We start from the raw sequence: 72,089 nt of genomic DNA on the forward strand, positions 1-72,089 counted from the left end.
TGTGATGATGTATGGGAGTGCACTTCCTGTATGTTTGTGGAGATATCACATGTACTGCGGGGTATGTGTGATGATGTATGGGAGTGCACTTCCTGTATGTTTGTGGAGATGTTACATGTACTGCGGGGTATGTGTGATGATGTACGGGAGTGCACTTCCTGTATGTTTGTGGAGATGTCACATGTACTGCGGGTATGTGTGATGATGTATGGAAGTGCACTTCCTGTATGTTTCTGGAGATGTTACATGCACTGCAGGGTATGTGTGATGATGTACAGGAGTGCACTTCCTGTATGTTTCTGGAGATGTTACATGTAGTGCAGGGTATGTGTGATGATGTAGGGGAATGACCTTCCTGTTTGTTTGATATTATTGATCTTTTGCATCACCTACTGCCACAATGCAGGACCTCTTATGGTCTCAGTAGGTCATATAGCCTCTGGGTTCCTATTGGAATATTGAAAATGCTGATCGACCAGTTACATTTTTGAATGCTCCAAAAAAGTTTAAAAAAAAAAAAAAAAAAAAAAAAAAAAGGTAAAGTAAAGGGTGTTGCTCTACTTGGGGGGGGGTTGCACCTCCCACACCCCCTACTTAAATATACCAACTCTGAGATCACTGTACAGCATAGGAAAGGGAGACCTTCCCTTTCCTGCACTTATCCCCGATCTGATCTCGGAGTTGGTATATTTAAGTAGGGGTGGTGTGGGGTGTGCAGTTATTTTTGTTTCTTTTGTTTTTTTTTTTTTATTATTTTTTATTACATTTTCGAAGTTTTAGTACCACCACTGGCTGTTGTGATGAGGGCTATCACGGATATGGATCACTGTCACACCTGTTACAGGGTTGCAATCACATTCAAGAAACACACCTAACTTTTTCTGTGTTACTTACTACCTGTGCTACTCTTAAGAGCATTAGCCCCCATGGAAAGGGGCATGCAAGAAAAGTCCTCATATCCCAACATGCACACTGACAAACACACACAAAGTGGCCCTTCACAAAACTTTTTACAATAGTCTTTTTCACTCCCACTTCACACCCCACTGCATATTACTTTCAGTCTCTATAGCACCCATACAGTCCTCCGTTGAAGAGACTGCACACTTATGCTTCCATCTCCACCTCATTAATTAGTAATAACTGTGCCCCTTGTACTTTACTTCAGCTACCTGTGTCTGATGTATAGCATAGCCTGCCTTTGCATGGGTAAATACATTCTGACTGTGGGTTTGCTTGCATCGCATTTACTGCAGTGTATGTGCTATGTAATCTATATATTACTATGGGCAAAAGTTATGTGCCAGTGCCATCCCATGTCTCTCTGCCAGTGTCATGACATGCTGTACCTACATCTGTCTGCCATGGGTCTCCCCTGCAGCTTGGTTCTCCATGGACTCCTAATATGGCTCATCTCATTCTCTGTGTGGTGAGGTAAGGGATACTCCTCTTGTATGCAGCCATCCTGCTGCACCTGTTTCATCAGTATTAAATTGTACAACTTTAAATATATAGGATAATATTTTAGGAGATGTACCATGATCAAATTGCAGACAAAAACAGTTACATCCAGACAGTGAAATTGTGCCTTCAGTAGTAAAGACACATGCGCCACACTGACCCATGTTTGTGATGAGTCATAGTTGTATCCATTGTCTGACACAGTCTGTGGATTTCTTACAGATATAATCAGCTAGGGATCCAGGGAATATTCAGCATTACCAATAATATGCCCCTTGATGAAGTCACCCCTCACATACTGTAGGTACAAGTCACATGTTCGTAGGTTCAAAGGTTCTAGTGAATCATGGCAGCCATCTTGGTGGCCTGCAGACACGTTGTACAAAACCACAAAGAATTTGATAGAAGGATACCCCTTTGTGGTTCACATACCTTCTTCCCAGCTCACCTGGTGTAGCCATGATTTCAATGTGTATGTAGTCTATGCCTGCCAGTACTTCAGGGAATTAGTCTGTATCACATAAATCTCATATTGTGTTGACTCTCTCTATTCTATGGTGTAGGGAAAACAAATATCCTTCCCACATTCAGCAGTATCACTTTGAGGAAATGATGGTATATTCTAGATTCAGATGCCTGATACATTCCCACTATGTCCCCTGTTGGCTGCTGGTAGGTCCCTGTACCAAGTATTCGCAAAGCCACATATACCATAGTATCCACTGGGACAGGTAAGCTATGACTCCCACGGCCCTGCAGATAGGTTCATAGGTAAGTACTAGGCTAGCTGCCCTTGTGGGACATTTTAAGCCTATCCAGTTTCTCTTTTTGCTCTCAAAATAAGCTATCAAATTTGGTTGCAGAATGGCCTTACCCATACCATGGTCAATAATTATATATTACCCCTAATAAGAATAACTGATATCATACCATAGATGACTTAAGAGGACCTATGCATGGGATAAAGCATTTAGGAGCAGCATCCATCCATTAGTAGTATAGGAGGCAGTCCTGGGGTAAATATTCAGTTTCCCATCTATATAACTAAATTGTGCTTGTTTTATGTGGATGGGGAGTCTGTTCCATAGCAGCAGTATCCTCTGAGAAACATATCTGTCCCTCCAAAAGATTTTTTTGATGTTACAGAAGAGGTTAGATTTCTAAACCAAGTATTTTTGATACCATCTGACTTGCTGACGTGCAGAAAGTCAAACAGTAATGGTTGGAGATGCCTTGTATGATAGACACAGATCAGCTCTTCACAGTCTGTCGAATACAGAGTATAATGACAGGGTTTTATTTGGTGGGTATGGCATAATGATTAAGGTTTTTACCTTAAAAACGCAAGGTACAAAGTCTGATTCTAATCTCAGGTTATTGGCTAGGCTTAAAATGGCCCTTCAGGGCAGTTAGCCTAGTTTTCACCTACGAACCTATGAAGTTAGTCCATGTAGGACATATTGTTTAGGCCTTGCATCCTTTTAGTAAGGTATCTCTTTGGCCTTCCAGTTGTTGCATGAGTCTGGACAGATACATGCTAAAGGAGGCATTATATTTAATGATCTGCCCAATAAGGACTGAGTAAAGGGGGACAAGGTCCCTTTGCTTATAAGCTGTACAGTATAGAAGGACTTTCTTACAACAATAGACACATGTTGGTCAAAAGTTAGGTCACTGTCCACATAAGTTCCCAAATCTGAAACAACTGGTTCAATTCTTAGGGGTGAAATATCAGTCTATTGTCACCTAGATAAGGCTGACACATGTCTACCAGTTCCTGTATGGTGTCCCAGTCCCCACAATATCTGTCTATGATGTCAGTGTCATGAACTCCATGAAACATTAACCTCGATTAAATACCTAGGAATAAATATTAAAACAGGATGGAAAGAGTCAGTATTATTAAATTATAAAAAATCTAGTTAATAATTTATCAAACTTAAATGGAAACTAGAAGAAAATATTTTTTTCACAATGGAAGATAGACTTTTATTAATTAAAATAATAATAGTGCCAAATATATTGTATCTTGCCCAATCATTAATTCTGCCACCCCCCAAACAAGCTATCAAAAGACTAAATGTTATATTATTAAAGTTTTATGGCATCATAAGAATCCAAGGATATCTTATGATTGGCATATTAAAAGCTGGAAGGAAAATGGTTTCACATTTCCTGATATTGATCTTTATATCAAATCTGTCATATTAAATACTGTGTGTTTTTGACTCTACTCAACATATAGTTTAAACCGGAAGTCATTGCGCGAAGCAATTTTAACTTCAAGCACTTCATCTATAGCAAATTGTAAAGCTCCATCTAATATTAGTATAGCACATTGATTTTTGAAAGACTACTGTTTAAATGATAAAAACATACTAATGTTTATAACTTTGGTATTAATCATATATTAAACATATTTTAAACAGTAATGAGTAATAATTATTTAACTAAGCAATTGCTACTACGGATGCTTCCTATAGCTTATACTAATAGCTGCTTGGAATCCTTTAACTCACATAACATAACTAATCTAGGAGAAACTACTATGCAATTTTGGTCTCAAATTGTAGATGGAAACAAGATAAACACTATAGCTAGACTACTGGCAAGATATAATACAGATAAAAGTATTTAGTTAGATATACAATTGTTCAGAGAATTTCTATGCAACAATTTACAAATGCCATTAGGTATGAGCTCTAAATCCATGTCAAAAATATTAGAATTTTTCTTTCAAATTATGATAGTACACCTAAAAACAGATCACACTTGTCAATGATACATGAGATTTTAAGATCTGAAATTATAAATTTAGATGTGTCTCACTGGGATTATTCTACAAAATAAAAAAACATTTTCAGACAATGATAAAAGGTTATATTTCAAATCTGCCAAAAACTCCACATCATCTATTTAATGGAAAATATTTACACGGAAGTTTCTAAATAGGCATTTTTTTAACACCACAAAAAAATAGAACTTTTTTTACAAAAAGAAAATCTAGGGTGTTGGAGATGTGATAATAGCTTGAATGTTGATTGGGAACATAGGATTTTAAAATGTCAAATGGTGAATCTATTCTGGGAAGAATTTATTAATTTTGCTAAAGCAATATTGTCAGATAATTGTAAGATTACAAACTCCCTAATTTTATTCAATGTTCCAATTCCTGATCATATTCCAGTTTGTCAAGTGCCTCTCTCATGCTTTATATTAACTAGTGCCAGAAAGGTTGTTATGATTAATTGGAAAAACAGGAATATCTTCTCTTTTATGAATTTATTTGTCTAGCAAAGATTGTATGCAATAAGGAATTACAAACTTTATGCAATAACAGTACAACTATTACTCATAAGAAATTATCTTGGCTAAAACATAAAGATCTTCTAGAAAAGTTAATGTTGATAACTGAGATGAATATTTATTATGGACTTTGTGTATAGTTTTGTTAGTTTATTTACCTAGTGGTTGAATTTAATATTGTTCTTGTCTATGAAAATCTAATAAAAAAAAAAAAAAAAAGAATGTTAAGCTCAGTCAGACAACAGATGGTTTCCATGAGCGACAACATAGTTTGCCATCTTGACTACAGTCCCCTTTTGTAAATATGCATTAACTATGGCTGCAGAAAGCTCTTAGATATTTCCACCACTCCCCTGCAATAACACTGGAATATCACTGCAGTCAACTCTCTGATGGCAGTACTTCACATTAATGTTCAATATTATAATAGCAAACCAAGTATTATCATTGATTAATGAGTGCTTGAATCCATCAGTTAACCCATTTGTTGCTAGATGCACAGGGGCACCAATTCCATGAAATACTGCACTGTGCTGATCACAAATGATGAAATTCTTCAGCTGATGGATTCTGTTGTCAATAACAATAAGCAACAAAAATCTACTCAAATATGTAACGGTAGTCTGAGATGGAGCTTCCTGCAGCAAGCAAAATATGTCCCAGACAAGTTAATGAATAATCTTTTTCACCATTCACTTTGAAATTCCTACGTTTATTACCGCTAGTCTAGGCATGTTTTCTTTTATTTGACATGGCATGCACATTTCATAGCTATCTCTCTATGTGTGTATCTATATATATATATATATATATATATATATATATATATATATATATATATATATATATATATGGATCCCCTTCAGAAGCTCTAAGTAGACCATAATATCAAAGTTTTGAAACTTCAAAAACGTAATTAAAAAAAAAATAAAAAACACTTTTTTTTTACATTTTTGCAGGGGGGCAAGCCTCCCTGTACCCCCCTCTAAATAAATGTGCCAACTCTGAGATCGCACTACAATGAGGAGAATGGTAAATGTCCCGTGCCGCTCTGTACGGTGGTCCGCATTCCAAATGGGCGAAGTTTCAGAAGTTTGATCTTATGGTCTCAGATGTTTGAAGTTTGAAGTTTTGAAACTTCGAGCTTCTGAAGGGGATCCATATATATGTGTGTGTATATATATATATATATATATATATATATATATATATATATATATCTGATTTCTTTATCTGGTGGTAGCCAACAGACTACTTTCTTGATACTGCTTTCATTTTAGTAATACAAGTGTGACATTCGGAATTCCTTTTCACTTTTACTGTTCCTTGTACAGCTGCCCCAAGGCTGGGACCATTTCAGATGTAAATGGAATGGAAGTGAAAGTAGAAACATGAAAGATTGCATCTAGTAGCATCATAAACACTGTTGTGCCCACGAGAAGATGTACACACACACACACACACACACACACACATATATATATATATATATATATATATATATATATATATACATATATGTATGTATATATATATATATATATATATATATATATATATATATATATATTTTTTTTTTGTCATGCACTAAATGGGTGGAGGTAATAACACTGCCAGCCCCTCATGTGTCTCTGCACGTTGTACTGACTAGTATCTGACCTGACCCCTATGCCAAATGTATTGACACTTCTGTCTAGCAATTACATCACTGCCCCCATCTCAAAGGGAGCACAGAATTACGCAGAAGCCTCACCCTGCTGCAGGAATGACTGAGCCAAAAGCATCACTCCTTCACATACCCCGGCTTACAGTTATGCCTCCGTTCTCAGTACATCACAGGTGCATTAGCTTTTCTTATCTTCCATGAAATGACCATGTAACCCACAGGATGTAATCTAATTCCAGTAGAAGCTTGAATCATCTTTTATAAAGCGTTGTCACACAATCCTAATGATTATTGCTGGCGAAGACCTAAACACTCATGACAGCACTGTATCAGTTCAATATACACCTGTTATCACATACTTTTTAATAGAAATATTTTGAAAATGTGCCTAAATAGAAATGGGGGCATACTCCATGATTCAATCTGTAGCATTATCTAAAATGTTAGGTAGGACTACAGTATATAAAATCCATCCATTTTACCATGACTTTGTATTCTGCATGATTTTTATAGCTTGACAGTACAGCCAATTCCTGAATTCTTGCTTACTGTGACTTAACGGTAGTTCTTATGCTCGTTAAACAAAGCTGATAATGACTTAGAAAGCTGATAAAGACTTAGTAATCAACTTGATGTTTCTATCCCAGGAGGATTAAAAAGCTTTCTTCACCACCAAAATTGAAGTAAATTCTTAACTCATAATTTGAGATTACCGTCAGTAGGGCACAAGGTTCTTAATGCATGTGTAATTAGTCTTTTGACTTCTTTTATGTCAGCTGTAACGGCAAGTACTAACGTGACTTGTAGCTCCCATGCTGATTTCCAAATAAGATAGCATCTTTGGAATGCCTTTTTTTGTTACAAAATCCTTGGGACCACTTCATTCAATAATTCTGGACTGCTTGATCTGATTTATCACATCCTTTGTACTAGAAATGTCTTTTTTTTTCAAATAATCAATGTTTGGCTGTTTCATTCTGCTTTGGAATCTGTGTTTTTGCAATGAGGACCAAAGGATATGACAGCAAATGACTATAAGTATTCCTCAGTTTCTACTCCAGTAAAGAAAGTTAGACCTGAAAAGTAACGGAAAAGAAAGAGAAAAAAAAAATCACCATTAACTTAACTAGACATGAAATGAATCTTCCTTTGGCTAACCTCACTGTAGATTGCAGTAAAAACATGTCCATTCCAGTATCTGTGTGAACATTTCAGATTCGGTAAACCGCTGATCAGTAGTTCAGACATCAGCGCTGTATTTTCCCCTGTTCTCCTCTGATACCTTTAAATACAGAATATGCAGAACTCCATAGTGAATCCATTGAGATATGCTACTAGGGTGCTAATGTAGAATCCAGGACAAAGGAGGACATGCGGTAAAGGCAGTTCTACCCCACCTTACCTTCAGAACAATTTTACAGGCCTGAGGTTCCTATGAAGATATATGTGTATTGTTACAACTGGTATATACTGTTCTTGGTATGTTTAAGTACAGTATAGTATAGAAAAGTATACAGAAACCTCTAAGAGGTAGTACTAACCTAGTATATCATCAACGGAGATGTGTGTGTGTGTGTGTGTGGGGGGGGGGGACTAGAATAATCTGACTGCTATAGATAGACCACCACAAAAAGCATTCATCATGCATCACATTCAGATGGGGACATCAGAAACTGTTCTGTGTGTGTCATTCACACGGACCTTGCAGAGTCACACCATGTTTAGGACTTTTTCCTCGGGATAGTGTAAGTTTTCTGACAATAGTTCATATTTGTGCTGTAGTAGCCCACAGTATTAATGTCTTTAGCAGGGATGGCCACATCACCCTTAAGGACTCTTGGGTGTTGAAATTCTCCACCCTCTGCCACCTCCCTCCTTGCTATTTGTACTTGCTAAACCCCTTTATAAACATATAGGGAGTACAGCTTATCAGTGTTTATGGATCAGCTGTACGTTTCTTGGAAAAATGGGCCTGCTAAAATATATCCTGCAAGACCACTATGGGTTATGCCTTTTGCTTGTCCTTCCTCTATTGGTATTCTAAAGATCTATTACTGGTTTTAAAACACCATAATATTTCTATGCAACTTATTAATAAATAATAATTAAAAAATTAAATATTTTGCTATATCTTCTTCTTTTTTGGCATTAGGGGTCGCCACAGAGGATCAGCTATTTCCATTTCTACTTGTCCTCTGCATCTTGTGCTGTCACACCAACCACCTGCATGTCCTCTCTCATCACATCCATAAACCTTATCTTAGGCCTTCCTCTTTTCCTCTTACCTGGCAGCTCCATCCTTAGCATCCTTCTCCCAAAATACCCAGCATCCCTCCTCAGCATATGTCCAAACCAACGCAATCTCACCTCTCTGGTTTTGTCTCCAAACTGTCCAACCAGAGCTGACACTCTAATATACTGATTCCTAATCCTATCCATCTTCACCATACCGAGTGCAAATCTTAACATCTTTAACTCTGCCACGTCCCGCTCTATCTCTTGCCTTTTGTCAGTGCCACCGTCTCCAACCCATAAAACAGAGCTGGTCTCACTACCCTCTTGTAGACCTTCCCTTTCACTCTTACTGGTACCCATCTGTCACAAATCACTCCTGACACTCTTTTCCACCCATTCCACCCTACCTGTACTCCCTTCTTCACCTCTCTTCCACACTCACCGTTACTCTGAACTGTTGATCCCAAGTACTTAAACTCATCCACCTTCACCACCTCTACTCCTTGCATCCTCACCATTCCTCTATACTCCCTCTCATTCACACACATATTCTGTCATAGTCCTGCTGACCTTAATTTCTCTCCTCTCTAGAGCATATCTCCACCTCTCCAGGGTCTCCTCAACCTGGTCTCTACTCTCAGTACAGATCACAATGTCATGTGCAAACATCATAGTCCACAGAGCCTCCTGCCTGATCTCAGCTGTCAACCTGTCCATCACCACTGCAAATAAGAAAGGGCTAAGAGCTGATCCTTGATGTAATCCCACCTCCATCTTAAATGCATCCATCATTCCCACTGCAGGTCTCACTACTGACACACTACCCCCATACATATCCTGTACCACTCTTACATACTTCTCTGCCACTCCCAACTTCCTAATATAATACCACAACTCCTGTATAGGCACCCTGTCATATGCTTTCTCTAAGTCCACAAAGACAAAATGCAACTCCCTCTGACCTTCTCTATATTTCTCCATCAACACTCACAAAGCAAACATCACATCTGTAGTGCTCTTTCCCGACATGAAACCATACCGCTGATCACTAATCATCACCTCCCTTTTTAACCTAGCTTCCACTACTCTTTCCCATAACTTCAAACTGTGACTGATCAGTTTTATCCCTCTGTAGTTACCACAGCTCTGCACATTACCCTTATGCTTAAGGATAGGTACCAAAGCACTTTTTCTCCACTCCTCATGCATCCTCTGACTTTCTAAGATTTCATTAAACAATCTGTTTAAAAACTCCACTGCCATTTCTCCTAAGCACCTCCATGCCTCCATTGGCATGTCATCTGGACCAACAGCCTTAGGTTCATAGGTTGGTACTAGGCTATCAGCCCTAGGGCTTATACAAGCCTAGCCAAAACAATTCCCTGGATATTTCTTCACACAATATTTACTTCCCTGGACCCCTGTCTAGCAGGGTGACTGATGTGATCCCGGGGGCGAATTTCCTATCTCCCATCCAATTGTCAAGGTTCCTTTTGAAGAGGGCCATGGAGGCACTCTGCTTGACATTTATGGGCAATGTATTCCAGAATATGGGGAGTCTCTGGGTCAGGAACCTATCCCTCCAGCATGTTTTGCTCATTGTGATGATAAGATCTAGATTCCATTCTTCATTCTCTTCATAGCTGTCCTTACTTCCTCCTTGTTAATCTGTTTCACTTCCTGATTCACTATCCCCACATCATCCAACCTTCTCTCTCTCTAATTCTCTAAATTCATCATCCCCTCAAAGTACTCTTTCCATCTACTCAACACACTCTCATCGCTTGTGAGTATGTTTCCCTCATTATCCTTTATCACTCTTTCCCAGCTTGGTCCCTCTGTCTAGCCAATTGGTACAGGTCCTTTTCTCCCTCCTTAGTGTCCAACCTTTTATACAACTCTTCATATACCTTATCCTTAACTTTTGCCACCTCTCTCTTTGCCATTGTTTCCTTATACTCCTGTATATTTTCTTCATCTCTTTGACAATCCCACTTCTTCTTTGCCAGCCTCTTCCTCTGTATACTCTCCTGTACTTCCTCATTCCACCACCAGGTTTCCTTGACCTCCTTCCTCTGTCCAGATGTCACACCACATATAGAGCATTGTAATGTGCATGTAGGTTGTGTACTGCGCAATTGAACTTCTCATGTCACTGCTTGCAATACTTGAACATTTGCATTAATAAATACATGAGTCGGCCATTTTACTGTGCTCTTCGGTCCACTGGCTTCCCTGTGGCATATGGGCACATTATAACTAGCTCTTCTGCATCACAAAGGAGAACACCCTCAAGGTGCATAAAGTAAACAAGCTCTTTTTATTTCTTCTGCATAAGGGTTACAAGGGCAGTCTGGTAGGGGCCTTTAATGAGGTATACAGGAGGCACAATGCTGGTATGATCAGGGTCAGACATTATCTTAAATCATGAGAATACAATAATGTAGAGAAGACTGCAGCCATTGGTATGAAGACTATGATACAGAGGGGAAAGCACAGGTGCAAGGTGAGCCCACAGAAATGTATTGTATGTTTATTTCTACACATTTCCTCATGCTGTGGTCATACCTTCACCTGTAATGTTGTGCCATCTTAACAGGGTGGGCCACCGCAAGCCTGGCAGAAGGCAGACCTGACTATCAATACAGCATGGTGCATACTGTATGGTAGAGCACACTTATGCCAACTATCCCTTCTGTGATGCCTCTCTAAGGGTTATCCATTAGTGGAATCTGTGGCCTGGGCAGATTGACCTGAGCCAATTACTACTCATGAGACTAGAACCAGTGATGCTGATGGTGCTGCCTCAGCGAATAGGGTTGATGGCTTCTCTCAGGCAGGCAGTCATTATCCATGGCATTGACCCCAGCTATACATTAACTCACATAGTTCTGGATCCACATAAGTTGCCCTCTGAGCCAGGTTAACAGCTCACTTTGTAGAGTCACCATATTCTACCTCCAGCCCTCTATTATTCCCTTCCTGTTGTATCCTTCTGCATGACCCAACCTCCCCTGTTGCTGTTCCTCCTCTGCTCATCCAACAATCTCCACACAGCCATCATTCATGCTACTATTGCTCAGAACACACAGGGTTCTACTCTTATTTGCACCAAATATTCTACAACAGCTTCAAATGGCCCAGGAATCACTTTAATATTTTGCTTTTTCATTCGGCCTCCCTTTTTCCCCACCTCATATGCTCTTCCCTCCTGAGCTTAATCATATTTAGCCTCCCCCTAGCGCTGTTTTTGCTGCCTAATATTATGCTTTATTCTCATTCCTTTTTCACCAAGTTTCTGGTTTACCTTTTTCTTCCATTGTTTTCAGATTAATCATTTTCACTTTAAAATATACTTGTCAAACAAATTACACAACAATCCTGATTGTTTTTTTTTTCTGATAACAAAGCAGGTAATACTATTTATCGAATATTACAATGTTATACATGTGCCATTACAAAATCCTATTTTGTTTTTTCTGATGAACTTTCCACATAACTCCACCTTACGGTCTTGTAACTTATTTCAGAATAATTCTCTCTCTCTGTATTGCATCTTAATATTTTTTCTTTATGATTATGGAGTTTTTCTCCCCAGACCTCTACTGAATTTTTTTATATATATACTTTCCCCTTTAATAAAGGCACTAAATAAATAAATAAATAAAAATAAATGTATATGACTTTCCATTGTCACCTTAATGTCATGTGTGCACAAGCTTCCTGGGTAATCTGTGCTACTCCCCTCTAAAAGCTCTCTCATTCTGTCTGTCCATAACCAGTTTACCTATTTGCTTACATCCCGTTCCCCTGATCCTTTCCTACTTTCCATGTAAAGAGGACTCTCTGCCCCCAGAAAAATCCATTACTAGCCCCTACTTTGCAATCTATCCTAGATGTTCCCCTTATGTGTTTCCTTCTGCTTCCTATGTGCTACCTTCCTGCTGTCCTATAACCCTCTTCTCCAAGTTGCTCTTCATACTATTCTCTGATGCAGCATTATTTCTTGGCATATCCTGCCATAGGGTAGTTTGACTATCTTGCCCAATATTTAGAAGTGTATGTACCATATGGTGTCAACCATTTCCCTCCTACTGCCATTTGAAGATGTCAACAGTATAAGAGAGTCATCAGTCAGATCTTTCTTGCCATGCAGTTTGCTGTGGCCTACATTCAGAAAATAAGTACCACATGCGGGATTGTCTGCATCCAACTAAATAAGTACCACATGGGGGATTATCTACATCCTACTAAATAAGTACCACACGGGGGATTGTCTGCATCCTGCTAAATAAGTACCACACAGGGGATTGTCTGCATCCTACTAAATAAGTACCACACGGGGGATTGTCTGCATCCTACTAAATAAATACCACATGGGGGATTGTCTGCATCCTACTAAATAAGTACCACACGAGGAATTGTCTGCATCCGACTAAATAAGTACCACACGGGGGATTGTCTGCATCCTACTAAATAAGTACCACACGGGGGATTGTCTGCATCCTACTAAATAAGTACCACATGGGGGATTATCTGCATCCTACTAAATAAGTACCACACGGGGGATTGTCTGCATCCTACTAAATAAGTACCACATGAGGGATTGTCTGCATCCTACTAAATAAGTACCACACGGGGGATTGTCTGCATCCTACTAAATAAGTACCACATGAGGGATTGTCTGCATCCTACTAAATAAGTACCACACGGGGGATTGTCTGCATCCTACTAAATAAGTACCACACGGGGGATTGTCTGCATCCTACTAAATAAGTACCACATGGGGGATTGTCTGCATCCTACTAAATAAGTACCACACAGGGGATTGTCTGCATCCTACTAAGTAAGTATCACATGGGGGATTGTCTGCATCCTACTAAATAAGAACCACACAGGGGATTCCCTGCATCCTACTAAATAAGTACCACATGGGGGATTGTCTGCATCCTACTAAATAAGTACCACACGGGGGATTCTCTGCATCCTACTAAATAAGTATCACATGGGGGATTGTCTGCATCCTACTAAATACGTACCACACAGGGGATTGTCTGCATCCTACTAAATAAGTACCACACGGGGGATTGCCTGCATCCTACTAAATAAGTACCACACGGGGGATTGTCTGCATCCTACTAAATAAGTATCACACGGGGGATTGTCTGCATCCTACTAATTAAGTACCACACGGGGGATTGTCTGCATCCTACTAAATAAGTACCACACGGGGGATTGTCTGCATCCTACTTAATAAGTACCACACGGGGGATTGTCTGCATCCTACTAAATAAGTACCACACAGGGGATTGTCTGCATCCTACTAAATAAGTACCACACAGGGGATTGTCTGCATCCTACTAAATAAGTACCACACAGGGGATTTTCTGCATCCTACTAAATAAGTACCACACAGGGGATTTTCTGCATCCTATTATATTATTGTATTGCTATCTGATGTCTGTTAGTGAATCTGATGCAGTCTTTCGTTAAAGTTAAAACTGCATTATCTGTGGAAGCAGATTCCATAACAGATTCATTCCAGAGCATGATGTGGATGCCTGCCCACATTGTGGAAGTTTCACCCTGAAGGCAAAGAATAAATGAGCTAAGCTCTCCAGGGGTTTGTAGCTTAACAGGGCTATATTCCTGGTTTCACATTACTGTGGTATTTATCAAGGCTCTGGTGTGCCTTCCTCTATAGAAAAAGCATTTCAGTAAGAAACATGATGAGAAATATTGTGAGACCAGTGGCATTCTGATGGATGACTCTGGCATCTCTTTGTCCAGTGAATCTGAATGTGGTGAGGTACATTCTCAGTGCTGTCTGTGGAGTCTGCATTTGCCAGCTGCTCTGGCATGACTGGTCTGTGGCCCACTATGCTGTCAACTTTTTTACATGTCCTCTTGGACCAAAGACATTACTATGTCTTCCAATGCAGATGGGACTGGGTTTTGAAGAGTCATATTATTTCATTTACTGAGGGGGAGGACAGTGTACAAAAATGCTTTGCTGATGAAGAGGTTGCACGCGAATTGATCAAGGTCTTGGCTGCCCATTCACAATCTGAGGCCTCTAATGCAGTTCTTTCTGAAACCATGAGGCAAAAACCTCCAAACATTAAACTAGGGCAAGCCAACTTGTCTTGGCCTAGGTCAGCCAGTGTCCCCTGCTTTTCCACTTCTCATGCTTTGACCCAGAAAGCATTCCAATTGTGTCAGGATTTCTTGTCTTTTCTAAGTCCAAGCAGCCAGAACTGGAATTACCTGAAGTGTTTGGGGCCCCTTCAAAAAAGGGACCAGTGAAACCTACTGTTGTTCATTAAGATAATACTGATTCTGAAGCAGATGTTCTGGCACATGTGGATTAGATTCCTTCTACTGCTTTTTATCAGTTAGACATTGAGGACACCTTGTCCTCTGCTATTCCACCAGAGGATTTGTCCTTCAGAGATATTCTTCATAAGATGAAGAAGGTGTTCCAGTTGAAGTCTAAAGAATACACAGAGGTCCAACTCAGATATAGAGCTTTTATGGGCCTACTTAAGCATAGGGCATTGTTGTTCTTCTGGTCATGGATGTCCTGGACAGTGTGCTCCCCAATGTACTGGGTCAGAGTACACCTTCACCCTACTGCTCCCAGGAAGCTTGCCCACTTCTAGAGAGTCAAGGATTAACATAGATTTCTCTACAGGAATCCTCTAGCTGACCCAAATGTGGTGTTCCTGGATTCCAGTAGTGCATTTACTTAAGAGCTATCCAACAACAAATTTCCACTGACAGGGAGTGTAGAATGATTGACTGATTTGAAAAGAAGGTTGACATTTCTGCTACCCTCACCATCAGATCCTTGACCTGCCAGCTCCAAATGCTTATTTTCTGAAACTTCTGATAGAGAAGATGAGGGCTAAGGCAGGATGTCACTCCTATAACAATCTAAGGCAGGAGATGTTTGACCTATGTGACCTCTCAGCTTAGGCTGCCATGTAATACATGTAGATGCATCACATGGAGCTACAGCTACTGGATCTGTAACTTGCAGACATGCTTGGTTGAGTACTCAGCCACTACAAGATCATGTAAAGAAGGAACTCTTAAAAGTAAGACTGAACAAGGGCCACCTGTTTGGGCCCCTTTTTGAGCACATATATAAAAGGGTCTATATTATATCATTGAATGCTTAAAAAAGCGAATGCTGATTGATCAACCTAATTTAAGCGAAAGCTTACAATCTCGAACTGTCAGATCAGCGATTTTTTTCCCAGGGAAAAAAAATCGCTGATCCAAAACACATACACACAACACAAGCACACCAAACAAACAGAAATCCACACACATACACCTAAAATCTGATACCTAACCCTACACTAAACTATGCACACACCACTAACTACCCACTTACCTTAACCCAAACCCTAACCCTAAGGTCCGTCACTATCGCACACTCACCTCACCCACTCCCTAACCCTAACTCACTTAAATCTGACCTAACCCTCATGTCCACTCAATCGCACACACACCTAACCTGAGCCCTAACCCTAACTCACCTAAATCACCCTAACACTCACATCCACACAATCGCACACTTACCTGAATCCGACCGGTAACTTTCCACCATAACACTGAAAATACTGATGCAACAGAAACAGACAACTGAATTCTTTCCCTAGAAAAAAAAATGAGTTTCTGCTGCTTTGATATTTTGCAGTTTCACGAAAATAAGTTTGATCAACCAGCGTTCGCTTTTTTAAGCGTTCGAGGATATAATATAGACCCTATATAAAAGGCTAGAAGAGAAGGAAAAATATGCAATGTGTAAAGCAACGTTTCCAGTCACAGGCCTTAAAATTTAACAGCAACTGCCAAGCTGAATCTTGGCACTCCTGTAAGATAAGAATAATGCTGGCAAAGGGGAAAAGGGCAAATTCAGAAAATAATGGTAATCCAATCCGAAAGAGAGGCCTGCGACTTCAGAGGCCATGATTCCCATAAAGAACTGCTGTGAGTCAACTGCTCAAAACCCACCCCGACTCACACTTCTTCATATTCCTGCTATGTACCCTCCTCCATGCAGAAGGACTGTTTTTGTTGTACAAATCTGAAATAACATTTCTCAGGGCCAGCACGTCCTGAACATTCTTTAGCAAGGCTATAAATTGCAGTTCCAAGCATATCCAAACTACAGAAGAGCCCCCACCTTTCCCAAGTGATCAGCTAACTCTTTTGCCATAACTGCTGAGGGAATCTGTCTGTGGAGGAAGAAAATACAGGCTTCTATACCAGATTGTTCCTAGTGCGAAAAAGAGGCTACATGGAAATTCATTCTGGATATATCATGTCTAACAAGTTCCTATCATTCCAAAATTCAAAAAAAAAAATGTTTCAAACTCTTCTTCTTCTGATGTCACCACAAACTTTCGTGGCCATGATGTGCCTAAAGGATGCTCATCCCTGTGGCTACATTGCCAAAGACCACAGATAGGTTACATGGTTTGTAGTGGGGGTGAAATACTATCAGCTCACTTCCTTGACTTTTGGCTTGTCTATTGCACCCACAGTGCTAACAAATGCCTGCTATAGTAAGACCTTTCTGCAGGACAAATGACATTTTTTATTATGTTTGTTTTCCCAAACTCTTTCATAATGTTTTCCACATACTCAAAGTACACATGCTTAGTGTGGATTAAGGTGAAATTATACATATTGATAGACACAGAGTGTCCAGGCTGCAGAGCAGAAGGGACCTTTTGTTTTGAGTGATAAGGTCCAACTACTTAGGACACACTTTACAATTCTCCCTTCTTAAATTTTGTAGGAGAGTGAAGCAGTAATATCTTAGTAAAAATAGAGTTCAGACAATCGCTACTATTTTAGGGTGAATGCATCTATCTTCCAAGTCCCTGTATTTGCTGTTCAGCAAATTTTTCTCAGTTGCTTGTTCAAAGGAGAATTAAAAATTTGTATTTCTAGTGTACCCTACATCACAATCAGATCATGGAAACAATCCCTGCTCAACATCCATTACTTTGGGTTTATCTGTGATCTGTACAGCTTCTCTACTAACATACTTACTTGAAAAAATGAGGTCGGCTGCTGACAGAGTTATGTTTGCCCATTAGGTTATGTCCTAAACTTGTATATCCAGCCTGCACAGTATGTTTAAGTGAGATCATCCTAGTTTGCTGATGAATCACATAATTTTTGTGTTGCCTGTCAGGATTTGGAGGAGGCCTCTTTACCAAATCAGGCTAAAGACTTTCAGTGCCATAATGACAGCCTTCATTTCCTTCAAATGTCTGTACTTTTGTCTCATTTTTGGTCCCAAATTCCCTGAGCAGTACTGCCCTTTTTGATCATTGGCATTGTTGTAGGTCTGCTTGTCCTAATTATTACATTGTTACAGTGTTTAAAGGTACTGCTGTCTTTCCACGTCTGCATTATTGATCGACTTGTAACTCTGAATATAAGGCCAAGTTTGCAGATGAACATAAATTGGGTGATGTTATTAAGTCTTTACCTGACTCACAATTGCTCCAACTTGGTTTAGACCATGTTACCAAATGGTACAAGAACAATGGTCTCAAATAAATGTAATACAATTTAGCAACGTCCATTTTGGTAAACAAAGTAGTTTCGCTTACCATACAGGAGATACATCCCTGCAATCAGACACTGATCTACAGGTTCTGGGTGCTACATCCCTCCAATCAGACACTGATTTACAGGTTCTGGGTGCTACATCCCTCCAATCAGACACTGATCTACAGGTTCTGGGTGCTACATCCCTCCAATCAGACACTGATCTACAGGTTCTGGGTACTCTTGTTGATAATTTCTTATCTTTTGACCATCATGTCTCCACAGTAATTCAGAAAGCCTTTTATCTGGCCCATCTATTTTACAAAGGCATCTCCACCAGATCCAAAGAAGTCTTAATTCCCAAATAACCAAAAAGAAAACAACAGCAAGCATTACTAAAACACTTAGAACCAACCAAATATGTAGCACTCCAGATGTAAACGAAGAGGATGCACCCCAAAACATAAACAAAGTTGATACATTTAATAATAAACAATGAAACAAAAATAACTGAACACTTTCATCTCCTTAAACAATGGGACCTCATCAGAATAAAACAAACAATTACTTCACTTCCTTCTATACCTACAATGCTAATTAAAATCATTAATTATTAGTTGCATAGATGTGTTCATAGGTGTGTACTAGGCTAATGGCCCTGGAGCCTTTACAAGCCTAGCCCATAGGATTACCCTGGCATTGTGCCACCCGACCTTAGTTCCCAGTGCCTCTGTTGAGTAGAGCCTCTGGAGTGATCCCTGGGGTGAATTTTCTATTTCCCATCTACTCATCAAAAATTCTCTTGAAGAGGGCCAGTGAGGTGCTCTGTTTGACATGTATGGGAAGTCTGTTCCAGATCATGGGCAGTCTCTGGGTTATGAACCTGTCCTTCCAGCACGTGATTGTGGTAATGAGGTTGAGGTCTCTGGAATGTGTGGTGTGGAGGGATTGGGATCTCTTTATATGTAGGATTTCTAACAGAGCTGGGTCAGACATGACTTTGTAAGTCAAGCAGAGATCACCTCTAAGTTGGCGATATGAGACAGAGAATAGTTGGAGTTATTTGAGTCTGTCCATATAGGATAAGTGTTTAAGGCCTAGGATCCTCTTTGTGAGGTACTTTTGTGGCCTCTCCAGTTGTTGTAGGTGTCTAATGAGGTACATGTTAAATTGGGCATTGTACTCTATGATTGGCCTAATGAGGGAAGAGTCGAGGGAGAAAATGACCTCTTTCTTCCTGGATGCAAAACCCTTAGTAATGAGATGTGCCACATAGAAGGACTTTCTGACCACAGTGGCAGTGTGGTGGTCAAAAGAGAGCTTGCTGTTAACCTGTGCTCCCAGATCTCTTATAACGCCTTCTGTATTCAGTGGACTACCATCGATGTGGTAGTTCATGAGAACTGGGTTTTTCCAAAGGGGATGACGACACATTTTTTGGCATTGAGCTTAAGGCCATGGTTCTAATACCAGTTGTTGGTCTCAGTGAGGCCTTTCTGTAAGATGTCAGCATCACTTGGGGAGTTAATAATGGCTCCCAACTTCCAATCGTCTGCAAACTTTGTCAGCCAGAGTCCCTTTGTGTTGGCCTGGACATTTGAGAAGTCGATACCAAACAGGAGAGGACCCAGGACCGATCCCTGTGGGACTCCACTCATGACTGGTCGGCAGTCTGACTTGGAGTCAGCTACTTTCACACTGTGGGTTCTACCTGTGAGCCAGTTTGCAACCCACCTAATGATATAGGGGTTGATGCCTAGCTTAGTGAGTTTCCCTATGATTCCAGAGTGGGGAATGGTATCAAAGGCCTTGGACAGATCAAGGTAGGCTGTATGAACCACAATGCCTTCATCCACAGCTCTGGTGACTGACTCAAAGAAGTTGACCACTTTGAGCAGGCATGATCTACCATTCACAAAAAACAAACTGTGTGGGATCCAGAGTTTTGAGATTCCCTGTATCCTTGTTTATTAGGTCCATGATGATGTGTTCCATAACTTTGCATATCAGATGTTTCAGGCTAATGGGGCGATAGTTCCCAGGGTCTGTAGTCATCCTCCTTTGTGGAGAGGGATGACTATAGCAGTGCACCATTCGGTAGGGACAAAGCCTGAGGTGAGGCTGTGATTGAACAGGGCACACAGGTGAGGTGTCAGTTCACTCTGTAGTTCATGTTAAACACAACCAGGGATATTGTCAGGTCCCACAGAAGCTGTATTCTTGGCCTTGGACAGTGCTGTTTTTAACCCGTGCAGCAGTAATACTGGGTGCCTGGCAATCTGCTGGTATTGTGATTGTTCCTTTGGGGATGAGAGGAGTAAAGTTGGCACTGAATCTGTCGCCCAGTATATTGGCAATATCTGTTTGCTCAGTATAGGCGGTACCATTGTGCAGTAGTTCAGAGCAAATCTGGATATTGCCGTGGAGATTCTTTACACAACTACAGAAGGCCTTGTGGTTGTCTTTACTATCTGCTGCAATTCTGTTTTCATAGCTAGCTTTAGAGGATTTGATGAGGGATCTCAACTTTTTGTTGAGGCTGATAAGGGAGTTTTTCCACCTTATTCCACATCAATTTCCTCCTTCTGTTGTAGAGTTTGTTTATTGCAGGGGACAACCAGATTGGCTTCCTTTTTTTGGAGGAGAGCATCTTGGTTCTATTGGGCATGGCAAGATCCATGCATTTGTGTATGTGTTCATACAGTGCATTGGTGTATGATTCGGTGGTCATGCAACTATTCTCTATTTGCATGGGTGCTGTGAAGTTAGCCACCTTTGTCCTTAGGAGCCCAAAGTTAGCTTTGGAGAAGTTTTTTTATGGTGGTTACCTTTGCAGGGGGGGTGGGCGGGATGTGGATTTCCAAGGTGATTAGTTTGTGGTCTGATCTAACCTGGGAGGAGTTGACTATTGGTGTAGAGCAACACTCACCCATGTTAGTAATGACCAGGTCAAGGATATTGCTACCTCTAGTGGGGGTAAGAACGAGCTGGTCCAGGGCATTGGAATTAATGAATTCCAGGAAACGCTGGGCAAGTGTATTGGCACATGAGTAGTTTTCCCAGTTAATGGATGGGTAGTTGAAGTTGCCCTGTATGAGACTGTTAGGCTGGACCCTAATATTCTCCAGGATGCTTAGGAACGTGGAGTGAGTGTCTTAGGATATGGGTGGGGCTTATAACAGTCTACAACCTGAATCTCTGTCTTACCCAATGTTAGCTGCATCTGAAGTATCTCTGATGCATTATATTGGGCTACCAGTTTGGAGTTGTGCACTTCCTTTATGAATATGGAAACACCACCTCCTTTGGAGCTTCGGTCCAAGTTCTGGGGCCGAAAGGTGTGGAATTAGTTATAGCCTGGTAGTGCAGGGATGTTTTCTGCTGCCTTGAACCAGGTCTCTGTTACAGCACAAATGTTAATGTTCTCCATTTTAAGGAGTGCTTTTAGTGAGTGCATTTTGAGATTTAGACTTCTAGTGTTGAGCAGCATGACCCTCAGATTGCATTAGTTTGTAGCTGTTACGGTGGTAATTTGGTCTTTGGAACACTGCCTAAAAAAGGCACTATAGGGGTGGCAACAGCCTTGGACAGCATGCTGAAGGCTAGATGTGACAGATGCAGGCCATCTCTGGCAAAGCATTGAGGTCTGTCAATCATGTCATCCCAGGCAGACAGATACTAGATCCCATTAGAATGACACCAGAAACCTTGCCAGTTGTTAAAATCAATCATTTTCCATTTGTACTGCAGTATCATTCTGTGTGATGGTAGGATGCTGTTCAGGGCAATGTTCGTACCCACCTGGGCTACATAATCTGAGAGCTCCTCCATGTCTCTTTTCATGTTGTCCAGGGAGGTATGTCTCAGGTCATTCACACGCATATGTACAATGACAGAGTCATATTTGTACCTGTTGTTGAGGGACCTGATTGCGTGCATTATGTGGCAGATCCTAGCACCTGACAAGCAGCTGATTGTTACTTTCTCCTTATTCAGCCTAGTGAGTGGGACATCAGTGTGCCTCACTATTGAGTCACCTATGACTAGTGTTCTGGGCAAGCTGTTTTGTCTTAGAGACTTTGGTTGAGTGGCACACTGTTTAGGAGAGTTATGTGTCTCATGATTTGTGTTGTGTTGTGGTGGTCGAGTGCATTTCTGCTTTGGAGGTCTCTGCTGTTTGGGTAGATTTTTATTGACAGCCTTCGTGAAGGTGGGTGTGTGGTTTGTGTTTTTATGTGAAGGTAGTGCTGGTGTGTGTTCTAGAGGGCTATGTGTTCCATGTGATGTGATGCAAGTGTTGACCTTCTCTTCTTGACCAGCTATTCCTGTCTTGGCTGGAGAGTACATGGCTTCCAGTTTGGATATATAAGTGCATCTCTCACAAGTCTGATTGTTGGGAGATAAGAGGAGAGCGTTGTCAGTGTACATGAGGCAGTTGCTACATTGCTTCAGGATGCCCAGGTTCACCAGGTTAATAGGAGAAAGCACAGGGAACTGACCTTTAGACATGCCTGGAGGGGTGAGCATTAATAATAAGTAATGGAGCTGTTTCCTTGTGGAACGTTTAGTGCTGGTAGCACTTTTGTGTGGTACAATAATTGCTACAAGAAGCCTTGTATGGTAACGTGCTAGACTAATAAGCTAGTAAAAGTGCAGGAGAGGAGAGAACTACCAGATCTAAGGGCAAAATTGAAGAGCAGACTTTGGCAACTCTCAGAGGCTTATAAACCTTCCTGGATACAGCAAATCTGTATCTGGACTAGACTGGTTACAGGAAAGGTGGGAAACAAGCGCAACGTGGGCTTTTAAACCAGAAAGTGGAAATATGTGGAAAAACTGCCCAAACGACCAGTAAACTACAAATTCTGGGCCAGAAACCACTCCTCTTGTGGTAGATAGGCTGCCTAGTGCTTACCATTCCCACTGATGAGCTAGAAGGCTTCTTTTCAACACAGAAATGTTTGGGGGGCTCAGAAGCTTACATACAGTCCTGGATACAGCAAATCTGTATCTGGACTAGACTAAAAGGTGGGAAAATCAAAACATGGGCTATTAGACCAGAAAGTTGAAGGAGATGGAAAAAAAACTGCCCAAACGACAATAAACTACAATTTCTGGGCCAGAAACCAGTCCACTTGTGGTAGATAGGTTACCTAGCGCTTACCACTCCCACTGAGAAGCTAGAAGGCTTCCCTCCAGCACAGAGAGGCTTGGGGGACTCAGAAACTTACAAACAGTCCTGGATACAACAAATCTGTATCTGGACTAGGCTAGTTATAGGAAAGGTGGGAAACAAGCACAAATGCATCATGTAACATCAGTATGTGAGGTGCAAAATGAAAATCCAAAATATTGCCAGTCTTTTTATACATACCTTAACATGTAGTAATTTTATAATGTTTAAATCTGGGATATTGGAAAAAGGTGGAAAGAAATGCTGAGCAGGGTTGGGAAACTAGATTAGAATGTAAAAAAGTATTATGGCAGCTAAGATTGAATGCCATTGCCCCCTGGTTTAAATGATCAGGTTTCTATTCAAAACGTTTTAAGATTAAGAGCACATAAAATATGAATTTTGAATATATTTTATGTTATTGGTTACAAATATTTTTTTCTTGGATGGGCTCAAGTTTTTTTTTCACACACTACTTTTTATGGATTTTATGATATGATGGTAATTAGCGTTCAACATGTTTTGAACATAGCGTGGAATTTTTTAAGGATTATTTTAAGTTGCCTTTTTCAGATGTACTTTGAACTTTTCTTTCAGTTTTTTACCAATTTACATTTAGTTTATCACAGTTTTTTTCTTGAAGATTTGAGATTGGCAACATTTTGGATTTTCATTTTGCATCTCACATTATGATGTTACATGAGTTAATTAATAATTTTCATTAGCACTGTAGGCATAAAAGGAAATAATGTGAACTGTTTTATTCTAATGAATTGCTGTTATCTAAGGGGACAAAAGTGCTCAGTTATTTATGTTTCATTGTTTATTATCAAGCATATCAACTTTTTTTCTGTTTTGTGGTGTGACTTCTTTACTTACATCTGGAGTGTTACATATTTGGTTGGCTCAAAGTCTTAATTCCCCTTTACTCATATTTTACAGGACTGACTAGTATTTATCTAAACATATCACACAACTAGACAGACCTCAGAGATTCATAATTAAAAACATAAGTGGCCTCAAAAATCTTAGTTATCAGGAGAGACAGGCAGCCCTTTCTCTGTACTCAGTCTGTACTAGGTCTCTTATAGATTTCTCCATGAAGATCTATGCCTAGCCTGTTGTGCCATGAAAGATCCACCCCTATCTGATCTACTATTCATTTGCAGAACTAATGGTACATTAAATACTAAGTTATTTATTTATTATTTATTTATTTTACATTTGTTGACTGGGAGAGTCCGACTGGATACATGTCCATTTTCAGCAGAGGCCCGGGGAGAAAAACTCCACAGATTAAGAACAAACAAGTATTAGATTTCTACATAGCAAGCAAATATTCACAGGAAAACACATGATTTAACAAGATGCCATAGTTTTAAGGTTACTTAAACTTAGACTCAGTTAAAGGAACTAAACCTTCATCAGCAGATAAATAAGACATGTTGGCACGATAGATTCTTATCCCAATGTTTCCCTCACCTCTGGAACAAATATTCAGTACATGCCAGGCAGATAATAGCACCATTGCCATCTTCGAGATAAAATGAGATAACTGGATGGGCAGCTTCAAATTGTTTTCTATCTTGACTTGTTCTCCTTGATGCTAGAGAGAAATTTAGAATGTTTTTTTTTTTTTTTGGCTAGGCTTGAAATGGTCTGTAGACCATTTGCCTAGTACTTACATATGAACCTATGAAACTGAGAAACTTAACTTTAGTTAAGAGAGGTTATATGTATCAACTCAAGTACATTGGAAAACTTAAATAAGTCTATCACAAACTGTCTTCTTTTAATCTGGTGAAAAACATGGATTTTGTAGTGCTTTTATTTGTGTTTATCTAATGGTTCCTTGAGCATTTTCCCTTATGTCTTCAGGACATGTGCGGTTGTTAGATGATTTTAAAAAATACTTTCGCACTGGATTACTTACTTGTAGCTATAGTTATATTACTTTTATTAAGCCTTTCTAATAGCTTGACACAGCTGCTTGCATCTGCTTAGTCAGAAGATGTCTTCCATAGGCAGTTTTTATAATTATAATTTCTCTCATGTTATCATTATTCATTTATTCATTAAGCATGCAGTACTTTTTTTAAAACAAGAAACCTCTTTATTGAATTATCCTTTATGACATAGACAATCATTCATTTATATAAATGAAAACAAATCATATTGGCATATTTTCAGTTGCAAACATCATACATCACATATAATCTTCTATGCAATCATTGTCTGTCAAACGTTACATACCTCATTAAATTCATGCCTTCCCCTAAACCTGATTTCTCCTCTAAAACATTGTTCTGCATGTATTGGTCCACAACTCCAGTTTTGTCTATGTAATTTGCCCCTACCCTTTTGTAAAGGTCCCGCTTCCAGTTCTTTTATCTCTTTTACTATATTCACTGCTGCTAGTAAGTTTGCTTTAAACTTTGATTTCCATTTTCTTGTAATTGTTGTTTTGTTTTGTTTTTTGGCAGCCACTAGAATAAAACTCAGCAAAGCCTTATTATGTTTAGGTAATTTTGATCCTGTATCACAGCTCAAAACTGCCAATCCATTACACTGCCAAAAATATGTTCCCAATTACCTCTTTCTTTCTACCACACCTCTAACATTTGCAATCTACCTGAAGAAAAATTCTATGGAGTCTGCTTGGGGAAATAAAATACTTATGCAAGCACTTTCAAGCAAAGGTCATAAATCTTCTAAACTTTATTGCCTATTTGGGAGTCATACAGATATCCTCCCATTGGTTATTTGTGACTTGCTTAGTAAATCTCTCTTTGCAATGCATTCTAACCCCTGACTGATTCCTATAGTTACCATGAAATATTTTATATACTGTACTAACTGACCCCTTTCAAAAGCAGCTTTTATTCTAGCTTTCTCTAAAAACTTTGCTAGTGCTGGTCTTTCACTTAAGATTCCCCTATCCCTTTCTCTTTGCCTATACTCATATCAATCCTTGATAGGAAAGACAATCACTACCCTGCAGTCCAAATGAATCATGGCCTCTTCCTATTCTATTACTTTCCCTTTATAATTATTTACTCCAGATACCTTGTGTCCTTTGCCAGCTTTCTCCAGTAAATTCCAACCCCTTCTTGCCAATTCTCTGTACCACTAATTGCAGTCATCCCTATTGACAGAATCCCATTTCTCAATTCCTTTTTTGGCTTAGTTCGTAGAATACTTTCTGCTACTTTATGAATATAATATGCTGCATGGTTATTGTTATTCTCCTTAAGGATCTGCATCCAAAATCCCAGTCTATCCTTTATTTCTTGGTTTCATCATTATCCCTTTCCACTTTGAATTATAGTTTACTGCTTGTGCTATGTATAGGAGCCTTAATTGTATAGCTTTGAAATACCCCTTCAAATCAGGCAATCCCACACCACCTTGTTTTATTGGAAAGATCAACTTATCCCACTTGACTCTTGCTGTCTTCCTCTCCCAGATAAAGTCCTTCACCTCTTTATTAATTGCTATTCACAACTTCTCCTCTGGTTGATAAACATATGCCTGACCTGTCGAAAACTAAAGGGACTAAAGCATTTTCACTGCTTGTGTCTTGCTTTCCATTTCAGTAAAACAGAGCTTCTAATTTCTCAGTTTTTGAATTATATTTTGTTTAGTCTCTTCCCACATATCCTTAGCTGCCATAATAAAATCCTTTTTAATCCATACTCCTAAATTCTTTATTTTATCACATTCTTAAAAATATGGGTATTGCTGAACCAATTTGTGTGTACATAGGTTCATAGGTTCATAGGTAGGTACTAGGCTATTGGCCCAAGGGACTAAGTAAGCCTAGCCAACAAGGTTCCCTGGCTAAGCCACCCAAAAAAAGTTAATTTCCTGTGCCCCTGACGAGCAGAACCATAGAAGTGATCCCCGGGGTGTATTTCCTATTTCCCATCCACTCATCAAGATTTTTCTTGAACAGTGCTAATGAGGAACTTTGCTTGAAATAGATGGGTAGCTTGTTCCAGAGTATAGGAAGTCTCTGGGACAGGAATATATCCCTCCAGCATGTCCTGTTTATTGTGGTGACAAGGTTTAAGTCCCAAGAGTGTGTAGCTTAGAGGGACTGGGATTTCTTTAGGTGTAGCATGTCCAACAGCTCTGGGTTTAACATAGCTTTATATGTTAGGCACAGATCTCCTCGGAGTAGGCGATATGCTACAGAATAAAGCTGGAGTTTTTTTAGACGGTCAGTGTAGGGCATCTGTTTGAGGCCAGTAATCCTCTTTGTGAGGTACTTCTGTGGCCTTTCCAGCTGTTGCAGATGTCTTGTGAGGTACATTCCAAAAGGGGTGTTGTACTCTATAATGGGTCTAATGAGTGCCGAGTAGAGGGGAACAGACATCTTTTTCCTGGGTGAGAACCCTTTTGTGATGAGGTGTGCCACATAGAAGGATTTCCTGACTGCTGTGGTGATGTGATTATCAAAGGAGAGACTACTGTCCACCTGGGTCCCAAGGTCTTTTATCACACATAACTGTGTAATACTAGAGTACAAATAACTACAAAAGTAGGGGTTCTAATCTCAATACTGGCAACTGTGTGTGTGTGTGTGTGTGTGTGTGTGTGTGTGTGTGTGTGTGTGTGTGTGTGTGTGTGTGTGTGTGTGTGTGTGTGTGTGTGTGTGTGTGTGTGTGTGTGTGTGTGTGTGTGTGTGAGACAGTTGTGTGTGCGAGAGTGAGGGAGTGTGTGTTTGTTCATAGGTGAAACTGTTTTAGGTTTTCCCAACAACAACACTTCCCAGTGCCCCACTTTATCAGTCCTGCTGATGTCATTCCCCTTATCAGCACCTTTGGCCAGTTGTCAGCCTGGAAAGGCTCTGTAGCATGTGCAATAACTGTCTAATACTATAGTACAAATAACTAGATAGGCAGGGGTTCTACTGTCAGATCTGGAAAATGTGTGTGTGGGTGTGTAAGTGTGTATGTTTGTAGGAAGACATATTTTGATAACTTTTCCACCCAGTGCCCTACATTATCTTTTCTGCTGATGTCATTCCCCTTATCAGCAACTTTGGCCAGTTGTCAGCCCAGTAAGCTGTGTGTGTGTGTGTGTGTGTGTGTGTGTGTGTGTGTGTGTGTGTGTGTGTGTGTGTGTGTGTGTGTTTATGTTATACCATTTTGAGTTGTGCAGCACCCTGTACACTTCCCATCACCCTACTTTACAAGGCCTGCTGATTTCATTCTCCTTAGAAGTACCTTGGGACAAGGTGAAATCATATAAGCTCTGTGGCACATCTGATAACTGAGTAGCACTATAGTAGAAATAACTAGATAGGTAGGGGTTCTAATCTCAATACTGGCAACTCTGTGTGTGTGTTTGGGTGAGAATCATATCCTGTTTGGATTATACCATTTTGATGTGTGTACCATCCACACCTGTTTACCACCTCCTGATGGTATTACTTTATATAGTGTGTTAATGTCATCTGCCTCACATGCAGCATGTTAAACGGTTGTACAGGCCATACCAGTCCTCTGTGAAGATGTCTATGGAATATCCACATGTTTGCAACCTATATGTGGTTTGTGTCCCCTAACAATAACCATGTATGTGATATCATTGCCAAATAGGTCACAGTTAGTGTAGTGACATATATACCAGCATCAGATATCATACCTGACTGAAACTGTTACCCTATCACTTGTCCATGCTTGTAGGAACAATACATGATTCCACATGATATTTCTGGTGGGTTATCTCACCATCCATGATGGCATTCACAGCATTATGTGTTGTAAGAGGTAGTGTGTTATGTCCCATGCATATAATCTATGTGGGTCATGTGTATGTAGCACTAAAGTACATTAAAGTGGATATGTAGGTTTACTAATCTGTCTATTGCCAACTGTGTTTGTGTTACTGCATGCACATCCCCTGTCTCAGTCTTTACTGTGTATATGCAAAGGATATACTATTTTGCCTCCCTGTTCCACACTCTGAACTCAGGCATACATACCATAAACCTGTCTTATACAGTGCCATGCATGCCCTCACCAACTGCATCAGGGTTAATTGTATGGGAAAGAAATGGCAGGGGCAACAGGTGAATCTGTTGCAGTTAATCTAGTGGCTAAACTTGTGAGGAGCCTACTGACAGTACTCCAGTAACCTGTTCTGTATGTATTATATGCTACTACACACACTGAGGTGACATGTCTGAAGGCTACCTGTCTGTGACAAGGAGTATGTATGCAAGGTCACACTGTCTGACAACAGTGTCCCTCACACACTTTTGCATGCATACACACCTGGCAAACATATATTTAAAGCTGTACCTTGGCTATGAAACAGTCCATGTATTTCCACTCTGACATACTCCATGTTGGTAATGTCTGCAGGGCCACAGCCTGCAGACACACAGACACCTGGAACACAAACAGAATACAGCATGTCAGACTACGTTCAGAAAGTGGTACTAACAGCAATAATGCATCATGGCTAATAATGTACATACACATTTATGGGTACCCATAACAAATGACAGCAGACAGCACATTACAAAATATTACATAGCTACATTGTTCTATATTCACCCTCAGCATCAGACCCATATTAGGATGTCCCTGCATTGATGGTATGGATGACAGGGATGTGGGACAGATATCATCATATGCACAGGTATGGTGTGGGTTTGCCAGAGGCCTAGGCTGGGCATATGGTTGACATCATGTGTGTATGTTTGGAAGGGTATCCTATAGACAGACTGTGCAGAGGTGCTGTGTGTGTCTGGAGGTGACCTGCCTGTGATACAGATGTGTGTGTGTGTGTGTGTATGTATGCACACAGTCATGCCATGTGGCTTCCCTACACAGGAGTATGTTGGACAGCTGAGGATCATAAATGACAGGGTGTCCAGTTCACCATCTCCAGCCATGGACATAGGAACTGGTCCTGCCAGGGGTCTTACTGGCACCACCACGTGCAAGGCCAGATGCAGTACTGCTTCCTGATGGTGACTGCTGTCTGCTGGATCCATGTCCCTGACTAGACCGGCCAGGACCACGTGCCCATGGCCTGCTCCATTGTGGTGTGGACAGCAACCCCCCTATAGTAGTGGTGGTGTCACTGCCACTATGGGAGTGTGAAGGTGCATGGCCCTGTAGACTCTCAGCTTATGTTGGTGCTGACCTACATCCACGTGGCTGACACCCATCTCCTACTACACGCTCTAGCACAGCTGTGTCATGGTCAAGGATTACCAAGGTCTCACGCCACCATCTATTCATGACCTCAGTATTTTGATGTGTGGCCTCAACGAGGTTATATTGTTGCCACGTAAGTGAGTAGTTGTCTGCTCGTGCACTCACTATGTGCCTGTGCATCCATGGCAGCTTGAAACATGCATCTGGTGACACCTGCTGTGGTACTTGTGACAGCAGCTTGATGAGCAGCAGTCCACCTGTGAGTACCCTGTCCATCCACCTATGTGGGACCTCACTTGTACTCTGGCCATGGCCAGTGTCTACACTCACACCTGCCATAATCACCACAGTAGCCTGTTTCATGTCACCACCTGCCAACTGTCCATCATCTGTGGCTGCTGGGGACAGGGTATGCGTAGGCGTTATGACTGTGTACGGGGACATTGTGGATAACCGTGGGATGCCAACCAATGGCACAGATTCAGCCCCTGACACCCCCACCTGTGCCTGACTATGACCATCATCATTGTCAGAGTCTGCAGAGACACTGGCATCAGATTCTGAGCAGAAGCGACCATGACCACCATGTCTACCTGTGGGGGGAAGACAACATATGTAAATTAATACTTGCAGTATAATGTTTGTTGCTACACACACACACACACACACACACACACACACACACACACACACACACACACACACACACACACACACACACACACACACACACACACACACACACACACACACACACACACACACACACACACACACACACACACAAATTCTCACAGACACACACACACACGCACACTGACACACACACAGGGTGGCAGACAGGCATTATACAGACCTCACAATGGCCAACTGGTGACATTCACAACACAGTCAGACCACTGCATAACACACCCTGGACAAGCCCTCGACATCATGCAGTGTAGTCCATTCCATATATACAACTCTGTGATACGTGAGTAGTGTTAATAGGTGATGGGCCTTCAAGTAGCACACACACTGCACCCATATACACATAATTGCTGTTCACCTGTATAGAACAGTGGCAACTCCTACAGAACATACCTCTCAACTGTGCAGAGTGTCACTGAATGTCTACATGTGTGGCTCATATTTCTGGCCTGTTCTTCATAAATCCTGTATTTGACATATTACTGGGATGATCTGAGGACTGGTGTCACCAATTAATGACATATTTTGAGTTTCACACTTCAATACCTGTAGTACATGTATGTTACAACAGAACCAGTTACACTAACAACTGTCTACGCTTACAGTGGATATTATAAGTGTACACAACCCTGTTAACATGCCAGGTTTGTCTGACATATAATATGACACCACAGAAATCATGTGATAACATTTCTCACCTTTAATGTGATCTATAACCTGTGCAATCCAACTGTAGAACAAGCACATCAGTTAGAGGTAACATATAGAAGTTGAAATACGTAAAATAGGCTGGTTGCATGACTGTGCATACCCATAAACTAATACTTTGATAAAGCACCTTTTGATTTCATAACAGCAGTCAGTCCTCTTGGGAAGGTGTGTATCAGTATGGCACATCTCAACTTAGCAATATTTGTACACTCTCCCTTACAGAAGCCCTCCAACTAAGTCAGATTATGAGGGCATCTCTTCTGTATATCCCTCTTCAGAGCACTCCACAGATTTTCTATTGGACGTAGGTGTGGACTGTGGCTGAGCCATTCCAAAACATTGAGTGTCTTATAGTGAAGACATTCTTTTTTTGGATTTGGGTGTATGGTTTGGGTCATTGTCATTGGAAAGGTGTAATTCCTCTCCATCTACAGGTTTCGAGCAGATACATGAAGATTTTGGGCCAAAAGGGACTGGTATTTGGAACTGCTCCAAATCCCCTCCACCTTGGCTAAAGGCCAACTTCCAGCTTATGAACAGCAACCCCAAAGCAGGACACTGCCATCACCATAGCATTCACTAGGGGGGGGGGGTGATGTTCTTTTGGTGAAGCACAGTGTTGTTATTGTGCCAAACAAACCTTTGGTATTGTGGCCAAAAAGTGCAACCTTGGACTCATTACACCATAACACATTTCCCCACATGCTTTTGGGAGACCTGATGTATTGTTCTTGAGAAATTCTCCAGACCTGGTTGTTCTGTGTGAGAAAAGGCTTCCATCTTCCAGCCCTACCCCATAGGCCAGACATGTGGAGAATACAGGAGATTGTTGTCACATGTAGTACACAACCAGTACTTGCCAGAGATTCCTGCAACTCCTTTAGTGTTGCTGTCAGTCTCCTGGTAGCCTCCTTGACCAGTTTGCATCTCGTCTTTTCCACACATTTGGAGGGATGTCCAGTTCCTTGCAATGTCACTGTTGCCCCATATTTTCACCACCATTTGATGACTGTCTTCACTGTGTTCCATGGTATGTGCAATGCTGTGGAAATGTGTGTGTACCCTTCTCTGGGCTGATACCTTTCACAAATGAGATCACTTTTCTGCTTCATAAGCTGTATGCAAACTATGGCTGTTGCCGTAGCAGGCAACCGAGTAATTGTTAGGATAATCATGGTAGGACAGCTGACCGTTATTTGCTGTTAATCAAAGAGTCTCTGTAATTGATGGCTGGTGTGTACCCAAGAAGACGTAATTCTGTAATTATATCAAAAGCTGCTTCAAAACAGTATTAGCTTCAGCATGTGCACACGTATGCATCTAGCATCTTGTACATTTTTTGTCTCATAATTGTTCCCTTAACAGATGTGTTTGTTTTACAATTGAATTGTGTAGGTTATAGGTCACATGAAAGATTAGAAGGGTTTGGAATGTTTTATTGTGCTCTCATTTTTGCATATCACAAATACCTGGCATTCTAACAGGTGTGTGTACACCATTTATATGCATTGCATAACACTCATTTATAAAATATGTCCCTAGTTTTGGGCCTCCCCCCCCTTTTTGTCAGTTTTTGTCCAGATTTCTTGCAAAGACATATTGTGAGGTATGCTATAGATATGTGAAATCTCCAGCAAATAAGATCTTGTGATGACCACTGTGATGCAATGCAGTTAGCCCCACCAGAACTGAACATGCAGATATCGCAATATGTCTGAGAGTGACAGTTGCGTGCATGGTCAAATGCATGACCTTAACATGCCTGGGGTACTTGTTAGCCACAAGATTGTAATCCCATACTCACCGGTGTCAGGCTGCTGTCTCACATACAGACTAAAGGGACCTATTTCATTGTTGGGGAGAGGTATTGTCAGCAGACTCACATTTTGCATTGGCACAAGATGAATGCTACTTTTCTGTACATGTACATTACAAACTTTGATAGTACACAACTTGCTGTCCTTCACCATAGATGTGCAATTGTGTGCATAACTAAACCCCAGCCACAAATGCAGTTTGAGCTGACATATGCATCTAGATACAAGACAGTAGGAGTGCTGCATGATTAAATTGATGTTCACTGTGGCCTTACCTGGATGCTCCTCGCCTGTTCCCTGGGTGCCACCCACCTCCACGACTTGTGTTTTTTGTATTGGCTGTTGTATGGGGGCTGGTCCAAGGATGGCAATGAGCTCAACTGTTGCTGTAAGTGGGGCCTGTGTGGCTGGACCCCCACCTGTAGCAGTACGGTCCCTCGCCATGGCAGGAGCCCTTTGTCGGGCACGTGTCAGGTCAGTTAACCGATGCCTGACCTGATCATATGTGTAGCCATGGTGGCCCAAGGATTTAATGATTTAATTCTGTGGACAAGGTCGTCCCACAAGGCAGTCTGCTTCCGCAGATTTTGTAGGCTACGGTCGAGCATCATGCCATGGTGCTGGATTATGGCATCAGTGATGGGTGCATTTTCAGATGCAGTATATGCTGGCTGCTTCTGCATGTCACCTGGAAGACATAAACAGGGAAACACATCACAGGAACTCAGGCATTGCCAAAAGTTATTTACAGAGCCAGCACATCAATATTGCCTATCATTTGTCACCACTTACAACCACATGATACCCCTGTCAACTATCAGCACAGTATGAACCTGCATTGCACTTCTCGTCCTGATGTGCCATGTTCCCCCCAACAAGGGCTAGTTCATTGCAAAAACCCCCATTCATCATTCACGCTTGTGTAGAGGGATGACAGTGGCCATTTTCCTTGCAGATGGGATGACAGTGGTGCTGAGGCTTTGTTTGCATACAATGTATAATGGAGCTGGAAGCATATGCCTGAGTTCATGTAGGATGCAGACAGGAATGTTATCAGGTCCCATGTAGACTTGCTTTTGTTGACTCTGATTAGGCAGTATGCACCTGCTCTCTGATGATGGGGGGGGGTGTGGTGTGCGGGTGCTGTGCGTATCCTCCTATACTGATGGTGAGTCAGGGAGGTGATGTTTGCCGTAAACCTGTCTGCAGCAGGTTGGCTACAGTGCGTGTGTGTGTGTGTGTGTGTGTGTGTGTGTGTGTGTGTGTGTGTGTGTGTGTGTGTGTGTGTGTGTGTGTGTCTGTGTGTATGTGTGTGTGTGTCTGTGTGTATGTGTGTGTGTGTGTGTGTGTGTGTGTGTGTGGTGTGACTGACCACCATTACAGGGTGTTTGGGTTGTTGCCTCTGAGATTGCAGACATATGTGAAGATGACCTTCTGATTGTCCTTGGTGTATGTGTCCAATTTGTACTCATAGTTAGCCATACAGTAATCCACCTGTGACCTTATATGCTTGTTCAGACAAAGGTTGACTTGCTGCCAAGTTGGTGCCTGCTCCTACGTTGCCCTGTACAGTCAATATAGTGACTGATCATGTGGTTTGTGTATTGCTGCTGTCCAACAAAGAGGATTACTCTACCTTGGTGGAGGCAGGTTTTGCAAGTAAGGCATTGCTGAGTACATACAGCTATGTAGGGGGTCATATAGGTGTTTGTAGTAGGCATGGACACAACCTTCTAACACACTTGGACACCTCTCCAATTTCAGGCTGATAATCAAGCTTATTCTAGTACCCATGTCTGTGTCAGGGCAAAGCAACAACCAGTAGCTGTAGAAATCTAACTTTGTTGGATGCACAGAAACTAAGATTGCACACATATACAATATGTACAGCTTATTTACCTGAGGTTTTGCATCCCATGCCTGTTGTTATGAGGCGGCCAGGCACACCTACTCATACATACATGTGCACAGGTAATACCTGATATACATTTCTGTTCTATGTCAGTATGTAACATTGCATTTACACTCTTGCTGCTCAGTCATTCCTGTCAATCTGTTACAGCTGGACATCTGAAGGACGCCACACATACATGGGGGTGATGGGCCAACAGTAGTGACACTTTCTTAATATTGCTGTAACACACTTAAGTCATTTGAAAGCACAGTAGCCTTTGCATTCACAGACATACCCTTGAGGATGTCTGATACTCATATGGTAGGAAGAGAGGAGAAAGGCTAAGAGAGTGGTAGTGAGGATAGGGATATTTAATGTTGGCAGTATGACTGGTATAGGGATAGAGCTAGCTGATATGATGAACAGAAGGAAGGTTGGCATATTGTATGTGCAAGAGACCAGATGGAAGAGGGGTAAGGCTAGGTGCATCGGAGGTGGGTCCAAATTGTTCTATCATGGCTTGGATGGGAGGAGAAATGGTGTAGGGGTTATCCTGAAGGAACAGTATGCCAAGAGTGTGTTTGGAGTTGAAAAATGTGTTGGATAGAGTGATGTTTATGAAGCTGGCAATTGATGGTGTAATGATGAATGTTGTTAGTACATATGCTACACAAGTTGGGTGTGTGATGGATGAGACAGGCACATTTTGGAGTGAGTTGGATGAAATGTTGATGACTGTACCCAAGGGTGAGAGTCTGATGATTGGAGTAGATTTCAATGGGCATGTTGGTGAAGGGAGCAGAGGGGATGAGGAAGTGATGGGTAGGTATGGTGTTAAGCAAAGGAATGCAGAAGGTGAGATGGCAGTGGATTTTGCAAAAATGATGGGCATGGCTGTGGTGAATATGTATTTTAACAAGATGGAGGAGCATAGGCTGACATACAAGAGTGGAGAAAGATGCACACAGATGGATTATATCCTATGCAGTAGGGCCAGTGTGAAGGACATTGGAGACTGTAAAGTGGTGACAGGGGAAAGTGTATTTAGCCAGCATAGAATGCTGGTCTGTGGTATGATGTTGGTGATCAAGAAAAGGAGGAGGAGTGTGATGGCAGCACCAAGGATCAAATGTTGGAAACTGAAAAAGGGTGACTGTGAGGTTGAGTTCATGGAAGAGTTAAGACAGGCACTGGGTGGCAGTGAAGAGTTACTGAATATCTGGATTACTACAGCAGAGCTAGTAAGTGAGATGTCTAGAAAGGTGCTTGGTGTGACATCTGGACAGTGGAAGGAGGACAAGGAGACCTGGTGGTGGAATGAGAAAGTACAGGAGAGTATACAGAGAAAAAGGTTTGTGAAGAAGAAGTGGGATTGCCAAAGAGATGAAGAAAGTAGACAGGAGTATAAGGAGATGAGGTGCATGACAAAGAGAGAGGTGACAAAATCTAAGGCTGAGGCATATGAAGATTTGTATGAAAGGTTGGACACTAAGGAGGGAGAAAATGGCATGTACTGATTGGCTAGACAGAGGGACTGAGCTGGGAAAGATGTGTAGAAGGTAAGGATGATAAAGGATAATGAGGGAAACATACTCACATTTGAGGAGAGTGTGTTGAGCAGATGGAAAGAGCACTTTGAGGGGCTGATGAATGAAGAGACTGAGACAGAGAAAGTTAGGTGATGTGGATATGGTGAATCAGGATTTGCAAGGATTAGCACAGAGGAAGGAAGGATAGCTATGAAGAGGATAAAAAATGGAAAGGTTGTTGGTCCAGATGCCATACCTGTGGAAGCATGGAGGTGTTTAGGTGAAATGGCAGTGGAGTTTTTACCAGATTGTTTAATGAAATCTTGGAAAGTGAGAGCATGCATGAGAAGTGGAGAAAAAGTGTTTGGGTTCCAATTTTAAGAATAAAGATGATGTGCAGAGCTGTAGTAACTACAGATGGATAACACTTCAGTCACAGTATGAAGTTATGGGAAAGAGTAGTGGAAACTAGGTTAAGAAGGGAGGTGATGATTAGTGATAAGCAGTATGGTTTCATGTCAGGAAAGAGCACTACAGATGCGATGTTTGCTTTGTGAGTGTTAATGGAGAAGTACAGAGAAGGTCAGAAGGAGTTGCATTTTGTCTTTGTGGACTTAGAGAAAGCATCTGACAGGGTGCCTAGAGAGGACTTGTGGTATTGTATGAGGAAGTCAGGAGTGGCAGAGAAATATATGAGTGGTACAGGATATATATAAGGGTAGTGTGACAGCAGTAAGGTCTGCAGTGGGAATGACAGATGCATTTAATTTGGAGGTGGGATTACATTAGGGATCAGCTCTGAGCCCTTTCTTATTTGCCGTGATGATGAACAGGTTGACAGACAAGATCAGACAGGAGCCCTCATTGACTATGATGTTTGCAGATGACATTGTGTTCTGTAGAGAGAGTAGGGAATAGGTTGAGGAGACCCTGGAGAGGTGTAGTTATGCTCTAGAAAGGAGAGGAATGAATATCAGCAGGACTAAGAATATATTTGTATGAATGAGAGAGAGGATAGAGGAATGCTGAGGATGCAGGGAGTACAGCTTGTGAAGGTGGGTGAGTTTAAATACTTGGAATATAAAGTTCAGAGTAATGATGAGTGTGGAGGATAGGTGAAGAATAGAGTACAGGCAGGATGGAGAGGGTGAAGAAGACTGCCAGGAGTGATTTGTGACAGAGGAGTACCAGTAAGAGTGAAAGGGAAGGTCTACAAGAGGGTAGTGAGACCAGCCATGTTATATAGGTTGGAGACAGTGGCACTGACAAAAAAGCAGGAGTCAGAGCTGGATGTGGCAGAGTTAAAGATGTTAAGATTTACACTGGGTGTGACAAGGGTGGACAGGATTAGGAATATGTATGTTAGAGTGTCAGCCCAAGTTGGACTGTTTGGAGATGAAGCTAGAGAGGCAAGATTACATGCAGGTGGTTGGTGTGACACAGCAAGATGCAAAGGACAGGCAGAAATGGCAACAGATGATCCACTGTGGCAACCCCTAACAGGAACAGACAGAGGGAAAAGAATGAGATGTTGTAATGTCAGTCTTCACAGATTTGCCAAGGATTTGCCAGACATAACACGACTCTATTAGTAAATGACTATAAATATGAGGAACACATATGGTCAGTGTGCATAACACTGGACAGTTGAATGGTATGAGCTCAGTATATCACATGCAGTTCAACACACACACATCTGAAACAGTAGGTTACTATCCAAATACCGTGTATAGATCTCTCGCATTTCTGAGACAAACATTTATATCATAGTTGTATTCACAAGTAACATATGGATATCTACGACATCCCAGTAGCTGGCCTAGTAGTGTCACAGTCAGTATTGTTCAACACACACTCCAGTAGTAGTCATATGGGAGCCATCCTTTCCTGGGGTGACTCAGGGGCCTGAGCTGTGATCTATGTCACTGCAGACAGACCCAGATGCTATGGCCATAGGTTCTGAACAGCAATACATCAGTACAGCAAGTCTTGTTGGTACATATTTGTTGGACTTCCTATTTCCCATTATTACATACCCCTTACTGCATTCCATTACATGCTTACTTGTTTGACATACCTTTTTTCCAAGTATAGTTGCTTTGATTGTGATTTGTGTTGGTTTGTTTGTTTGCTTGCTTGTCTGTCTGTCTGTCTGTCTCTCTCTCTCTCTCTGTCTCTGTCTCTGTCTCTCTCTCTCTCTCTCTCTGTCTCTGTCTCTCTGTCTCTCTCTCTCTCTCTCTCTCTCTCTCTCTCTCTCTCTCTGTCTCTCTCTCTCTCTCTCTCTCTCTCTCTCTCTCTCTCTCTCTCTCTCTGTCTCTCTCTCTCTCTCTCTCTCTCTCTCTCTCTCTCTCTCTCTGTCTCTCTCTCTCTCTCTCTCTCTCTCTCTCTCTCTCTCTGTCTCTCTCTCTCTCTCTCTCTCTCTCTCTCTCTCTCTCTCTCTCTCTGTCTCTCTCTGTCTCTCTCTCTCTCTCTCTCTGTCTCTCTCTCTCTCTGTCTCTCTCTCTCTCTCTCTCTCTCTCTCTCTCTCTCTCTCTCTCTCTCTCTGTCTCTCTCTGTCTCTCTCTCTCTCTCTCTCTCTGTCTCTCTCTGTCTCTCTCTGTCTCTCTCTCTCTCTCTCTCTCTCTGTCTCTCTCTCTCTCTCTCTCTCTCTCTCTCTCTCTCTGTGTCTCTCTCTCTCTCTCTCTCTCTCTCTCTCTCTCTCTCTCTCTCTCTCTCAGGGATGTAGGGTTTACATCTGTTTTGTATAGGCAGCAGCTTGCCTTTTGTAGGTAATACTCATGAGCAGCTGATGGCCTGTGCACCAGTTGGTGTCCCCCACTTGCTAACTGCATGAAGAGCAGATGTGGTGTTATTCCTATTGCCAATGGTATGGCAACACACTCCTATAATTGAGTAGTTCATGTGGGCATTGCCCCTTTTCCTTGCCTGTGAGGAGTACTTCATGGAGGTGTGTGAACAGCAGCATCACAGAGGGTAGTTGGAAATACCTCTTACAATGAAAACTGTGGAGACAGCCCAACAAAATGGGGGAGAATGTTCCAGATATATGGACAGAATGTAAGTATTGCTGTTATACAGTAGGATTAATGCTAGTTTAACAGGGTTTGTGTGGACATGGCTTTTCTGCATGATTTTAAGTCTGGCAGTGTTATGTGGTTGACATAACTCTTAATTGTAGGGTTAGCCGCAGAATGTTCAGAATTTGGACTCTTATGTTTGATGTGTTCCTCAGACATTTTTGTCTTTGGAAAATCAGTAGCATACTCTAGGGATTGCAGTCAGTAAATGTCAACATCCTCAGAAAAGATACGTTACAACAAAACCTGTTACACCAGCAACTTTCTCAGTTTATAACAGCAATATTTCAAATAAGCTCCTGTTTTTGGACCTCTGTCCTCCAAGTACGTCAGGCGTTGTCCAGATGTCATGCAGTAAGAGGTTGATAGGTATGGTATATCATTATTTAGTGCCTTCATTCCTAATACCATCCCAGTGATGTATCAGACTGCCAAACATGTTGTGTGTAAGAGGCCTTATATATGAGGACAAAGCCTGGACATTCTGTGGGACTCTGTACAGCTGAGAGGTCTGTGTATTTCTGGTGATTGTTGACAGACTGTCAGGATTGTGTAGCAATGTAGTGTGTAAATGTTATTTGGCCTGGGTAGGGAGTGCGTGTAGATGTAAGTGTTATGGCTCCTTTTCTATCTGACTTTGCATGCTGCTCCAGTTTCTGGTGGTTTATCAGCTGTATATGTTTGTAGGGGCAGACTGAGACATGTCACGTATGAGGGTCAGGATTCATACTACACTGTGAAATGGGCCAGTATATGTAGGGGTACTGTGTGAGTGACAAACATGTTTATGTTCACACAGTCGTCATACTGTACTTTTCCTTTGGCTTACCAGTATGTCACTGTGACTGTGGTAAAATTGGTTGTGGGTATGCACTTTCACATTGGTGTCTGTTTTTCAGTGCTGTACATCCCTGTAGTGCCTGATATATTTGAAAATACATGTGTAATTCCCCCTAGTAGATTTGGGTCAGTGTTGAGCCAGTCTGACTGTAGTTTGGACGGTGCTTGGAGATATGCTTAGTAGCTCAGTGTAGTTTCTCTAATGTGATTATATGTCCAGATATTTGCAGGATGTACTGTTGTCTGGCCCCCATACATGTTGTGTATTTCTGGCGCATCAGTGGGATGATGTGAGGATTTAAGTCACTAACTAGTGAGAAGTAATTGAGTGTTGGACTTGTGCTATTTCAGTCAATATATGTTAGAACAGACAGGAGGGTGTTACTACAGCAACTGTGACAGCTTATCTACTCCAGTATTTCATATATGTCCCTATTTCCATGGCTTTCTCCCACCACTTTGTCAGGCTTGGTTCAGATTCATTGCACTAAGGGGTTCTGAGCATACCTCTTGACTGGCCGGATTTTTTCAGAATGTCCAGGTTTATTGCTCATATTTCTGGTCTCTACCACAGATTCATTTTTTTTTATTTCTCTGGTACATCACTGTGATGATCTGAAGATTTCTGTCAGTAAATGCCAACATAAATTTCAGTTTCAGACCTCACATCCTTCAGAACATGTAGGCTGAAACTAACCCTGTTGCTCTAACAACTTTCTACATTTATAAGAACAATATTTAATATAGGTCCCTAGTTTTGGCCCACTGTTCCTCCATTTTGACAGCCTTTGGCAGATTTCTTGCACTAAGAGGTTGAGAGGTATGGTTCTGAGGTACGACTCCACTACATGTTATGAGTATGTATATATATACATATATATATATATATATATATATATATATATAGATATATATAGATATATATATATATATATATATATATATATATATATATATATATATATATAATATGTATATATATATATATATATATATATATATATATATATATATATATATATATATATATATATATATATATATATATATTTATGTTTATTTTTTTATATATATATATATATATAGGCCTATATATATATATATATATATATATAAATATATATATATATATATATATATATATATATATATATATATATATATATATATATATATATATATATGTGCATATATTAAAAAAATATATATATATATATATATATATATATATATATATATATATAGGTCTACCTGAAAACACCGAACACTGACAACGCCAACAACGAGATAACCGACACCGGAAGATCGACAACAGAGATGACCGATGATTGAAAATCCTGATGCTGAGAACACCGACATGTTAAGGTAAGTGTGTGATAGTGACGGACATTAGGGTCAGGGTGCAGGTAAGGTGCTTATATTAAAAAAAAAAATATATATATATATATATATATATATATATATATATATATATATATACATATATAGGTCTACGTGAAAACACCAAACACTGACAACGCCAACAACGAGATAACCGACACCGGTAGATCGACAACGGAGATGACCGATGATTGAAAATCCTGATGCTGAGAACACCGACATGTTAAGGTAAGGTGCGATAGTGACAGACTTTAAGGTTAGGGGTGGGGTAAGTGAGTTAGGGTGTAGGTAATGTAAGTGTGTGATAGTGCCAGACTTTAGGGTTAGTGGCAGGTTAAGTGAGTTAGGGTTAGGGCATGGGTTAGGTGAGTGTGCGATAGTGACGGACCTTAGGGTTAGGGTTTGGGTTAAGGTTAATGCATAGATAGTTGTGCATGCAAGGTTTAGTGTAGGTTTGTAAGGTTTTTGGTGTGCTTGTGTTGTGTGTGTGTTTTATGGAAAAGGTATTTGTTTTGTTTTGTTGATTGTCGGGATTGTGGTTTGTTGGGCATGTGAAGTTTCATGTTTTTGAACTTTCGGTTTTGTGGTGTCGGTTATCTCGTTGTCGGTGTTTTTGTGTGTCGGTGTTTTCAGGTAGACCCATATATATATATATATATATATATATATATATATATATATATATATATATGTAAATGTATATACTTTATAAGTATATCTCTATATATATTATGTATATATTTTTCCATATATATGCATCTCCATACAGATATACATGTGTATATGTATATATATATATATATATATATATATATATATATATATATATATATATATATACGTGTGTGTGTGTGTGTGTGTGTGTGTGTGTATGTATATATGCAAAACCGGACTGATTCTACAGAATCTTTTCCCTACTGTTGAATGACTGCACTGCATATGTTTGTAAAAGCATCAGAAATACCTACAGCTTAAATGGTGCAGTGGTACATTGCTCTGACTCTGGTGTACAGTGCCCTAGGTTTGAGACTTGGCAGGGTTGATTTTTTTTTGTTGATAGGTAGAATAGTGTCTGATGGAGACAGAGTGATTAAATCAATTTTAAATGGCTTTAAGTGGGTTTCTGTGGGACCGAGAGACATTCAGCAATGCCAACGCACTGTTAACCATAGAGATGCTTAATCTGTCTTGGCTTCACTTAGCATTGTGTAAACTTGCTTACTCCCGCTTACACCTGCACTAATTTATTTAAAAGAAAAGAAAAAGGGGTGATAGGAAAGTGGTGAAAAAGGGACACAAAGAGGGAAAGACAATCGGGAAAGTAGCTAGGGATGTGCAGGAGGGTGTAGGGCAGGTCCATAGCTGTCCAATTCTTCTACAGCAACAGCTGTGCATTTCTACAGAATTTGGAAGTGAATTTGACATTCAAACCCCAGAGAGAAAGAGAGGTAAGGACAACAGAAATGTGTAGTCAAGCCAATTGGATGTGATTACATGTATCCAGTGGACATATGTGTGAAATGGACAGCTATGTATGGGACAATATTTTTTTGGGGACTGATGCTCTTTTTTTTTCCTTTAAGGTGAGAGTGGGATATTGGGGAAGGATTGTATGTATGTCTATGGAGGTAGGTTGGGTAGGGAGACAGACAAGACAGCAGACAGGGGTGATATATGACACATGAGGAGGGTAAACATATTTGGTGGGGAGGGTGGTTGGGAATCTGAAGCCCATGGGCCCCCATATGGTTACAGTGGGACTGAGATCCCCACCCATGGGCAATCACCACTGCACCTTCACGGCCCCAAAAGTGGCTGTACTAGGGGCTGGACAGGAGGGGCTGCTTGCCCCTTGAGGGTGTGCTAGGTGGCCCTCAATCTGTCGCAGCTGCTCTCCAACCTCACATCAAAGGGTGCTGAGCTCCAAACCCCAGACCTGAGTGTGGGTGATAGAATCCTGTCCGCGCCTGTTCCCGGGGGGGGGGGCCCATATCCTGAGGCGGTTCCATCCGAAGGTTGTGCAGGACCAGCAGACAAAGGAGATCCAGGATGGGTCCCAGACATGCTGGGGCCTGGTGTCACAGCCAGATGAGGTGGGACAGGTGGATCCACTGGGATCTGCCTTCCCAAATGCACTATGGTGTTGAAGTTTTACAAAATATGTTGGTTAGTCATGAACAACACATTTCAAGATTAGTTAAAACAGCATGCATAGATGTTCCAATTAACCCCATAAAATAGATCTGAAGCAGTTGCATAGTAAACCAAACAAATGCAAAAATGGAACAGTAGTATGCATCGGAACAGCATGCCAGTAACACTGATGGCAATAGGCCACCGACAATGGTATTTGAACAACCCCCCTCCCCCCCAAATGAGCAAATGACTATCCCAACAGAGTGTAGCCTCCCTGACATCACAGATGCACAGGTGAGAGCTGCCCTCTCCATAGCAAAAAACACAGCATCAATGGGACTGGACGGTGTCCCGGGTTGCATTTTACATGAGCTCCAAGAAGAACTGAACCCTCACTTAAAATCACTGTTCAGTCTCAGCCTTACAACAGGATATGTACCCAAAGAATGGCATACAGCAACAGTGGTCCCACTCCATAAAGGTGGTGCTACAACGGACCCCGGAAATTATCGCTCTATAAGCCTAACTAGCCTGGTCTGCAAAGCTATGGAGCGTATCATCATGGAACTCATAAACAAAGACATTGGGAACCTCCAAACACTGGATCCTACCCAATTCGGCTTTGTTAAGGGCAGATCTTGCCTCTTGAACCTGGTCAAGTTCTTTGAAACAGTCACCAAGGCCATAGATGAAGGGAAGGTAGTCCACACAGCCTATCTTGACCTCGCAAAAGCCTTCGACACAATACCCCACTCGGGCATCATAAATAAGCTCACCAGCTTAAATATCAACCCCTATGTCACAAGATGGGTTGCAAACTGGCTTAGGGATAGAACCCACATGGTCAGAACTGCAGGTGCCATGTCAAACTCTAAACCAGTTACAAGTGTCATCCCACAAGGCTCAGTCCTGGGACATCTCTTGTTCAGTATATATTTCTCTGAGGTACAGGCTAACACAGGAGGACTATGGCTGACAAAGTTTGCAGATGACTGCAAACTGGGGGCCATAATCGACTTGCCAGCTGACACAAGCATCCTCCAAAAAGGTCTCACAGAGATGGATAACTGGTGCCAGAGCCATGGCCTAAAGCTAAATGCCAAAAAGTGCATAGTCATCCCCTTTGGGAAAAACAAAGTGCCCACAAATTACCACATAGGTGGTAATCCATTAAGTACAGAATAAGTAATTAGGGATTTGGGGACCCAAGTAGATTGCAATCTCTCCTTTGACAATCACATTGCCAAAGTGGTTAGAAAGAAATTCTATATAGCCCACCTTATCACGAAGGGGTTCACATCTAGATCAAGAGAGGTCATTGTGCCCCTCTACTCATCACTCATCAGGCCCGTAATTGAATACAATGCCCTATTTGGGATGTACCTTACCCGACACCTGCTACAACTAGAAAGACCCCAAAAGTACCTCACCAAGAGGATCAAGGGACTCAAACAGATGCCCTACGCAGTTAGGCTAAAGAAACTCCAGCTCTACTCAGTTGCTTACCGCCTACTCAGAGGCGATCTGTGCCTGACGTATAAAGCCATGTCCAACCCAGAATTAATGGACATGCTCCACCTCAAGAAATCCAAATCCATCAGAACTACATGCTCCAGTGACTTAAACCTCAGCACAGAAATAAATAGAACATGCTGGAGGGACAGATTCATATCCCAGAGGCTCCCCTCACTCTGGAACAAAATCCCAATCCATGTCAGACAGAGCCCCTCAATGACCCTCTTCAAGATGAATATTGACGTTTGGATGGGAGATCGTAAATTTACCCCTGGGATCTCTTCTGTGTCACTGCTAGACAGAGGCATGGTAAACTAACCTTAAATGGGCTATCTTCTGTGACCTACTATACAGAGGCACAGTCAACTAATCTAAGAAGGGTGGCGAAAATCAAACACACTCTGGCTAGGCTTGTAAATGCCCTAGGGCAGATAGCCTAGTATCAACCTATGAACCTATGTTAACATGCAAGCAATCAAACATTTTAAGAATAATATAACACAAGTTCCAACATTAGAGTTGGAGCAAAACATACCCGTAGTATATGAGTAATAATTATTGATGCAGATGAGGGGTGGGTGGAGAGACAAAAGTCCATTAACCATTGTTTATGCTTCTATTTTCCACAACAGTACTGCGCAATACTCTATGGGTCTGCCCTCACTTTACATCTACCTATGCCCATAGCTTCTGTAGTACTAACATACCTATTAAACTGTCAGCCTGGAATGGTATGAGGCAAACTGTGACAACTCTGGGTACATGACTAGAGGGGACTCGTACATCTTAGGGTTACATATCTGGCACAGGAGGGATACCCTGAACTGCTGCTATTTGAGTGTGCTACTGGCATACATCAACTGGTTTCCTATCTGTGCCCAGGATTATTTGCAGCAATGACCACTAGCTGTGGCACTTGAGGGACATGTATCGGGAACATACCTCTCAAACTCTTCGAGCATGTCATCTGGACAAAGCTATAAATAAGAGTGAGGCAAATTCCCAAAAATATGGACAATTTTTAGATATTGCTCTTACAAACTTAGAAAGTTGATAAAATAACAGGCTTTGCATTTGCATGGCTTTTCTGAAGGATATGACCTCTGACACTTGCATGTGCATCATTATTTTCTAACTTCGGTCTGTAATGATCTGCCACTGATTTGCCATGACACCACTACTTTATGTAAAATGGAACAAAAATCTGAGACAACTATCTAGACATTCAGTGAATATCTGTACAGTTGAGAGGTATGATTTGAGAAGAGTGCATATTGTATGTACCTACCCTGCTGTCATTTGCAGGCATGTGGTGGGACAATTGAACAGTTGTAGACAGTTTATTAGTATACCCTTCATATAGTTACTGGCAGTATTTACTTACTTGTAAAACCTGTGGGGAAAATATCTGTTAACACTACCTGATTGTTTTTACATTTATTTCTGATTCCTTGTGTGTAGATATGCACACATCTTAGTACCACTCCCTGGATTCGAACCGTGTGTGGGTGTGCAAAATTAACAACTAAGCTATTTCTCAGCACTCTGAGTTACAGGGGAATTGCTGTTTGTGTTTCACTGGTTTCTGCCAAATAGTCTCTTGGTTATACAGTCTGAACGTGTAATCCTGTAATGCATGCATGGCAGATAGTAGCTGCACTGTGCATTACTCCTTTGAATTACTACAAGCTGGAAAGCAAAGATTAACACAAGGCAATGCCGCATGGAACACACTTTGATACTTCTCATATCACTGCTCAGGGTTCAGAGCTTAGTGTAGTATATATTTTGCATTTAATTGATATCTTGTTTTACAGCTACACAATCTACGGTTTCTACTAACAGCTTGTTCACAGATGAACCTCAGTTAATGTATGTTGTCACAGCCATATTTGCTGTGAAGAATCTGTATACATTTTATATATGTCTGCAACAACATACCAGAATAAACACAATATTATAGGTTCATAGGTTCATAGGTTGGTACTGGGCTATCTGCCTGAAGGCATCTATTAGCCCAGCTATGTTGTGCGGTATTCACTGCCCCTTTAGTAGTTCCCTAGACCCTTGTACTAGCAGCTAGTACCCTTGGCCCCTATCTAGAAGTTCTGTTGGTGTGATCCCCGGTGTGAACTTTCTGTTACCCATCCACTCATCAAGGTTCCTCTTGAAGAGTGATAGTGAGGGGCTCTGTCTTATGTAGCTTGGGACCCTGTTCCATAGTAAGGGAAGTCTCTGCGAAGGGAATCTATCCCTCCAGCAAGTTCTATTCATTGTTGTGTTGAGGTTTATATCCCTAGAGCGTGTAGCTCGACTAGATTTGGTTTTACTAAGATGGAGCATGTTCAACAATTCTGGGTAGGACATGCCTCTATACGTTAGACAGAGATCACCTATGAGAAAGTGGTATGCAACAGAGAACAGTCTTAGCTTTTTCAATTGTGCTGCATAGGGCAACTGTTTGAGGCCAGTAATCCTCTTGGTTAGGTACTTCTGTGGTCTCTCCAGCTGCTGGAGATGTCTAGCCAGGTACATTCCAATTGGTGCATTGTACTCAATAATGGGTCTGATGAGGGAAGAGTAGAGGGGCACCATTACATCCTTAGATCTTGATGCGAACCCTTTCCTGATCAGATGGGCCACATAGAAGAATTTTCTAACCACTTTGGCAACATGGTTATCAAAGGAATGCTGACTATCTACTTGGGTCCCTAGATCCCCTATTTCTTCTTCAGATTTCAGGGGATTACCTACTATGTTGCAGTTTGCGGGTACTCTGTTTTTTCCAAAGGGGATTACTATGCATTTTTTTGCATTTAGCTTGAGACCATGGCTTTGACACCATGCATCAGTCTCATTTAGGCCCTTCTGGAGGATCTCCATGTCGGCCGGAGACTCTATTATAGCACCCAGTTTGCAGTTGTCCGCAAACTTAGTCAGCCACAGATTGAGGGGTAGTGTTTGCACTCAAGATGCCAGCCGGTATATTGGCTCATTCTGGGAGGTACCATTGTCTAGTTGCTCAGAACAATTCTTGGTATTGCCATGGAGCTTCTTTACATAACTGTATGAGGCCTTGTGGTTGTCTTTACTATGTGCTCCAAGTCTGTTCTCACAGCTAACTTTGCATTTGTCAGTCAAACTTTTTTATTTATTCAGTTCACACAGTAACAGTATACATACTAGCAGAAAGCAATGCACTCCTTCTTAGCTATTTTAACAATATACTGCAAAATAGATTTGTACTCACCAGCCTGCCGGTGCAGCCTCAGCAGTCTGTCACCATGGGCTTCGACATTCACAGCCCTCTCTGCTGCAACTGTAGGGGGGAAAACACACATTATGCATATCTATCACATTCTCAGGTTAGTATTTGCTACAAACTACTTGATAGTGACACTTACACACTACTGGAGCATTCTGGTCCCGTCCATCTTGGATCCACTGGTCTAAGAGTGCTCCCTTCTTACGCTTTAGGTCGGAATAGTGGTGCCTTACCTGCTCACCAGTCTGAGGGATGCTAGTAGCACTGGTGAGGTCACATGCAAGATGGTCCCAGGCCTCCACTTTGTATTGGGAGCCCTGGTACTGGCCCTGCAGCAGTCTCTCATGTTTTCTTACTAGGAGTCCAGCAATGACCCTGGACTCATGAATGCTCCAGTGTTGCACCCAAAAGCACACTCCCTCTTCCATGCCAGGCATTGTATCTGCACAGATTGACTATAACAGATTATGGCTATATTCCCACCTGTGCCATTTAAATAGTGCGATAGTCCCACTCTTTGTTGTCACTGGACCATTTTGAAAAGGTGAAGATCTGCTAAGCAGTCCGCAAACCCGCTAAGCCAGTTTTAACACTGCTTAAAGGAGAAGTTGTTGAGCATTGTTTAGCAGTGCACAAATCCGCTTAGCCTAGTTATGTGCTGCTTAGCATTCACATCTTAGCAATGGTTACACCTGTTAACCATAGCCGAGCATTGCTAACCATTGCTCACTTTTAATTTTTTAACTATATCCGAATACTGACTTCATTTATTAAATGTATATGATTTACTTTACATGACATCACTCTATGTGCTTTCCTTACATTGGCAAGGGGTGTGACTATACTGTATGGGACACTTGTGTATACATGGGTGGTTCCACATGTTATATGCACTTGCACTTACATTTTACACCAGCTACACTGCCCTTGTTGACAAAAAAGAGTTACTACATAATTTAAGTTTAAAAAAATCATTTTAACACTGCTTTCCCATATAAAAATAACTTGCCTGTCTTGCTAGTCGAACCATGAAAACCTGCATGTAAAGCCAGGATTTTAACCACTACACTATCTCAGCTTGGAAATTTCATCTGTATATTTGTATTTATCTCCTATGGGATGTTTAAGCTATGGCAAGTGGAGGGCCATAACGTGCACATTCGCTTAACTATGCTTAAGCATTCCAGAGCCTAGAAAAAATATATATAACATTGCTGGTGTGAATGACCTGAGACATACCTCCCTGGACTACATGAAAAGAGACATAGAGGAGCTCTCTGAGCATGTGGCCCAGGCCGGTATGACCCTGACCTTGAGTAGCATCTTACCCTCACCAAGAATGATGCCACAATATGAAGACAAGATGATCAATTTCAACAATCTGCCCTAGGGCATTTATAAGCCTAGCCAGAGTGTGTTTGGCTTTCGCCACCCATTTTAAATTAATTTTGCTATGCCTTTTTTTGAGGTTAGTATACTGTGCCTCTGTCTAACAGTGACACAGAAGTGATAGCCGGGGTAAACCTACGATCTCCCATCCACTCATCAAGATTCCTCTTGAAGAGAGTCAACGTGGGACTCTGCCTAACCTGGACTGGGATTTTATTCCAGAGTGAAGGGAGCCTCTGGGTTATGAATCTGTCCCTCCAGCATGTCCTATTTATTTCAGTGCTGAGGTTCAAGTCTCTCGAGCGCGTGGCTCGATGGGATTTGGATTTTCTGAGGTGCAGCATGTCCATTAATTCCGGGCTGGACATGGCTTTATACGTCAGGCACAGATCGCCTCTGAGCAGGCGGTATGCCACTGAGTAGAGCTGGAGTTTCTTTAACCGGGCAGCATATGGCATCTGTTTGAGCCCTTTGATCCTCTTGGTGAGGTACTTTTGGGGTCTTTCCAGTTGCTGCAGGTGTCTGGTAAGGTACATCCCAAAGGGGCATTGTACTCAATTATGGGCCTGATGAGGATGAGTAAAGAGCGATGACCTCCCTGATCTAGATGTGAATCCCTTCATGATTAGGTGGGCTATATAAAATGTTTTTCTAACCACTTTAGCCACGTGGTTGTCAAATGAGAGATTGCTATCAACTTGGGTCCCCAGGTCCCTAATGACTTCTTCTGTACTTAATGGATTACCACCTATGTGGTAATTTGTGGGCACTTTGTTTTTGCCAAAGGGGATGACTATACACTTTTTGGCGTTTAGCTTGAGGCCATGGCTCTGGCACCAGTTGTCTGTTTCTATGAGGCCCTTTTGGAGGATGCTTGTGTCGGCTGGAGAGTTGATTATGGAGCCCAGTTTGCAGTCATCTGCGAACTTGGTCAGCCACAGTCCTTCAGTGTTGGCCTGTACCGCCGAGAAATATATACCGAACAAGAGAGGTCCCAGGACTGAGCCTTGTGGGACACCACTTGTACAGTTTCTGACATTTTTGTATATTTTTTCAGTGTGGTTATTTATTATAAACAACTGTTTTCTTGCTGTTTCCAGGTAAGTTCCAGTATAATATGCAGTTTATCTGCATGCTTGTTATTGCATTTCATTATGTTTTAACTTTTTATTATTTTGTAATACTAAAGTTATTTCAGTACAACAAAAATAAAGTTTTTTTTTCAGCTATTTTTCAAATCTGACACCACTAATATAAGGAACTCAGATGCCCAAGACCAGTGGAATGCTATAGATAAAGCATAGTATCGAGTGATAGATTCTGCTGACACTTACAAAATTAAACTAGGACTAGTTTAGTAAAGAAAGTACCCAAACTAACATATTATCTTCTGATTATGATAACCAAGGTGAATAGAACTCTGTTATTAAAGGTGTTTTTGAAATAAAAGAACTAGGTCCAAATCTTTTAAAACCAATGCATCTAAACATGTAGAGATTTTATAGAATTATTTGACTTATAGTCCATCTCCACCTATTATAAACTGTTATCGCCAATCAACTTTTTCTGAATTTTATGTTCTCTTTTTACTACAGTAACAGATAACATTACACTACTCAGGTACTTCTTTGTTTTATGACATCTTGATTTTTTGTATTTTGTCAAATCTGTGTAATCTAGAGTGGAGCTCCCAACTTAACTTTATGTTAGACAACCTTGATATTGTTATATGTGTGAATCAAAGGTTTAGCAACTTTATGACTGAAATTATAACCAGTCATTTGCCTTGACATATCTTATGACCCTTTCTTCAAGTTATTTTTAAAGGCAAATTAGCAAAAGGAAACTACTGTACTTTGCAAATTAAATTCATTGGAATCTGAGCTTCTCAGCCACTTGAGAAAGAAATTAAAGATCAAGTGAATTTAAATTTGAAACATTATTCCCAGTTATCTTGGACAGAAGCAAAACTAACTCTATTTTTTTAAATTAGATGTAAGATCCATCCACCTACTTACCTTTTGTTACTCAAATATGGAAACATTTAATGAAATTTTACCCAAGAAAGTAAATTTCAAAATGATTTGAGTCCATTGCTGACACATCTTTATACTTCAGTATATTTATAATATCCCATCAGAAAAATGTGTTGTCCTTAACCTTAACCAATACATAAAACAACAAAATAGTCCTAAACTCTCCAGCAGGTATCTTATGAATTTTGTTCTCCTTAAATACAAAAATTAGATTTTTTTATATATCAGAATGTATTTTAAATATTGCACAAGCCATCAGATCCCAGTCATTATACCTGTTACTTCAACAAATAATTTGTAAATCCTCTAATCTCTGTTCCTACATACCTTTTTTCTTGTGTTCAACTGTATGACATCTCTGAACTTTATTTTTACCGGTCTAAGACAAGTTTACCCTGCATACCACTCATCCATCGCTTGAATCCAAATAATTATAGGTCAGTAGTGTTAATGAATACAAATACAGCTATTTTTGCATTTTATTCAAACTTGAATTCTTATCTCAGCAAGTTTCTCCTCTGCAGTCTAGTTTTCTATAGCACAGAAAAGCCAGACATCAAATCACTATCAATGGGCAGCCTTTTCCTTCATAAAGACTTATTTCTACAACATATTTGAATGTAGCCGTTCATTCTCTTACAGCTTCCATCTCATATAATTCTAATTCTTGTTTTTTGCCATGCATGACTCTGGCTTTCCTGAAAACATTGTATGTTCTGCTCGCATTTTATATTTGTACTCTACTGCTAGACTTTCTGGAAATGATAATCATTCACAGCCATTTTCAATTAAAATAACACTCGACAGAGTTGTCTTTTGCCCCTCTACTTATTTAACCTGTATATTTATCCCCTTCTCATGCATTTCAAATCACTTTCTTCGTTTTGACTGCTGCTGTTTCGTCATAGTATCTTCCCACATACTGTTTTCTTATTATTTTTATCTGCTATACAACATTTCCCTTTTTTCTCCATTTACAGTTTAAAAAACTTCATAAAAATTTGTATCCCCATACCAAGATGAGTGTCATAATCCATTTGATTTACTTCAGATTAAAATCCCCTGTGGTTTCAGGTTTTGGGGTGTAATTGTCTCACTGTATAATTCTACTTACAGAACGTTTAAGTCAGTTCAACATGATATAACCAGAACCATTACATAAACATCTTCCTGCTATCAAAAGTACCAGTAGTTTAAGCAAACATAGTCACTATATGTTTTCTTTTCCATAAATTTTTTTTGCCAATTATCACCTAACATTTTTCCAGAATTTTCACAATAATATTCTGAAGTTCGTTCTTAAATTGATTTGTGAATCATATCAAAATTCTCTGTATCCAAAGATTCAGATAGTTTAAAATTGCATAACTGTTATCAGTATTATTTAATATTATTGGGGTACAAAGGATTAGTCCAGATAAAATCACTTTAGCCAGGAGGTCTAGGAGATTTTCTCTCTGATGCCCTCCCCAGTTGGTGGAATAAAGATGCCTTGTTGAAGTTTCAAGTAATTTATTCAGTTATTCACTATAACAGACTGGTGAAAATGATTGTTTCATCAAAACTGATTGCCAACTGAGCTACAGAAAATGTTAGTTTTAATACATGTTTAGTTAAGAATGTCATACCCATCTCCAAGGGCTGTGACCAATAACATAAGTCTGTTCTGTTTGTGAAGAGGTCTTGGGTATTGTCATTTTTGTTTATGGTGACTTTCATGATGACTTTGCAATCTATCCTGGTGATGAAGGGCATTGTCCTTTTAACTTTCAGGTAGGCTTTATATAATATCAAAATAAACTTTTAAATAAATATAGCAGGATGCATATCAAAGTATGTAGAAGTCTGTATTACAAATGTACCTTAAAAAAATCACATTGTTAGTTTTACACAATAAAATAATAAAATAAAAGGTGTCACATGCTTTATGTCAGTGCTGCTGTTTGAATAGTTTTTATGTTTTTACAGAACTGATCTTCCTTATATTCTTGACTTTAATACAGTGACATTATCAAAGCAGCATTCTTTGCACTATAAAAAGAAAATGTTTTAATGTGGTATTATGCAAAAAAGTGCATTATTATCCACTTTGGCAAAGAGGAATTCCCTGCTAATTACAATATTAACAGCACCCCCCCCCCTAAGTTCCAACCCAGTGTTTCAAGATCTGGAAAGACAGGTAAATGGCAATCTCAACTTCGGCCACCAAGTTTTCACAGTGGTAAGGAAAGACTTCTAAGTTGTGCATCTCATAAGTAAGGGCATTACATCCATGACTAAGGATGTTATAAATCCACTCTACTCAGCCCTCATCAGACCATTAATAGAGTGCAATGCTACCTTCTGTATGTACCTCACCAGATACCTGCAGCAGCTGGACAGATCATGGAGGTTTCTCACCAAGAAAATACAGGGCCTTCAAACCATGACTTATGTGGATAGACTGAAAGCCCTGTCACTGTACTCTGTGTTGTATAGGCTGCTGACAGGTGACTTGTACCTGGTCTACAGGACAGTCCCTGACCCTGCTCTGATGGATATGCTACTCATCTGCAAGCCAAATGGCACAAGAATCACTCACTCTAGGGATCTTAACCTAGCCTGTGACATTAATAGAACATGCTGGAGAGACAGCTATATCTCACAGAGACTGCGGCTACTCTGGAATGAATTTCAATTCATGTAAAGCAGAGCTTCTCACTGACCCTATTCAAGAACAGCCTGCACAATTGGATGGGAGACCACAAATTCACCCCAGGGGTGACACCCATATCCCTTATGGACAAAGATAGTTAGTGTTTACCATAGACATATTCTGTGAAGTATGTCCCTCTAACCAAAGACAATTGAGGCAACTCAGATTAACATGGGAAGTCCTGTAAAGGCTCTAAGACCACTAGCCTAGTAGCCCCCTATGAACCTATGATATTAATGTGATTTTATCCAAATTGTACATTAAACTACATACATGAAAATAAAACTGATACCAATACAACAGATCATGGTTCTAACATTTCCAGGGCATAATATGTCTTTAGCTATCTAAATTGGTGCCCAAAACAATTTGATTTCATATTATTTATTACTATCTCTAAGTTAAATTTTAATAGAAAACAGTTTAGACAAAGATGTAATTAGTCTTTTATCCCCTGAAGGCATTGCAACTATGACACAAGCAACTGTATCAAAGAAAATGAACGTAATATCACTTATTAAAGAGTAACACTGCTGTTTTTTGGGGGTTTTTTGGAAGTCATCCTGTCATTGCATTTTTAAATGTAATTTTGCTCAAGCTGTTTCCATTGCTGTGATGCATTATGTATCAATAGCGTTACAGTGGTGATAATGTTAGATTAAGATTGAATTTTATATAACAATCTACCCAAGAAATGTATCTAGGTGTGTGTGTGTGTGTGTGTGTGTGTGTGTGTGTGTGTGTGTGTGTGTGTGTGTGTGCGTGTGCATGTGTGTGTGTGTGTGTGTGTGTGTGTGTGTGTGTGTGTGTGTGTGTGTGTGTGTGTGTGTGTGTGTGTGTGTGTGTGTGTGTGTGTGTGTGTGTATGTGTGTGGTGTACATGTGTGGATGTACATGTAGGTGTATGTGTGTGTGTGTGTGTGTGTGTGTGTGTGTGTGTGTGTGTGTGTGTGTGTGTGTGTGTGTGTGTGTGTGTGTGTGTGTGTGTAGGTGTGTGTGTGTGTGTGTGTGTGTGTGTACATGTGTGTGTGTATGTGTGTGTGTGTGTGTGTGTGTGTGTGTGTGTGTGTGTGTGTGTGTGTGTGGGTGTGTGTGTGTGTGTGTGTGTGGTGTACATGTGTGGATGTGTGTGTGTGTGTGTGTGTGTGTGTGTGTGTGGTGTACATGTGTGGATGTACGTGTAGGTGTGTGTGTGTGTGTGTGTGTGTGTGTGTGGTGTACATGTGTGTATGTATGTAGTGGGTGTGTGTGTGTGTGTGTGTGTGTGTGTGTGTGTGTGTGTGTGTGTGTGTGTGTGTGTGTGTGTGTGTGTGTGTGTGTGTGTGTGTATGTGTAGTGTGTGTGTGTGTGTGTGTACATGTGTGGATGTATGTAGTGTGTGTGTGTGTGTGTGTGTGTGTGTGTGTGTGTGGTGTACATGTGTGGATGTACGTGTAGGTGTGTGTGTGTGTGTGTGTGTGTGTGTGTGTGTGTGGTGTACATGTGTGGATGTACGTGTAGGTGTGTGTGTGTGTGTGTGTGTGTGTGTGTGTGTGTGTGTGTGTGTGTGCATGTGTGCGTGTGTATGTGTATGAGGGTGTTTCACGAATGGCCTTCATCTTCTTCGTCTCATTGTGTTTTTCATCAGGCCCATATTTTAACTTTTGAATTCAGTCCACAGTTTTAATTTGCTTGCAGAAATGTATGTAAATTACTGAAATGTACACTTTCAATCATTCACATAGTCAGGAATTCATCAATGTGTGTAAATGGATTCAAATCTTTGATTAAGTTTTTCACTGATGTTTTAGTAATGAAAAACATAAACCAAACACTTATATGTCACTCGGCCTCTGTGTGCCCTAATTGTAACAAATGTTTTGAAAACATTATTATCAGGAGTTCCATCTCTCAATATGACTATCAACTGTCCCATTCAAAGGAGAGGACATGTCTTAATTCAAAGAATAATATCTGCAGTGAGTTTATGACACATTTAACATTATTTCTTTTTGTAACAAAAATAACCATAGCTGCTGATATGCTATACTTTTGGAGATGAAAGACAAATCACATGTATCAAAATGTATCATTCTTTACAACAGCGGTGACATACATCACACAGCTCTTTGTCTCTTTAACAAAAAGGAAATGTGGTTTCCTCCTCTCATGGCAAGGTGAACACACCTACTAAACTCATCCAAATTATCACACAGCAGTCATTGGTGAGTACTGTACCACAGTGTGTGTGTGTGTGTGTGTGTGTGTGTGTGTGTGTGTGTGTGTGTGTGTGTATGTGTGTTTGTGTGTACTCATTTTGTTGAAAAGTACTCATGGAGGTAGAAAAAAGATAGAAACAGTCCCACATACACTTGAACAAGGGATCAAAACCTGTTTCAGCAGATCAATACTTCAAGGTGGAGAGACAGATTCTTAACCAATCATCCCCCTCACCTGAGGAATACACTACCCCTGTAGATAAAGCAGTGCAATACACTTCCTTCCTTCAAACAGGACCTGGGTAATTGGATGGGTATTTAAAAATTTTCCTCCAGCTTCACTGGCCTATACTTCCTTCAGAGGGACGTACAGTCTAAGGTTGGATTTTGCAATGTATAATAGTCAAATTACTCACTAGACTTGAATGCCCTATGATGTCTACGATGACTTCTATGATTATGTGTTCTATGCAAAGCCACCCTTACTCATGCATGCTAACCTTAACCTTAATTGTACCCCTACATTTAACCCCGACTCTATCAATTATATTACTAAACACAGTTTCTGTACAAATACCAGCATTGTAACAAACTGCTCTGAATTTTGTGGTCAGGTTTTACTTATATAGGGCTTTTTAGTAGGAGAGAAGTTTTCAATGTTTTATTATTTGCTGTTAACAGTATTTCAGTGGGTTATACTTTTGCTCAATTGTGTTCAGTCAGTTGAGGTGTTCTGTATTGCGTACTCAGTGTTTATGTATATATGCGTGTGTGTGTGTGCGCGTGTGTGTGTGTGCGCGTGTGTGTGTGCGCGTGTGTGTGTGCGCGTGTGTCTGTGTATGCAAGTGCATACTATGCACAAATAACTCTCAACCGTTTAGCACAAGAAGTCTGGGCAAAAACAAAAATAAAGGGGGAACAAACACCCCAAAATAGGGACAGACTTTAATTATTGCTCTTATAAACTTAGTAAGTTTCTAGAAAAACATGTTTTGAATTAGCATGCATTTTTTTGAAGGATGGGAAATCCAATGCTTAAATGGCGGTCATTATTTAATGACTTCAGTTCTCATTGATTTTCCAGAAAACTACAGATTTTATAATGAATTGATCAAACATATAAGGCAAAAATTTGGACATTCTTCAAAAATCTGGGCAGCTGTGATGTATGTACACACACGTAAACATTTATACATGCATGCTTTTAACTTTGTTCTCCCTCCCTTGGCATTCATCACTGGTACTCTAGTATTCTGAAATATGAACATATATACAGTGGATATTGTGATGGTATGGGCAAGTGCCAGCATAGCTACCTGGAGTTTTATAAAGAATGGTCTGTCCCTTGAATATCAAACTGATTTATACAAGATGCTTCTGTTACAAATGTATTACAACTGTATGTAATTTGTATATCAAACTAATATATACAGAAGATGCTTGTGCTGAAAATGTATTTGTGAGTTTTGCTTGTGTTAAAATGTATCAGCAGTGCACCCTGCTGAAATGAAAAGAAATGTACATATATTATTGCAACTGAGTTAAATGTACCAGCTAACTTACTTTAAGAAAAATAAGAGAAATATAAATGAGCTGTTAAAACCATTAGAACATGACCCCACAGTGCTGAATAGGACTGGAGACCCTATATCTGGAAAAGAAAAGGCCTTTGCTTATTAGCTCAGTACAAAGAGGGGAAGCCCCAGGCATGTCATAAACATTTAAATGTGTATTGTAGCCATCTATGGTAAATTCCTGTCTCAACTTCAAAGGGGAATACTGTGAGAACCTAGAATCAGATGACCAGACGAGGTCATTCTGCCAGCCCTCTTAGAAATTATATTTTAGATATTACAAAGAGAAATCTCAGAGAACTGAGTATTCTGTTTTGGGGAACCTGACTAGAATGACCCTCACCCACATCATCTTGCTTTGCGGTACTAAGTAACTTAACTAGGGAACAGTAATTCTTTTAGATTAGTCAGGAATATAGTGAAGCTTAGTTTAGATATTCTGTTTCTTCATTTATCTGAGGGTCTCCATCAACGATCTTGTCAATATTTCCTGTAATCTGAACTCTGTGGTTTACTGTGAATATATATTCAGTATTTTCATGCTCTTTCATTATTTATTATTAAATATATTTAAAACATTTATTGTGGCTGGTGCTTGTAGAAAGTATTTAACCTTTGAGAGTGCTTATATTTATTTGGTGACACTGTGTGGGCCACTCCAGAAGTCCTAACCATCTTGGTTAACTACTACAATTTGTATTAGTATTAATATTGCACCATATAATTTGTTACCCTTTTAAGAGCCTTATAGTAACTTACTGGAGGCAGTGAATCCACATTATAGTCTGGGCAAAGCTGGTAGAGTGGGTAATCTGTGCCAGCCTTTCCCAGGTGTGTGTGTGTGTTTGTGAGTGTGTGAGTGTGTGTGTGTGTGTGTGTGTGTGTGTGTGTGTGTGTGTATGTGTGTGAAAATTAAATTTTAAAGAGTGCATGTGTGTCAGCTACTTAAGGCAGGGACACAAAGCACTGGCTTCACAGAAGTCATGGAAGGGAGTACATGAGGCATATAAAGAAATCCCACCAGTACAGATGCAAATATGGCTGATCCCCCAGAATGGACACTCGAATGAGGGTCTAAACCTACAACTGAACCAGTGGGATTCTTACTGGGCACCTGGAGGGAGATAGATATACAGACATCCAGACGCCCGGCTGAGTGTATTCCCTGTATGCTCTTAAGGGAAATTGTTCTTGATGCAGAGAGGTCTGCATCTGGAAATAGTGAGTGTATCCATTTGTATTCTAAGTGCAAGTCAGTGGTAAGGATTCAGGCTCCTTGATTACTAGCCCAGGGTGGGAACTTCACAGCTGCAACATATTGAAAATACATCTGATGAAGCCCTTTATTTAGGGTGAAAATGCTCATTATTTGGAAATAAAATTTCCTTTAATTTCTATGGGAAGAACCACATCCATGTATGGTCATCTGGATTTACTTAATTAAGTTTCAGCACTAGTATGGATGATTTAGTAAGCCTTTTGTATAAAATTTGAGAAATATTTGGGACTCCAAAGTTTATACCATTAAGGTTTTATCATTGCAAAATCAATATTTATATCTATATCCATAGGCGTCCTACCTTACATCATGATTTTGTTTTGCTGTTATTGTTGGAAAGTAAAAAGTTGGTAGAGCTGATCAAAAATTAGCTTTTGAAAAATGATCAGCTTTTTTTGCGTGAGAAATAAAAAAAAGAGTGGGCAAAAGATAGTTTGTTTTTCACCACTGTAGTGCAGTCTCATACTTGTTATATATAATTATCAGGTGGTATGAATGGTGGAGGGGAGTCTTGCACCCTTCAAGAAATTTTTTTTTTTATGTTTTAAGAATTGAACATTTAAATTTGATTATGTGAAGTCTGACATTGTGATATTATATGTGTCTATGTCAAAAGATCAAAAGCTTAAAAGACTAAAAATCAAAATATCTAAAACTCAAAATATCAAAAATATTTTTAATGTGGGAAGCAAGCCACCCTGCACCCATTGCTAATTATATATACAAACTGCAAGATCGCACAACACTGAAGAAAGGGCGAATTTCATTTTCAATATTTTGAGTTTTAGATATTTTAATTTTCAGTCTTTTGAGCTTTTGATCTTCTGAAAGGGATCTATATATATATATATATATATATATATATATATATATGCATGTGTGTGCGTTTGTGTGTGCATATAAATTGTTATTAACAAATGGTCAACAATTCATTTTGTCAAACAGAAAAAAAGCCAATATAACTGATTGTAAATCAATTTATTGCAAGCACTGGCTTTTTTTCTGTACAAGGTCACTGTACAGTGTGGATTACGGAATTTGCACCTTCTCTACTGTAATGTACCCTCAGAGTTCGTATACATAATTATCAGGGGGATGTGGAGGTTGCATGGTGTTTTAGGTTCTTTTTCTTTTTTTTTTATTTTCTGATGTTTGACCAGTTGTGTTTCATAACTTGCCATACAATATTTTGAATTTTTGTTTATCAATATACATAGTATTTTTCCATGATCATTTTTTTTTTACTACCCAAAAACTATACTTTTCTGTGACCATGTTTCTGTTGTTTGCCTACTTTTCTACAACTCTAGCATTTTACTCTTTATGATTACAGACTTCTTGAGTTTGAGTTTTACTGTTACATTCAGAATAACAATGTTTTATTTTAGCAGCATTTACATGGATTTTGACTCTGTGTGCAGCATCAACATATGCCATATGCTTCCTCAGCTGTTGACTTTCTTTGCTTGTAATCTACCTGCATAAAAATGTCAAATGCTTTTTTATACATTAAAGTCAATTTGTGTTTGCCAACCTTTATTGCAAATAGAAATCACAAAATTGTTTCTATATGCATTATCAAAATTTGAGTTATGTTCACAGTCCAAGGCACACTGTCTCCATTCATCAAAATACCGAATCACCATCTTAGTCAGTTTCTGGCTGTAGTGGCTAAAAGTAAATGTTTCTATAGTGATCAGCAGTTTAGGTTCAATAATTCCATTTAATATTTTCAGGATCTATTCATAGCAATTATCCTCATATTTTTATAGTTAAACAAGGTTCTTGAGTAACCATTATGTGGAAGCACCCCAGAAAGTGAGCGATGGTATGATGTGCTTCCCAGAAGGAATGCTGTCTACCATAGCAATAAGCTAGACTGAGCATATATTTTTTTGACCCTTGAGACATCATTTAGCTGGTTCAGCTCCTGAGTGCCTCACATTCACACCGCGTCAATCAACTTATCTCATACTCCCCCCAGACTTAGTCTGGTATTACTGGGGGTGGTTGTGGATTTTGAGAGCATTCTGGGGATTCAGCCATATTTGCATCTGTCATAGTGGGATTTCTTTATGTGCCCCATGCACTCCCTTCTATGCCTTCTGCACACACTGATTACACCAGAGGGCAACTCAGCTCTTTACACCATGCCTCCCTTTAAGGGATCATCATCAGTGTATCCTCTCACCAGGATGGGCTTGCCCACCCATCTCTGCTGCTCCATCAGTTGCTCGAGCCTGTAATCAAACCTAGTTTGGTTCAGCCATAGTCAGGACTGTATCCTTCTAAGTCTCCAGAGTGGCCTAGACTGGGCATAAATTGAGCACAGATTGTGCTCTACACACAACAGTTGTTTGTATACAGGTGGGTGGGCTTGCTTTTACAAAGCTACATGCACAAGCTTCAAAAAAGAAAAAAATAAGAACCCTTTGCCAGATAGAGGAGGAAGCCCTCTACACAAGTTTAAAGGGGCAGTGCATTTGCAATGGCTTAACAGACACATTCAGATATATAATCACTGCTAATAAGCTAACAGCTATATCCAAGGATGTCATTCATTCAATGTTCTTCTTCATCTTCCTTTACCATCACACTCCTCCAATCTGATTCAACAAGTAACTCTACTTACCCTAATTTTAGCCACAGGTAACTGTGTAAATGCACTACTCGTCACAGATCATTCTCAATTGCAACCCAGAAAAACAGATATATAGCCAATTAAAACAGAAAACACTGCATAATATAGAGACAGGCTAATTTAACTAATGTGACATTATTGTTAAAATATTGAGAAATGTTATACATAAACAAGAGCTTCAATCTAAGTGCATGGTCTAGTAAAACACGTGAAAATGAAATTGTGGAAGACTTTATAGAAGGACAATGATGGACAGGTTACTCACATTTTATGATAGAAACAGAGATACCTAAAACCAGGTTTTGTGATTCTGGCAGCATGTTTTTTTTTTTCCCTGAAGGAAGCTGATTGAAACATCTATGAAGGGGCTTAATGTTGTTTTTTCACTGAAGTTCAAATTAAGAGTAAAATCATTAAAATAATTAAGATCATTTCTCATAATTTAGGTTGTTTTCTTGCAATAACCAATAATTGTATGTCAGCTAACTAGTTAATTGTTTCATTAATTCAAGATCTATGCCACACATCCAATTTTAGTCTGATGAATTACAGCAGTGCAAAAGCCTACTCATGTTCTGCTTGTTTCAAAAAAACGTTTTTTTGTTTTCTTTCATGTGCTACTTGGGGTCAGTTTCTAAAGTCTTTGAAAAAGCCTTTGTTACTCTCAGCTAACACCTTATACCTTTCACAATAGCTTTGTAAATGATCTTGACCAGTATCCATGCATCCAAACTAGGTAAACACCTTGTTGCATCTAATAGATTCTAATGCCTCATTACTATATGATTTGTACAAAGGCAGAAACCTGCATGCTCACTTTAATGTTCCTTTTAGCCTCTTTGAATGCAGCGTAAACTACTAAGAAGCGCCTATCACTAAACCGGTGACATTTGAATGGTCGATTATTGATTCAGTCCTGCTTATGGTCCATTGTTGTCTGTTATAAAGTCACATTGACAATATCCACATTCAGTCAAGGCCTGTATTATGTTTTTGGAAAGCAAGAAACGACATTCTGCACATGCTCTGTTAGTCCAAAGAAACCATCACGGTTTCCTCATGATGTTTCCTGATGTACATGTTTTTTCCTGAAGTAAGCATGTATGCCATCATTCTCCTTTGTGTTTATAAGTGTTCACAGCACAGGTTTTAGACCTCTGATTCCACAAAATTAAGCTCTTTCTAGAATATAGAATGTTTTGGGACTTCATGCACACTGATCTAAAGTACAGTGCATTCACTTAAACTCAATACCCAAACCACTTATCACGCAAGTCTCCCATACTTTACCTAATCTTCCAAATATATAGGTATTTATATCTATATCTATATATCTATGCATACATATATCTATCTATCTATATATATATATATAGATATATATATATATATATATCTATATATCTATATATGTGTATATATATATATATATATATATATATATATATATATATATATATATGTGTGAGTATAGACTCTTTCTGCGTCATTCTGATGGTAAGTGTTATTAGTTAGCAAAATGCAGTCTTACGTTCATGGGATCATAGATAAGTACTGCAGATAATTTCAAGACTAGCCAAAAACACTATTCAAGATAGACATACATAGAATTTGAGGCTGCCCATCCAATTTTCTAGGTTTATCTTGAAGGTACCAAGGGTGCTACTCTGCTTGACATGTAGGGGAAGTTTGTTCAAGAGGTGAGGGATACGTTGGGATAAGAATCTATCATGCCAATGTGTCTTATTAATCTGTTGATGAAGGTTTGGTTCCTTTAACAGGGCATTTGATGAACCATTAGTTCTGCAAGCAATAGGAGATCAAACAGGGCTGGATATTTCATGGCATGAAAGGCTGAACATCGATCTCCACAGATGAGTCTGTAAGAGGCTGATTACAGAGAAAAGACAGCCGGTCTCTCCTGATAACTAAGATTTTTGATGCCACTAATCTTTCTAGTTATGAATCTCTAACGTCTCTCAAGTGTGACATGGTAAAAATACATGTCAAAAGTGTGTCCTGTTCAGTAAAGGGTTGGGAGAGGTAAAGTAAAGGGCAATAAAGAAAATCAATAGACATTAATAACTTTAGACCTACAGCAATAGTACCCCCTCTCCAAAGTACTTCAGAAATGTAAATAAATAAATAAATAAATGTGCTAAACTATCTCCTGCAGCAAGAACTCCTATCCCCCACATAACACAGCTTCCATCCTTCCCATAGTACTAACACTGCACTCCTAACCTATATAGAAACTGCCAATAAAGCTAGAGGTAATGGCTAACTAGTATCCTCCTTCTTTTTAGACTAGTCTAAAGCCTTTATCACAGTTCATGACAGTAAACTTCTACTTTAAATGCCCTCATTAGCTCTCTCTCAGCCCATCCTTCTATATGTCAAAAGCTGCCTGTCCAATAAGTATCAGTCAGCAAGCAGTCCACACTCTCTCCTTACCTCCTGGTCACCACCAGTGTACCCCAAGGGTCTAGCCTTGGTCCCCTCCTTTTTAACATTCGCACCAATACCCTCCAAACATCCACCCAACAGGCCTCCCTAATACAGTATGCAGATGACTCGCACTCATTTGCACATCTGACAACATGGCACACCTCCAAAAATTATTCAGGAAGATTTAACAACCACTGAAACATGGCTTGTAACTCACAACTCATTTTCATCCCTAAAACAAACTAAAGTGCTACTTCTTTCCCCAAATTATTCTCTCATGAGAAAAGAAAATGTAAAGTCCTCTCTCTTAATAATATAACAATTGAAGTCACTTCTCACAGCAAATTATTAGGCATGATAGTGGATGATAAGCTTACATTTGACTTGCATATACAACATTATATAAGAAAAACTTATAAAACTAGGGATGCTTTACATAACCACAAATGTTCTCACTGATGCAACTAAAATGAAAGTTGCCACGACTTTTCTGCTCCCCACACTTCTTTATGGCACTCCCATACTTTCCAACCTCCAGTCGTCACAAAAATTAAAATGCGAAGAATGCTACAACAAAGTTAGAAATTCGCAGCAAATGCCCCTTTCAGAGCCCACCATTCTAAAGAATTTAAAAGCCTAAACTGGTTAGAACTACCACATTGGTTAACATATACACAGCATGTTGCCACCTATAAAATCACCCAGCATCCATCTGTTTATCCAGCACTAAATAACATTCTCCTCAACTATATTCCTAGTCAGTCATTATGATCCAATGACCAAAAACTGCTGTCTGTCCATAAACCTATAAAACATTGTCTGTACTTGTACAATGTTGCTAAGGGCTGGAACTTCTTACCTGTATCTCTCAGGTAAATACCCTCCTCCCATCCTTCAAACCCATTTTGAAAGACTTCTTAGCCAAAAGCTGGTTCTGTTTGTGCTCAACACCAGGATAAACTATATCCTTAAATGTGAGCAAATGCTTATTCATACCTTATACCTTCTGCATTCACTTCCTTTCTTATACCTTCTGCATTCACTTCCTTTCTTCTCTCATTTTCTCTGCCTGGCTTTTTCTCTAAACATACCATAAGCCTGCTAAAATTTCATATTGCAATTCCTGTTTGTATTATACTAACCTTACCTTTAATTTCTGTATAAACTGGTTAAAATTTGTCTAACTATTAAATCATTATTATATAACTTGTATCTGTTCTTAACCAATGTTTTCATAACATGTCTACTTTGGTATAATTATTTAAACTATAGTTTTTTTTTTGTATTATTTTTGAAGATTTTTAAACCTTTTGTTCTTTAAATGGTGTTATTACTTTGGACCTTTTCTCCCTGGGCTTCCACTGGAAATAGTCTCCTACCCAGTCAGACTTTCCTGGTAATCAAATGTAAATAAATAAGTAAAATAAATTAAGAATAATGAGAACACATGGGCTATATGTCCTCTGTCAATCACAATTATTACAGCTGATATTAGTGGTTAACATGATCTGAAGGTGACGGGGTGGGGGGTCTCGCCTCAGGAATACCCACTGTAGTGGAGGCTGACAAAGGACTAAGTTGTAGTAAAATTGCTGCAGTTATTGTAAAGCTGCAATGTTCGTGTGAGTAAACAATCAAAGCAAGACCAATAGGGGAACTGGGCCAAGGGTATTAACATGACAGATGTTTTAAACCTCTGCAGTTTTTGGTTGTCTCTTACTGAGCAGAGTTACACTGATACTTAGTCTAGGCATCTTATTACATTACTAGTTTTTATTATTTATTTTATTTTATTAACATTTGTTTGCCGGGAAAGCCTGACTTGAAATAGGTTCATAGGTTTATATTAGGCTATCTGCCCTAAGGCATTTATAAGCCTAGCCCAAAGTTTTGTGGCTTACGCCACCCCTTATGTTAAAAAATACTGTGCCCATTAGTTTGTTGTGCCTCTGTCCAGCAGTGACACAGAGATGATTCCCGGGGTAAACCTACGATCTCCCATCCACCGGTCAAGATTTCTCTTGAACAGAGCCAGCGAGGTGCTCTGCCTCACATGGACCGGGATTTTATTCTACAGCATAGGGAGTCTCTGGGTGACAAATCTATCCCTCCAGCATGTCCTATTTATATCCATGCTAAGGTTTAAGTCGCTTGCTCTAGTGGATCTGGTAGATTTGGATTTTCTGAGGTGGAGCATGTCCATTAATTCCGGGTTGGACATGGCCTTGTATGTCAGGCACAAGTCACCTCTGAGCAGGCGGTGTGTGACTGAATAGAGCTGGAGTTTCTTCAGTCTGGCAGCATATGACAGATTTTGGAGTCCCTTTATCCTTTTGGTGAGGAACTTTTGCGGTCTCTCCAATTGCTGCAGGTGTCGGGTGAGATACAGCCCGAATGGGGCATTGTACTCGATCATTGGTCTGATAAGTGAAGAGTACAGGGGAACAATGACCTCACTTGATCTGGATGTGAATCCCTTCATGATCAGGTGGGCAATGTAGAAGGTCTTTCTAACCACTTTAGCAATGTGAGTGTCAAAAGAAAGGCCACTGTCAACCTGGGTCCCCAGGTCCCTGATAACCTCTTCTGTGCTTAATGGATTGCCACCTATATGGTAGCTTGGGGTTACCTTGTTTTTCCCGAAGGGTATGACTATACATTTTTTGGCATTTAACTTCAGGCCATGGCTCTGGCACCAGTTATCAGTTTCCGTGAGACCCCTCTGAAGGATATCTGTGTCCGATGTACTTTCCACTATGGCGCCCAGTTTGCAGTCATCTGCAAACTTTGTCAGCCATAGTCCTCCTATGTTTGCCTGTACTTCTGAGAAGTAGATGCCGAACAACAGGGGGCCAAGGACTGAGCCCTGTGGGACACCACTTGTGACCGGCTTGGAGTCTGACATGGCGCCAGCAACTCTAACCCTGTGGGTTCTGTCCTTTAGCCAGTTTGCAACCCATCTTGTGACATATGGGTTTACATTTAAGCTGGTAAGTTTCTCTATAATACCCGAGTGGGGTATTGTGTCGAAAGCTTTTGCAAGGTCAAGGTAGGCTGTATGGAGTGCCTTTCCCTCATCAATGGCCTTGGTGACTATTTTGAAGAAGTCGACCAAGTTCAAAAGGCATGATCTGCCCTTGACAAAGCCAAACTGGGTCGGGTCCAATGTCTACAAGTCCCCTATGTCTTTGTTTATGAGTTCCATTATGATCCTCTCCATAGCTTTGCAGACCAGGCTTGTTAAGCTTATGGGGCGGTAATTACCAGGGTCCGTAGAGGTACCGCCTTTGTGGAGTGGGACCACAGTTGCTGTATGCCACTCCTTGGGCACGTATCCTGTGGTAAGGCTAAGATTAAACAGCTGCCTTATATGAGGGTTTAGTTCCTCGTTGAGTTCGTGTAGCACACAGCTGGGGACACCATCTGGTCCCATTGATGCTGTGTTTTTAGCTTTAGAGAGAGCAGCTTTCACCTGCGCATTTGAGATGTCTGGGAGGCTACACTCCACTGGGATAGTTATCTCTCCTTTTGGGGGGGAGAGGGGGGTGAAGTTTGCACTGAACCTGTCTGCCAGTATGTTGGCAATGTCTGTGGGTTCAGTGATTTTTGTATCATTTTGGACTAACTCTGCGCATATCTGGGAGTTTCCACCCAGGTTTCTAACATAGCTGAAGAAGGCCTTATGATTGTCTTTTGAATCTATTGCAATTTTTCTCTCAAAGTTGGCCTTGGATGATTTTATGAGTGCTCGTATTTTTAACTAATAATGATCAAGGGTGTCTTCTCTTTTATGGATTTTGCTCTATCATGTAACAGCTTTCTCCTCTTATTGTAAAGTTTGTTTATGGCTGGGGTCCACTAGACTGGACGTTTGCCCTTGGTGGAAAGAGTCTTGGTTTTATTAGGGATTGCCTGATCCATGCAGTCCTGGAGGTGTTCGTAGAAGGCATTTGTAAGGGCTTCTGCAGCTTTGGTTGTGGTTTTCAGTGGAGGCTCGGGGAGAAATGCTCCAGACGCATGTTTTTGTGACTCTTGGCATCTTAACTAGATGTAGAACAATACTATCTACTGTACCCGCTATTTCAACAACAGCAACAATAACAATAAAGCAATAAGTTTGATACTTGAATGGTGCCAGGAAGATTGACTATGGAGTTCAGGTAACAGACTGTGAATACCAATGTCTGCAGCCTGGCAGTTTGTTTCAGCAGCGAGATGGATTATGGAGTTTGAGTGACCCTCAATGGACTTTGGGGCCACTAGTCTGTAAGTTTGCTTTATTAACAGTTTTCTTACTTCTTTATTCTTGGATAATTATTTTGAGAAAGTTAATGACTGCATTGGTCTGACTTAAGGACATGTTTTCTACAATCTTGGGGCCATTCTAAATGTATCTGCATCCTGTCTGCAGCTTTGTAAACAGGCAGATTCATACTTGGTTTCCCGTCACCATTCCCTCTGTCTGGCTCCCACTCCTGACTTTTTGACTTACTTTTACTATTTCTAACCTTAGTCTAACTTATCCTTCCATTTGATCCTTTATACTCTGACTGGGACATCTGGATTTCTTACATATTATTTCACAGGACAATTGATTTCATCAACACCACTGGAATCTCCACAGGCCCTAGCTCATGCTATAGCTCACGAGGTAAGTATTATTTCCTGCTTTTCATCTGCTTATATTATATTTGCTTGTCCTGTCAGTTTGCTTACCCCAGCCTATTCAGCTCACACATAAACTGAGTCCTATTTATAGTTCGAGCCATTTTCTTGATTCTTCTAGCATAGTGGTATGTTTGCTTCCTAAAGTTAACCTTTTCTGATTTATGCTGTTTTCACAGCTTTCCTAACTACTTTATTTTTATGTGGTTACTTATTTATTTATATTAGAATTTTAATATTGTTCACCTGTATTTCAGTTGTATTTAAGTTTTATTTTTTAATCTGTAAAAACAGATATTTAGATGTGTAACTAGCCAGTTCAGACACATTCCATAAAAGCAACTAGGAAAATTGTGCTTCACACAAATACTACTTTTTTGTGAGATCCTCACTATCACCTTTGTTATTGTCTGATTATTATGCATGTTATTGTAAATTCTCTAGTTATGTCTTTGTTTCAGAACTTCAGCTGCCAGAAACGTCAGTAAAGACACCTACATTAAGTACTAAAGTACAAAGTATTAAGTACTAATTATTAGACACCATTAACAAAAATGATTCCCTAGTTATTCTTACATCCCCCAAACCCCAATACCCAGATTATGAATAAATTATGAAAGAGTGTGTGGTGAGCTCTGCCTTGGTGTTGTAATTTCTCCCTTGTACCAGACAGATAGTCCAGTATCCTTCAAGAACCTATGAACTATGAAACTGTGAAAAACAGTTTTACCTAAATTAGCATTTGAAATAATCTATTCAGTTTTTTACCAATTTTTATATATTTTCATTTATTTACTAACTATGATAGCAGACTGATCCAGAAGGGTCCACTTTCAGCCATGACCTTAAAGATATAAAATAACTTAAACTCAAAACTTTTAAAGTTGAAAAAGTACTCCAGTAAGCTCTTATCAATGCAGTAACATTTACATTACAGAAAGAAAAATGAAATTTATATATACAAGGTGCAAGCACAGTCCAATAAAGAAAGTGATAACTACTGGATAAAGGCCAAATTGGTTAAACTACAAAATCTTTTGATACTGAATTAGACATATAATCAAAATAGAGACTCTGGAATGCATATACAACCAACACATAATAAGACTAGAGAGGAAGTAGCAGGCGAGCAGATATAAACAGGAGGAATAACTATAGGGAACAGCGGAAGTGGGGAAGCAAACATATTCTCCAGGAGGTAGCTTAAGGTGCCATTACAGGACACAAACATGACATTCTGTGGGCTCACCAGGTACTTACCAAGGAACTAGGAGGTGTGATGAGTGTTAGATGGGGTGAGTAAGGGTGTGGTCATCAGGGGGATGCATCATGAACCACTAACAACAACAGTGTAGTGTCAGAAGCTCTTACAGTGCAAGTGCTAAAAAAGCTCTTGAAAAAAGGATATGAAGGAAGGCAGGAAGAACTGATTCAGTGATTCACTTATCAATTTTTATGAATAACTGGCCGCTCAGTGATTAGGTTATCAATTTTATGATCAACTGGACTTCAAAATGGTTGGTTGCCATTATCCTATACTAATATCTCTTCTTCCTGTTTATATGACAAGGTTATTTTAAGAACATTTGTGAGTAACTTCTTGTGATTATTATGGAACCGTATTTTATAATCACGGAGGGCATTGTAAATGCATCGCTCATGTTTTCTTTCATATTTTAGTTTTAGGTTCCCTGATCTAATATTAATTTCCTC

Source organism: Protopterus annectens, chromosome 6.part0, assembly GCF_019279795.1.
Source record: "Protopterus annectens isolate FY-2018-M chromosome 6.part0, PAN1.0, whole genome shotgun sequence".
In the NCBI taxonomy this organism is placed as follows: Eukaryota; Metazoa; Chordata; order Ceratodontiformes; family Protopteridae; genus Protopterus; species Protopterus annectens.